We start from the raw sequence: 67,642 nt of genomic DNA on the forward strand, positions 1-67,642 counted from the left end.
GGATGGGCTTGCCGGGCCAGGCGCTCTACACCCGCCAGCCCACCTGGATCGCCTCGGGGCTCGCCAGCGCGCCCTGCGAGAGGGCCAGGCAGGCCTACACCTTCGGCCTGCGCACCATGGTCTGCATACCCGTCGGCACCGGCGTGCTCGAGCTCGGCGCCACCGAGGTCATCTTCCAGACGGCCGATAGCTTGGGGAGGATCCGCTCGCTGTTCAACCTCAACGGCGGTGGAGGAGGAGGGGGCGCTGGATCCTCCTGGCCGCCCGTCGCGCCGCACCAGCAGCACGGAGGGGACCAGGCGGAGACGGATCCGTCCGTGCTCTGGCTCACCGACGCGCCCGTCGGGGACATGAAGGAGTCGCCTTCCGTCGAGATCTCCGTCTCCAAGCCGCCCCCGCCGCCTCAGATCCATCACTTCGAGAACGGGAGCACCAGCACGCTCACGGAGAACGCCGGCCCGTCCCTGCACGCGCACCAGCAGCCGGCAACGCTGGCACCCGCCGCGCCGCCGCGGCAGAATCAGCACCCGCACCAGCTCCAGCTCCAGCACCAGCAAAGCCAGCAGCAACAGCAGCAGCAGCAGGGACCGTTCCGCCGGGAGCTCAACTTCTCTGATTTCGCCACCAACGCCTCCGTCACGGTGACCCCGCCTTTCTTCAAGCCCGAGTCCGGCGAGATCCTCAACTTCGGCGCGGACAGCACCAGCAGGAGGAACCCGTCGCCCGCGCCACCCGCCGCGGCGGCCAGCCTCACCACCGCGCCTGGGAGCCTCTTCTCACAGCACACGGCGACCGTGACTGCCCCTACCAACGAAGCCAAGAACAACCCGAAGCGGTCCATGGAGGCCACCTCCCGCGCCAGCAACACCAACCACCACCCGTCCGCGACGGCCAACGAGGGCATGCTGTCCTTCTCGTCCGCGCCGACGACGCGGCCCTCCACGGGCACGGGCGCCCCGGCCAAGTCAGAGTCGGACCACTCGGACCTGGAGGCGTCCGTCCGCGAGGTGGAGAGCAGCCGCGTGGTGCCGCCACCAGAGGAGAAGAGGCCACGCAAGCGTGGGCGCAAGCCGGCAAACGGGCGCGAGGAGCCCCTGAACCATGTGGAGGCGGAGCGGCAGCGGCGAGAGAAGCTGAACCAGCGGTTCTATGCGCTCCGTGCCGTGGTGCCAAATGTGTCCAAGATGGACAAGGCGTCGCTGCTGGGCGACGCCATCTCTTACATCAACGAGCTCCGTGGCAAGATGACGGCGCTGGAGTCGGACAAGGATACTCTCCATTCCCAGATTGAGGCGCTCAAGAAGGAGCGCGATGCTAGGCCAGTGGCGCCATTGTCGGGGGTGCACGACAGTGGGCCGCGATGCCACGCGGTGGAGATCGAGGCGAAGATCCTCGGGCTTGAGGCGATGATCCGTGTGCAGTGCCACAAGCGTAACCACCCGGCGGCGAAGCTGATGACGGCGCTGCGGGAGCTGGACCTGGACGTGTACCACGCCAGCGTCTCGGTGGTGAAAGACATTATGATCCAGCAGGTGGCCGTCAAGATGCCCAACCGCGTCTACTCTCAGGACCAGCTCAACGCGGCGCTCTACAGCCGCCTCGCCGAGCCCGGCGCCCCAGTGCCAATCCGGTAATCGAAATCCATATACCACCTGATAGTGAGGGAACTGTGATCTTGCTCACCTTGGTGCACCATCATCGTCGCCATCAGTTATCAGCGGCGTCGTTATAGCCAGAGATCCAGACCGAGGAAGGTGATCATGTTGTTGTAAAATCTCTCTTAGAAGAAAGGATGCATGGATGGGTGGTGATACTTTAGCAGCAGCTGGAGCTTGTTGCTGTTCATCATCATCATCTTGTTGTATTTTTGCTAGTAGTTTGTTAGCAGAATTGAGCGCCTGATTCGTCGTCGTTAATTATACTCCATAGTACCTCCTCATGACTTTGTGATCGATGATGGATCGGCGTAGTGTCAATCAAAACTGTATATATGACGACATGGATTGTATCATATCACCATCGTTCCTCTGGTGGTGTACCCCTCCCCTCCTGATGTATGTATTGTTTCTTGTCTTTGCAGCAGGATGACATGATATGGCTTGAAAAATGAAATTGATCCTCTGTTCTTTTTAATCTCGTAGCTGACATGATTTGTCATATGCTCTCGAATCTTGTGTGATGACCCGTCATATTATTATTGTGTTTTTTCATCTGGTGCAAGAATGGTCATTTGTTTTGTGCTTGCAATCCTGTGAGTGACAGGCCCTCCTCTTCTACGGGGGATTCAGTGACCGATCTCTGTTTGTAAAATCTCACATGAATATAGAAGAAAAGTCGAGTTTTCTGCAGGAAGTAGGATCATTCTATTCCAGATTGACCGTTCGACATAGCAGCGAGGATATTTTAAAGATCGAGAATAATTGTGGAGGCAGAGAATTGGTGCACACGTGATTTTGGTGGGTAGACCTCAACATCAGGCACACAGTGGCAACACACAAAGATTAGTTAGCTAGGAAGGAAGCTAGCGAGAGGCAAAGCAGGACATAAGCTAAAGCCAAGGTGAGCTGCTCTTGCCGAAACAGAAGAGAAGAGAAGAAAAGATAAACGGCGAAGAGATGAACGTTTTTGTTTTGGCAAAATGAGAAGAGAGAGGGGTGGGCAAGATGAGTGGCGTGCGGCTTTTCCTGACGGCGCATGTGGCTTAACTAACCGGACATCGCCGGCGACAAGAGGCGGGGCCTACTACTGTTTGTTTGGCACTGCATCTGCACATGCAAGCACCTGCCAGATGTCTGATACTCGCCTAATTATTAATCGTAAAGCACTCCAGCTGCAAGTTTGTTTTTTTCCGCTCTCTAGCTCGTTGGGAAATCTATAAAAAAGAAAGACAATCTGTCTCATGGTTTTGCTGATTTTACCCCTTGTGCAGTTGTGCTCATGATTTAGAGTGGTCAAATGAAACATAGTACAGGTCAGTTTTTTTTTTCAAGAATGCAATGACATATATTAAATCAACCGTTATATGCAAGTTCTTGCGGAGAAAAAAATCCAAAAGTAAAAAGGAAATCAATTAGTTAATTCAATAAGAGAAAAAAGGGGAACAGGACTTGATTTCGTTGCCCAAGCGAATCCCTTTCAACCCTTTACTCATGGAATGAGGCCGTTGGAAAGTTCAATCAATCTTTTTTTCATAAGATAGATTTTTCCTTTTGTAGAGGATCTGTGCCTACTCTACTTTCCTATCTAGGACTTCGCTATACAAAATATATACTACTGTGAAGCATAGATTGCTGTCAACAGAAAATTTTCTTAGTATTTAGTTAGGTATTTCTTTTCAAAATAAGAGCACTAGCTGTTGGCGCACCGTGAGCGAAACTCGATGATGTCTATGGACCTTTGAACCACGTCGGAGCCAGAAAAACGTTGTTGACGTAGCAGCCAGAAAGTCGTTGGTCGGAGCCAAAAGACGCCGGTGATCGTGATCTGAGAAACAAACCACCATCTCAGAGAAAAAAACGACAAAAAGGGTTGGATGACAATTCCAGATCTGGTCAGACGGATTAGGAAAGACATATCCGCACTAACTCCGAGACGAAGTCAGAACTGACTGAGCCTCGCCAATTGGAGAAGGAACCAACAAACCAAGACACGCATGCTACCTGCAAAACACGAAGACAAAACTAGATCAACCACTTCAAAAGATAGGCGACCAAACACCCCACACTCCTCAACATCACCAGCGAGATCGCCGTCGACGAGGTGGACGAGGAGCTGAGGAAACCTTATTCTTATTCGTGGCCCACACAATGCCACCATTGCTGAACCAAACCTAACTTTAGCGATCTACTATGGTGCCAAGCACAGGTCCAGGGTCCCTACTCTCTCCTTCCGTTGGAGCGGCGAGCGGAGAAGGCACGAACCCGCTCGAACGGTCGCCGGCCGGCCGGACAAGAAGAGATCTGTAGGCGGCGGCTAGGTCACGGGGTCTGTCCGGCGGCGGCATTTTTTTCCGACCTGCCCCTACAGGTTAGTGTTTTCAAGAGTTTTTTTTTTTCTAAAATAGTTCAATCACGGTTTCAAGGAGAACTGGATGCTGCAAGCCTTATTTTTGGAGGACCTCTCGTTTTTTTTTCGGAAGCATGATTGCCACATCTGTCCTTTTCTTTCCTCAATGAAAGGATGTGTAAAATTGGAGGGCGAATGGTTCAAAACACAATAAGCGGATAGAAGAACTAGGTTCTAAAGAGGCCATTTCAACAAAGCACCAGTGGTCTAGTGGTAGAATAGTACCCTGCCACGGTACAGACCCGGGTTCGATTCCCGGCTGGTGCATGTTTTTATTTAGGAGCATCCACTTTTCGGCAATCAGCAGGCGCACCTAAAGTAGGCCCAACGAATGAGAGAGCTAACAGTCCATGCGGCAATGTATTCAGTGGATCCATCAAATGAGAAAGTCCCGGAGTTATTCACGAGGAGGGATTTCAGAGCCCACTCTCTACTCATGGATTGATCATGCAGGATTTGGAAACATAGAAGAAGGGGCTGCCACCTGTGCCGTCGGCTGCCACAATTCCCAGGCGGAATCCCCTGCCCTCTGGGACGATGAATGCAAATGTTGATGCCTGGCCAAGCCGCAGAACAGAGGGGATGGTGGTCGTCAAGGTGATTTTCAGGGAGCTTCTTGTTTTTTTGCGAAATTTTCAGGGAGCTTCAGCTTTGCAGATTTAACAAACCCGGAAACACTAGAGCCGTATGCATCCCCGGAAGCTCTATGAAGTTGAAGGCAAATGTTGATGCCATTTGTGGCCAAGCTGCAGGACAGAGGGGGTGGTGGTCGTCAGGTGATTTTTAGGGAGCTTCGGCAGTTGTCATTGCAGTTTTGATGAACCCGGCAACACTGGAGGCGTATGCGTGCCTGGAAGCTCTCCACCTGGCTCAGAGACCTGCTTATCGGTGAAGGTAGTAATAAATAAATTCAGCTTTCAGGTGACAGCTGATTCCAAAAGATCTTGCGGCTAGACAAACATTTATACTTGACACTTTCGTTCCATGATTGTCTTTCCACTTAAGCTTGCCGATCTACCATGTGACCAGTCGAAGTACTCACTGGGGGGGTGAACAAAGATGGCCGGCGTCGGCCGAGGGGGCCGGGGGCGGGGGGAGGCGATGACGTTGCCATACGGCCGGGCCACGTCATGGATGGGGGCGACGGCGGGTTGGTTTTGTGTGTGTGGGGGCGTGGGGGGGGGGGGGGGGGGGGGGGGGGGGCAGTGGACGGCCCGATCAAGGAAAAGACGCTGGTTCTCAACATGGTTATAATTAAAAATAGATAATTCTCAAGATTTCATCGACAACACCTATCGAGAAAAAGCAGCTGCTTGTATATCTAAGTTGCCTGATTTCTTTTAAAAAAGTTTAAATCTAACTTGACGACATAACAGTTGAATTAGTGTGTATATCTCATTTTATCTTTTTCTTTCGTCGCCCATTTCGAATCTTAAAAGAACACATCACATCCAGCGGTCAGAAATCAACTTAGGCAACTTAGGTATAAAGAAACCGAGAAAGAAAAAAGTAAAAGGAAAAGGCAGAGCACCGCCTGCAGCCGACGAGCGGGCGAAGGCCGTGCAGCCCGTCGCAGTTCGCAAGCCGCCGCCGCCCGCAGTCCCACGGCGCCGCCGCACGTGGCAGTTCCCAAGCCGCCGCCCGCTGTCCCCAGCCGCCACCGTCGCCGCAGCCCTCGCCGCCCCCAGCCGCCACCGTCGCCGCAGCCCTCGCCGTCCCCTAGCCGCCGTGGCCCGCAGTCCCCAGCCGCCGCCGCCCCCTCCATCTCGCACGCCTGCTCCTCTCATAGCTTCCCCCCACCCCTTTCTCACTATCGCATACGGGATGAACAACAAGAGCAGCAGCAGCTAGCTCGATCTTTTGTGGTTTGATTTTGACTCATTTAGATGCTGATCTTGAAGCTGCAATAGTAGAAGAAATAATAGATCAAGGTAAGATCTACCAAATGCGTGTTTTATACCCCCTCCGTTCCATAAAAATCGGCACGGTTTTGAACTAGCGCTAGTTCAAATCCGTGCCAACCTTTATGGGAGGGAGTACTTTTTATGTGCTGTTTTAGGAAGTTGATTGCCATTTTAGAGCTTGATTTCGTGGGCTTTAGCGTTGAAATTTTAAGACCAAGTAACTGAAGAAATTGTAGATCAAGCTGAGCTGGTGAGGCCTATGAAATGCACGGTTTTATGGACACGCAGTTAAGTGTATTTTAGTTGTTTCATCATTTGCTGGTAATTAGTTCTATAATATGATAATGCTGGCTAGCTACGTATTTCTCCGAGAGGTTTTGATGATGTTGGGCTAGAAATCTCTGCATGTTGTAGTTGGAGATATTTATAGATCAATGTTAGATGTGTCAAAATGTGTTAGTTTATTTTGACATGTAAGGGCATTCACCCTTTTTGGGAAAGAAAAAAATTACATGCAAGATGAACATCATAATTAGCTAATATACTAGCTGAAATGACCGTGCGTTGCAACAGAACTAGAAAATAAAATGATACATTCAAAAACATGCATCAAAATCTCTCTTTGCTCTTCTTTAATGATCACCAAATATCCCTTTAGAAAAGATTTCTTTCGAAGATTGTGTCTCTATACTCTAGTCTCTCAAAATAGAACCATACACTTCCTTCTGAAAATTACTACCTCCATTTCACAAAGGTTGGCGTATTTTGTTTCGTTAAGACAAGGCTTTGACCAATGAAAACTCTATTGATATGTGTTTTTTCATACATGAAATTTATATCAATGGATTCGTCTTTAAAAGTTCTTGCTAATGATCATGGTTTTGTATCATATAACTTACATATTAATAGAATAATTCTTGGTCAAAGACTTGTCTTAACGAAGCAAAATATGCCAACCTTTGTGAAATGGAGGGAGTATATAACATCACCCGGTCAAAGAAGTTTTAAGACGGAATCACTTAATTCTTTTATTTCTCTCCACTATCTCACTTCACCCGTTAAAACAAAGAGTTAGAAGGGGCAACAAATTTATGTTTTGGCAGCTGGATGTTCGTTTATGAGTATAGACATTTGATTATTTTGTTGAGTATGACTAATATGATTTTGCTGGTTTTCTTAATGACCTTATCAATATTAGATTAAATCAAGCCTAATTAATAAACTGGCAGTGCACGTGTAAATTTTTTCCAATTATTTGCTTGAATTGTTCGGCGGATCTGACTTGTGGGCAATTCAGACGACTTGACGTCGTTGGCCTCTCGGCTATCTGTCTGCTCATAGTCATTTCTCTGCGTGGCGGTTGGAATCTGTCTTATATGGCCGGCAAGTATTAAATGTGGCAACTCGCCCGCGGATATCCAACCCATTTGGGTCGACGTTTACGCCCATGGGTATACCCGATGGCTCACCTGATTAGTCATGGGTATGGTATGGGTATAAGTTTATACCCATGGATACCCGATGGGTCGCCCAGTTAATATTTCAGTTAAATAAATATTATTTTTATTATATAATATGTGGACTCTTTGATTTTTTTAGCGAAATGTGTACTCTTTGATGCAATAAGGATTAACGGTTGTACCCTGTTGTAAAAAATAAAATAAAAACCAAGTGCAAAATTGGCCCAGTAGCCCATGACTCAATGACCCATCAACATGGCCTGTTTGGCCATCTCTCTCGCTCACTCAGCTTCTAACAATTCGCCATCTCCTCGTGTAATTTAGCCCTAGGAGAGCCGTGGCCGCGCCTGGGAGACAGAGGGGACGGCCGTGGCTTCGATTCCTTGTCCGATGGGTGCCCGATCGGGTCTCATCTTCCAAGTACAATAGTGTTTTGGCGGAGCGATCTTTTTCTCGTCAGATTCAGAGTTGTTGCCCGACTCTCGTAGCGACCCCATTGGCGATGGATTCCCTCGCGGAGTTTTAGTCCAATTCGTTGCAGGTAACGAGCCAGTCGGCTTAGTAGGCCTAATATACATGCAATTTTGGGGGGCACATAAATTTTTTGGAAAGTTTGACAGACGACGGTGAAGGGAACGGTCCGTATTTTTTAGATATGTATAGATATATAGGTATAGAGGTATAGATATAGATAGATTCGGTGCAATCATGGGGGCCCACAAATTTTATGGGAAGTTTGACAGACAACGGTGAAGGGAACGGTCCGTATTTTTTATATAGGTATAGATAAAGGATGTTTTGTTCTATTGTATGATTCGAAAGACTGTTATTTGATATGGCAATGTTAGGTGCAGTACTTAAGTAGGTAAGATAGTCTATTTTCACATGCATAATACTCTATCTATAGATTTGTATTATATTCTAATTAGATTATTAATTATGGTCATTAGGATGGTAGGTAACTAGAAGATGGCGTAGTTGAAGATAATTATGGATCAATGGGTGCTCTCCAATTTGATACTCCCTCCGTCCAACAAAAGATGTCTCAAGTTTGTCAAAATTTGGATGTATCTAGACATGACTTAGTGTATAGATGCATTCAAATTTGGTTAAAGTTGAGACATCCTTTGTTGGACGGAGGGAGTATAATAAGTTTGTACATGCAATGTTCGTTATATATGTTCATCATTAGCTCATATTTACATTGTTTATCTTAAAATATGGTGTGGCTGATTATGATTAGTTGATTCTACTGGTTATTATATGGAGATCTCGTGCTGCATAACAAAACCTTCAAGGTTAGGTTTATACGAGGACACCCTGTAGTGATAATGTATAAATTTTTAAATATTTTTTATTTGATTGTACTTTAGTTTATCGTACTGATGGATATGGAGTTAATGTGGAATTTTATTGATTATTATAATCAATGCTGATTTTAATGTGGTGTTCAAAAATAAATATTACTACAGTACTTTGTGTTAATTTGGTAAAACAAAATTAAAAAAAGCTTTAATGCCTTTCAGTATTAATTTAAGTATATTTGTAGGTTTTTTCTTACTATGGTTGAAGAGCGTACGATAAATAATAATTGTTTGTAAATTAGTATGGTAAACTAATATTATTCAATTAATATGTCATTAATCATGGTATTGAAATATGGTTATTGGGTAGGTACAATGAACAAACTGTTGGTGTTCTACGGTGATGGCGTTGTACGCGATGGGCCTTGCGGGCTTGATGTGTCGCAGTGTGAGCACAAGATTGTTACGATAGAAGGCATGATGAACACTCCTTTCTTGGATGTTACAAAGTGCATCAAGGCTGTGTTTGGTTTGGAGATGGCTTTGAAGAAGCTGATCGTTGAAGCGTTCATCGTCCCGCCGGTAGAAGAAGGGTCAATGCATCGTTGGGGGCTACGCCAAGTGAAAGGTGACGGTGATTGGCGTTCGTACATGAAGATTGCGAGCAAGCCTGGGGCCGCAATGTACGGACGCCCGATGGTTTATGTGCAGTTTGCCGATGCCAGTGAGGCTGGATGCAGTACGGTTGTTGGGGAGATGCAGTTAGCTAGCACCGGTGGTGTGGCGAGATGTCCTATTCAGGAAGATGAAGAAGGGCCTCTTCTCCCAACTCCACATGCCGGCCCATATAGGTTTGCAGTCCTTGATCGCAATGGTCATGTGGATGGACTGCCGGACGAGCTAGATTCTGGTGACGAGGTTGTTGAATCCCCGTTAGATGAGAGCGACGAAGGCGAAGGAGATGGCCCGCAGAGGGCAGAGGTGCCACGGATGGTGTATGAGGCTGTTCGGGGTCAGGTGGCGACGACCACCACCGGCAACGGGAGCAGCACGGCGCTGAGCCTGAAGCTGCTGGTGGACAGCAAGGCGCAGCGGGTGCTATTCGCAGAGGCCGGCAAGGACGTGGTTGACTTCCTCTTCTCCCTCCTCGCCGTGCCTGTCGGCACGGCCGTGAAGCTGATCGGAAAGGAGGCCATGGTCGGCTGCGTCGGCAACCTCTACGGCAGTGCCGAGAAGCTCAACGGCACCTACGTCCAGCCCGGTGCCGCCAAGGACGCGCTCCTCCGGCTCTGCCCCGCCATGCTGTCCCCTGCTGCCAGCTCCCTCCTCGGCTTGCCAGCGGTGTCATCGTCGGCCTTGGCGGATAAGGTGATGTACACAGTGACGGACGACCTTAAGGTCACGGCCATGTCAGCCATCTCCAGCATCACCCTGCTGGGCTCCTTTGGCATCAGGGATCTGAGCACGCTCCAGGAGAAGACCGTGCAGATAGGCTACAAGGAGGTTCGTGTGATATAGCTAGCATGCACCATCATCGATCACAATTGCTCTTTTATGTGTTCTTCTCTCGGTTTTCAGTTTCGTTCCATAATTTATAAATCTCGCTGCAAATGGACTGTATTGTACGTGCAGGGCCTGGCGATTCTGAAGGCATCGCTGCAGTCCAGGACTGTCCTCACCGACGTTTTCCTCGGTGGCAAGAAGCTCCCCGGTGCCTGAGCCCTGAAGGGGGTTGCTGCGAAACGGAAGGCTCCGCGATTTATTCAGAGGCTGGCTCCGGCTGCTGGGTTCCTCGCTGGGAAGCTCCGGAGAGCGGCTGGGCTAAACTCAACACCGATGCGGGCTTCGAGGTGAATTCTGGTGTGGCTTGTGCTGGAGGTGTGCTGCGCAACTGCCGTGGAGAGGTTCTGCTCTCCTCTTGGACAAAACTCCAGGCTTGCGCTTCACCGGAAGAAGCTGAAATTTTGGCGTGTGGATTGGGCTTGCGGCTTGCAATGCAATGGAGTAATATGCCTCTTATAAGGAGATTGTGCTGATCTTATAGCTGGTCTTCGGACGTTTGATCGTGGTAGAGGCCGCTTCGGTCATCTTCTACTCGTTTGGCGAATCTCGACCTCTTTCGAGTTTCCTTAGTGAAGAGGGAGTGCAATAGAATTGCTCATGAACTTGCTAAATTAGCTAAGAGGGGTGTAGAGCCAGAGATTTTAAGACTTGAGTCACCTCCTTCTGTAACCGAGCTTCTTTCTGCGGATGGTATTACGATTCCTACTTATCAATGAAGCACTCCTGATTCCTCGCAAAAAAAAAGAAGGGGGTTCCTAGATTGTTAAGTTCGGTCGTATGGGATGCTAGCTGTCACCTTGATGCGGTATTCACACAATAGGGAGCTACCTAATTAAATTAAACTTGGGTTTGGGTTGTGGCAAGTTAATTTTAAACTTGCAATGATGCTGGATAGTGTTGACATAGACTGCTAGAACGGCCACTTCTCTTGAGTAAACGTTTTAAAAGCTTATTTCTAGATGTATATTTTTTTCATGAGTTTTTGAAATCAGGAAATGTGATTTTCGGAAAAAGAGCGCTCCCCCGGAGCTCGGGAACCAAAGGAAGAAGGTTGGGCTGCTGTTGTTGGGGATATTCTTCCACTCACTTATTGCCTTGTTGGAATGAGGTTGCTTAGTTCTTAACGAGACAGTTGGACATAAACTAAGGAAACTCGAAATAATATCTGAAGACCTCTGATTCAATACACCCCCTCTCCTCCAACGAAAACACAAGGACGGTTCAGATCACTCCGTATCCCTTCATAAAAAAAGACACGATGGACATTAATTAATATTTTCTTCTCTTCTTTCCGCCTAGCTCCGAACAACACTAGGTGTTTTTAATTTTTCCAAAGATTGCACCGTTGGATCGCGACGAAATTTCACGAGATTGTAGCAGACATAATTCCGCACAATCCTACTGAAGGAATCAGTGAAATACTTCCTGAGCCAGCGGGAAACATGCGAACAAGTCGGACGTTTGTGTTGTCCCGCACGGCCGTGAGAAATCAAAATAGTAGGTGTTTTGCAATTTTTCGGAGATTCCACCGTTGGATCGCGACGAAATTTTACATTGTAGTGGTACACAAAATTCCGCACACTCTCACCGAAGGGATCATCGAAATCTTTCTTGAGCCAGCGGGAAACATGCAAATAATTTGGACTTTTGTGCTATCTCGCAGGGTCGCGAGAAATTCAAACAACACTCGGTGTTTTCAAGTTTTCTGCCGATTCCACCGTTGGATCGCAACGAAATTTTACACTGGTAGTAGACAAAATTCCACACAATTTCACCGAAGGGATCGTCGAAATAATGACTGGATCAACAGGAAACATGCGTACAAGTCAGACACTTGGTGTTTTAGAGTTGGCCCGAGATTTCACCGTTGAATCGAGACGAAATTTCACACCGTCATAATAGACACAATTTCGCACAATCTCACCGATTGGATTGTCGAAATAATACTTTAGCTGCAGATACTTTGCGAGAGAGGAAGGAGGCAAGAAAAAGAAAAAGATTAGGCAAAAAGAAGTAGAAGAAAAAACATGAAAAGACCATCCTATCCTTCTGAGTTTGGGAAGAGGGTTGTATTGAATTAGGCATCGTATCTGAATGAACAGAAACCAATTCAGAATTGAGTACTTGAGAGATAGTAAGTGTGCACCTGCACGCACGTCCAGGGTTGAGCACTGGGATTTGACGGCAGACTTGAAAAGCCACCTACAGACGCTTTACGTCCAATCATTCCGGATAACGCTTGCATCCTCTGTCTTACCGCGGCTGCTGATACCGTCATTGTTTCTTCTCCGAGAAAAGAAGTTGACGACCCGTAGGCCGTTACAAAATATAAAACATTTCATCAATGCCTGTGTTGAAACTGAGCAAAAGAATGAAACAAAATCACTTCAGAATGTATATTTTAGCGGTTCATCCAATCTCAGCAGGTTTTCTTAATTCCTGCCATCTAATCTAGAGTATGTTAACTAAAACCAAATGCTTAGCTCATAGCTGCACATAAGTACATGATAACCAGGCAATAATTCGAGCAAATCAGGATTTCTATTCCTTTGATATCTTGCTTACCCCTAACGTGCAAGAACCATAGGTTGAGATAGTAGCCGTCAGCCGCCTCAGGCGCACTCTCTGCTCACAGGCCACCGCCTTAACATGTCCCAAGCCAGCCACATTACCTCGTGTTATGTGTGTAACAAGTCAGAAAACCTTAGTCTGAACTGCGTTCTGGCTGCGAAGAGGCATCCAAGAAAACATTTCGTCTATTATACTATCTAAACTAAAATTGAAGAATGATAGAGACCAATAACCATATTGGGCTCTGATAGTGATTTGTTCAGGAGGTTTGTTGCCTAACAAAACTCATCTCACAGAGACCAATAACCATATTGGGATCCGCCAATTCTTATGCTTAACAAATGGCTGTTTATATGCTAGATTATCATCGAGATGGGCTGGCAGAGAGCCCGATGTTTGGAGAAACTGAAATCTGCCACCACAGAAATTCACTCGGAATAGATGAATAAAAAGCGAAGAGAAACAGTTATTTTGTGAACATAGCAAGTTCCAGGTGGGATATCTCTAGGCCTATGAAGCTGTGCTGAGTGACCTATGCAGGATTGTCATAAAATCAACAAGAAAATAATGCAATAAACAGTGATGACAAATGTCTTGGTCTTCTGTCAGACTACTACTTGACATACCAGACACGATGTCATCCTGTTTAATTCGAGTTCTGTAAATGGATTGGAAAAGTCTCTAAACAAAACAAAATGTGAGATAAGTCAACCAAGAGGCACCCAGATGCAGTTATTCTTAGTTCACTGTGAGAGAAATCAACCAAGAGATTCGTGCATTTCCAAAAAAAGCTTCAGGTTTATTTTGCTCAAAACTTGCTCTGGCCAAGGTTATGAAAAAACTTCATTATCTACTGGATCGTGCACAAAACTATTAACTTAGTAATCGAGCACGTACTCCGAGCCACTCTCAAAAATAAAGAGCGCCTAAAATTGTCAACCATCCCTGCTATATGATCGACAAAATAAATTCATTCATGTTTTCAGTTCTTTTAAGTTTCACCATCGGCTAGATATGGCTCATACAATTTATACGCTCGAGAAATAAGAAATTCACTAATGGAGAGTTGCACCTTCCATTCTCCATCAAACCAAAATTATTCATGAATTTCTTCCTTTTTGCTTCTCTCCTACTTCCCTTCTGTATGTACAACCTTTCATCACTTGTTTCATCCCTTTATAGTAAGGGTATAATAAAAGTGACAGAAGAAATAATCATCGTGAACTAATTAGTTGTCCCAGATATACTGATCCCTACAAAAGCTGCAGATTAAAGACAACTGAAAGATAGAAATAAATTGGTTTAGTCAGATGGAAAAGCCACATCAGCTTTCATTATTAATCAGGTGCTTTCATTAAATATCTTGGACAAAACTTCATGCTGCAGTTACACTATATCATATCCCGTTCTTTTGCAGAAAATATTCCCACAGTCCAGTACTCTCTAGTCCAAGCTATTGATATGAACCGAAATGCAAAATGATATGCAAGCGTATGTAGTAATCTCCACTGACGTACAATAACAACTGACTTGCTGATACATTTGAGAGATAACTACTATCAATATCACCATATAACATGTAATAGGTAATACCTGTCAAGTACATTTCCCTTGATCACCTTGTCACTTTCAGTCTGATTAGAAACAATTGGTTCGCTTGCATTCTGTAATTTTTCCACATTGTCCAAATGTAACTTGTTAACTACAGTCTGCAGTCTCCCTTCGACAATTCATAGAGTGTTCTTTAGTCTCTAGTAGTCTAGTTCCAAAGATATGGAAGCTTCGATATGCACATGCATGATAATTTTGTGAAATGTGGCTAAAAGATATGGTCTACTTACAAAATAACAACCTTGGAGGATTTTAAGAGAGCATGGCATTCGATCCTCCATGCTGTCCAGATTGAATTAGAATGAACTGATAAATAGCTGCCCAATATGAACCAAGCCCCCAAGCCAACAGAAAATCTACTAATATTGCAATGCATGAAAATTTGGCGGCACCAAACTATTTGTTATCCAGTGCCAAGCAACAAATAAGAAGAAATTATGTCCAGATCAAAGCTCTACTCCTATTCTTGAAGGTCAACCTATGCTCCTATTCCACAATTGCCATTTGCTAAGTTCTTGAAAGCCAAATCAAACATACACTTTGTTAAAGCAAAACATGCAGGTATTAGGTACCTCGGATGGTGCGATGAACCTGCTGTACTGGTGTCCTCACGATGTTGTGGTTGAAGTTGAAAAATGAGAAGTATTGATAGAATCAAGGATGAGACGGCGGCGGGTTGCGATCGGAATTCCTGGTCGCGTGTGGGGGGATCGGCGGCGGCGGCGATGCCTCGTCGCGCGGTGGCCGCAGATCGCAGGTGGAGTCTCGCGGGCGAGGCGGGCTGAGGCGCGGCAGAGGAGGGCCGCGGAGGGGAGGAGGCGGCGGTGCCTCGTCGCGCGGCGGCCGCGTAGGGGAGGAGGCGGAGGTGCGTCTCGCGCAGTGGCCGGATCGCAGGTGCTTAGCGGGCGAGGCGGGCTGAGGCGCGGCAGAGGAGGGCTACGGAGGGGAGGAGGCGGCGGTGCCGTGGATCGCAGGTGGAGGCTGGCTGAGGCGCGGCGGAGGAGGCCCGCCGCCGCCTCTGGGGAAGGGAAGGAGGACGCGGGTGGGCGTGCAAGTCGGGGCAGAGGCAGGAGGTGGCGGAGAACAGAAGAAAAGGGGCTGAAAGATACCCCTGCTGGAGGTGGCTGAAAGAGATACTCCTGCTGCGCGGAATTTCAGCCTCGATAGTTGATCGCTAAACGCACACGCTTAGTAAGTAATTCATGTTTAGTGAGTTTAATTGTGAGGCTATCGGTACGCTGTATACGTTGGGATGAATATGTTGGTGCCTTGTAAATAGTAGAGATATGTCTGCATCATCAATAACGGAATTGGAAAGATCAGAGACAACGATATATCATGTCTCTTCCTAACAACTTAAACACAAAAGAATTCATGTAGAAACCCGTACAAAAGAATGTTTGCTTGGTTGGTGTCAGGGAGCGACAACCACACTGTATCCACCCCATATCCATCACCGTCAGTAGAACGCAGGCTTACTACTCTTCCTCATCGTCGTCCTGGAACCGGAGATGCTTCCCCTCCGGCACCGGCAGGCCCCTCAGCAGCGCGCCATGCTCCGCAGCCGCGTTCTCCACGTCCTTCCTCTCCACGATCTCGTCGTCGCTGTTGTACACGAACCGGGTGTGCCTCCCCTCGAACGCCGGCAGCCCAACCTTCTTCTTCTTCTCTTCCTCGCCATCAAGCACTGTCATCTTGCTCACCCCCTCGCACAATTCATCAAAGCACTCGTCGTCGTCGTCGTCGTCATCTTCTTCTTGCCAGTCCTCCTCCTCCTCAGTGTAGTACTCTTCTTCCAGCTCCTCCTCAGTGTAGTACTCCTCCAGCTCTCCCATAGTGGCTTGATGGCCGAACTCAGACTCGTCCTTATCGGAGCTGACATTGACCTGAATGGACCAAACCGATGAGCTGTCGTCATCCGGTGCATGGAAAGTCAGGGATGAAGATGCCACCGATTCTTCAGTGCACGGGTCTGATTTCTCAGGGGAGTCGTCGAACACCAGTGCACGGTTCGGGGGAGCATCAATCACCTGCACGCCAATAGCAGTAAAAGAAGCACGAATTAAAGGCTACAGAAATTTGCAGTTCAAGATCTGAGAAACATATCAGAATGCATGTATCATATAGCAGTGGCAGTGTATCAACGCAATTAGACTCATGATTTTCATATCATTATATTACCACCAAGAATGCATGTATCATATAGCAGTGGCAGTGAGTACATCATGCGTTTCTTTTGCATCAACCGTATGCAACTCAGAAATCAAAAGATGATACTAACTATAGCAGATATTTTGTATCGACATAATTAGACGCATAATCTCCGTAACATTCACACCAAAGTCAGGCAATCAGAACTTGGCCATCAACATAAATTGCAGGAGCCAGGAGGTAATGAACATCATGTGTAACTTCTAGATCAGATGCATCATGTATTTTGAAAAGCCTTGTTATTTGAGTGGCATTTTGGAACTTTAGGTTCTTCATAGTGTTGGTACCATGGCAATTCTCTCAACAAGATTCAGGCTATGTAACACATGGTTAATCTAACAGAATTGTTATATCACACCCAGTTGAAGAATTAAATTTGCAGTTCAAAATCTGACCAACGTATCTGAAATCATGTATCATGCATATCAGAGTGGCAGTGCAGCTAGAGTGCTAGACGCTTAAAATTTAATGAGATGGCTATAACACCATTCGTATCTTCTGCATCAATAGTATGCCTACTCCGGAAATGAAAATATGAGTTTAACTATATCAGAATTCTTTATCAGCATAATTAGATGCATGGTTTACATATCATTAGCACCAAGAGCAAACAGAAGCTGACCATCAAAACGTATATTGCAGGAGCAATCAAAACACATCAGTACACCAAGCTCAGGCAAACACAACTTGACCATCAAAACGTATATTGCAGGAGCAACCAAAACACATCAGACAAGAATAGGCTATGGCACACATGCTTAATCTGACAGAAATTCTATACCACATCCAGTTCAAGAAGTAAATTAAGCTTAAAAAGAAATATCTACGGATTGTTCCACAGAGATAGCCCAACTCAATAAGCAATCAGAAGGAACCATATTTGAGCTGTTGCGCTGAGGTTAGACGAGAGAGGGAATTAGTACCTGCAGCTTATGAAGCGGTTCCTCCTCCTCGAGGACGCAGGGCATCGCCATCTTGATGCCATCAGACAGCAGAGACTCTCCCCTGGCGGCGGCGGACTCGACCCCGAGCTGCGGCGTGTTGGCCGGCGTGGGCGCGAGGAGCTGGGCCGGGGACCTGGACACCCCGAGCAGCGCGTGGATGCGGACGGGCCTGATGACCTCCTCGTCGACCTTCTGCAGGAGCGTCTTGACCTGGCCGCGCAGCAGCGCCTCGCCGGACCCGGGCGTGGGGCGGGGCCTGGGGCGGGTCTTGCCGGCGGCGGAGGCCCGAGGCGTCCCGTCGTGGCCGAGGCCGCCGACGGCGAGGCCGACGATGGGGGAGTCGTTGGTGATGTCGTGCAGCGCGGCGCGCGGCGGGGGCAGCGGCTGCTGCTCCCCGTTCTTGGATCTGCAGGAGGAGGGGTCGGCGGCGGCGGCGCTCTTATCTGGAGAGGGAGAATTGAAATTGATTGAGTTGAGGAACGATCTTGGAACAGAACGAGACCAAGAGACGACCTTGAGATCAAAGGGAGATGGGATGAGTTGAGGGAGGAGGAACTCACGGGCCGATGCGGCGGCGAGGGAGCGGGTGATCCTCCTGGTGGCGAGCGGCGTCTCCATCGCTGGTTGCTTCTTGCGCGATCGAAGCGAGGAAACGTTGCAGAAGCCGAGGACTAGGGATTGCAGGAGAGGAGGAGGGAAGGAGACGGCGGTAGGGGAGGTGGGGAGCGGAGGAGGAGAGGGAGGATTTAAAGGATTTAGGAGAGGAGGAGAGTACAACGGTAATATCAATATGACCGTTGTCTCATCTCACGCGGGGAAGAAGAGCAGTAGCCGTTGCGGCCGGCTGTTGAGGGCGTCGCACGCTCGTTACGTGGGCCTTGGCCCGTAGGCCCAGTTCGGTCGTGGCACGGGCTGGGTTTGTTCGGTTGTTCCTTAGCTTAGATAGTAAGATAGGGGACCCTGTTACAGGCCCACATAAGCACCCAAGTACTACGGTGCAAACCGATGCAGGAACCTATGATCAACATGGAGGTACACGTCAGTTAAATTTCGAGACGGAGAAGCCTGGGAGGAAATTACGCTCCGGGTACACGAACTTGACAGCGATGTTCAGTTTCATCCATTAACTTGAAAACCTCTCAAATGACCGACAGCTTTGCTCATTTTAGTCCAAATGGTTAGATTCGGACGAAATTCGGTCATGATGGCATGTGACGTGGATCTGACCGTTCAAGTAGCCACCACCGAACCCATCGACGAAGCCATTCGCTTGGACACCGCGTATGCCGGCCCGAAGTGGGTTCACCGGCGAGGGCAGCGTCTCCCCATTCTGGAGATTCGAGGGGGTTAAACATAAAAGGTCCATAACCAGAAAATTGTGAAAAGCCCCCTCAGACGCCGGCCAGATCCACGTCACATGCCAGCGTGGCCGAATTTCATCTAATTTTGGCCAATTGGATTAAAATGAACAAAGCTACCAAGTTTAGTGAGTCATTTGCACAGTTTTCAAGTTAATGGATGAAATTGAACATCGCTGTCAAGTTCATGGACCTGCGGTGTAATTTCCTCGAAGCCTGGCCAGAGTTTCGGAGAAAATCTTTGGTCTCCCACGATTTTTCCCGTCTCGGAAAGACGATTTGGCGTTTAGATTAGTTTTGTTACCTTTCTCGCTAGTTTTTTGTGTTATTGGCTATGATTTTTTGGAGGTTGAGACGATGCTTTCTGGAAGATCGGTGTCTTAGTTTAATCCTCGTCGTGGTGCAAGCATCACAATCTACTCTCCGAAGCAGGTGGTTCTCGTACCACGTTTTTTGAAAAAATAAATCCAATCCATCTATGGAGTATTGGTTTCGAAGCTTGTCTTTGGAAGAGGCGTTCACCATAGTGCAATCATCGACGATATTAGTTTCCAATATTTGCCATGAGCGGCTCACGTGTCTTATTAAAACTTATGAGATTAGTCGAACATGTACAATCATGCATTTACATAGAGTAACGTTAAGATGCGATTGGTCCAAAGACTCCATGACAAAGCTTTTAGTTTTGTCACGATACTCCTTTCGACCCATATTACTTGTCGGGGTGTTTTACTGAAACCAAGCAATTTCATATGAATAAAGCACGGAAGGTAAGTGCATAACCATGTGAGGATAAACTGTATATATGATTTATTGATCGATTACAACTATCTGTAATCCTGTTTACTACATACAAGAAAGCAATCTGTAATCCTGTTTACTACATACAAGAAAGCAAAAGAAGAAGAAGAGATAGTACTAAAAAATTATGCTAGATTGAGCCGCCATGCATCGCTGATGGCTCGATCAATCCGATCCAAGAACACCATGTTAGCTACTCCTAATTAAGGAATTGCTCCAACTCCAAGCTAGAGCGCAGCCTTGCCGCTGGCGACCGTCCCCACCCGGCCTTCTTCGCGACCTCCCCCCACTCATGGAACCCCAACCCCTCATCGCCATCATCGTCAACGCACTCGGGCAGCACGCCGGCGCTGATCTTGTACCTGACCCGGTCCCTGCACGCCGTGTACGTCAGGTGCCGTCCCCGGAACCGCCTCATGGCGGCGCGCTTGGCGGGCGTCATGACGGCGGCCTCGGCCGTGAGCACCTCCACCCCGCCATGGCCCCCGGCGAGGACGAGGTCGGAGAAGACGGCGGTGAATGGCGCGTGGGCGTAGTCGACCTTGTGGCGGCCGCCGTCGGTGGCCCAGGCGGAGCCGTCCCAGATGGTGGCGTAGACGGACATGGGCTTGGAGGGGAAGTCGCCGCCCATGGCCGGCACGCGGACCACCTCGCGGATCGGGACGGAGTCCAGGTAGAAGATGACTGCGTTGGGCGTCCAGGCGATGCCGTATTTGTGGGTTTGTTGGGGTTGGGGAGATTGGGGGGAGGGGAGGAGGTAGCGCTCCTCGCGGCCTCGGCCCGTGCTGCCGTTGCCGTAGAGGTTGGTCTGCAGCCGCCACCCGTGGCCGCGGCGGTTGCCGAGAAGCTCCACGTCCACCTCGTCGTGGTTCGCCGGGTACTCGTCGCCGTTCGACAGCTGCATCACGAAATGCATGAACAAGTGTACTTATCAGTCTCAGTACACGTACAGAATTATAAATACAAATATATATTTCCATCGGAGAAGTATGCTACCCTCAATTGGCAACAAAGCGAATGGTTGTGGCGCGATTTCGAGAAAGAGAAATGGTCATGAACTCGAAATGCAGCAAAACTAGATATACATTTTTGTTCTTTCCTCTATTCGAATAGTTTTGACTTCAGGTGGCGCGGCTTTTCGCGTGACTCTTTCACGCCGGATGCCACGATGCACACTTCAAGGACCAACATAATATGAGTTTGAGTTCGGTGACCATTCCTGTGGGGGAATCTGCCGCCATCATGTATTTGTGTGGCATCCGGAAAAGTCTTGGAAAAACCGCACCACGTGGATCGAGTCAAAACGGTTCGAATCCAGGAGAGAGAACAAAAGTATCCAATTTTGGTGATTCAGGGACCAAATGTATTCGATTCTGAGTCCATGAATCATTTCTATACTTTGCTGCTAATTGAGAGACTAAATGCAGTCGATTCCGAGTACCGCAACCATTTTTATACTTTGTTATCAATTGGGGGACCAAATGTATTCGATTCCAAGTCATGCACCATTTCTATGTTTCGCTGCAAATTGAGCGACCAAAAATATACTTTTCTCCTCGAACAAACAACAGCCAAAAAATCACACCAACCGTTTAATTAAGGTGCATCGATCATGAATACGTAGTGTATAGCTCGACCGGAACTTTATTACTCTGGTGATTCATTTCTTCCCATTGATAGATTCACTTTGAAAGGCAATTAATCAGTACTAATTCCGTTCCATAATTCTTGTCGAAATATTACATGTATCTAGCTATTTTTTAGGAATAGATATATCTATTTTTAAACAAATTTGAGACAAGAATTATAAAACGGAGGGAGTACTTTGTCTTGGTTGGTTCGGGCGAACCTATAGGTAGTGCAATCGATGTTCCAGGCCGGAAAAGCTAGCCATGGATGTCGACATAACCCGACACGCATACATATACATAACTTTGTGTCGATCTTTCAACAAAATGAAAGATGTACTGTACATGATATTATCTAGCAAACCATCATTCACTCTGATGTTTGGTCCGATGTAGTAAAATCAGCAGGCCGGGAGAATTTTCAGGCCAGAAAAAGCTCAAGCAATGGACCGATGTCGACACACCCCACCAGCCCGATCGAGCTCGCCTCGCTAGATGCATAGCCCATATTGCAATGCAATTTGCAAGGCAGTTTGATGCCAACGACACACGACGCAAAGATATATGCACGTCAACGTCCACACTAATAATCTTACTTATATACTTGTATAATTCTTTGTTGAGATGATGGACGGATGAATGGGAGTTTCGTGTACGTCTAGGTCTAGCTAGTAGCTACCCGATGATGTTAGGGGCGGTGCTGAACAGAAAGCGATCGTTGCTGACCGCACGACACGGAGGGGAAAAAGGAGTTGGAATTTCTCCTCCCTCCTCCTTTTCTTTCTTCCATCCTTTCTGCCTGCCGCGTGGTAGCTAAGCTAAGCTGCACTTGCCCTTAGCTGTCGCCGATAATTCGTCGAAATAATGAAAAATACTCCAATGCTTTTTCAAAATTCCAGCCTAGAACTGATTGTCCATGATTTATGAGATTTTGATGTGCGTGTACGTGGTTGCTACAAACTGGAGTACTAGTTACTACTGGAATGATTGAAATCAAGGAGGGGAATTCATCAAGGTAACGTAGCTACTCCATCTCCATGAACCTATACTAGAGTAGGAATAATTAAATTTGTAGTGGAGTCGATCGAAATATCAACTGACCCCCTAGAAAAGGTTATATGAGTGGAAAAAAATTTAAGCAATAGGATATCGATCGATCAAAGTGCAGTAATTCACCAAGGATTTTTAATGGAACAGGGGAATTAGCTTTGCTAGGTAAAGAGCACGTACGTAGAAGGCGACGACGACGCCGGCGGTGTGGCCCTCGGGCAGCTTGATGGAAGCGCTGAAGAAGCCATGGCGGTACGCCGACTTGGACACGAACCCAGAGCCTGATCGATCCACACCACCCATCCATGAATAAAATTGGGTGACTAATTAGAACCTCTCGGTCGAGCAATTAATCAATCAAGAACTCGAAAACCAAAATTGATTCGATCGGAGTAAAAATCAAATGGATTTTGATCGATCCAACTGTTGTAATCACGCACCGGTGTAGCGGTCGAGCTTGAGCTGCACGCTCCGGCCGTCCGGCGACCGGACGAGGTTGTCGCCCCCGAACAGCGGCGCGAACCCGGCGTCGAACGCCACCGGCGACGTGTCCAGCGCCGCAGCCGCAGCCGCCACCGCGCCCAGAACGGCCAGAGCCGCCAAGATCACGAGAGCTCTTATACTTGTCGCCATGAGTGATAATTCTGTCCGGTCGATCAAGCTGAGCTCGATCCAAACAGGAGGCAGCACTGCACTGCACTGCAGGTGCCGCTGCACGTTTATATACTCTGCTGTCTTTCTGTCTGCCTGTCTGTCCCCTGCGTTGCGGTGCACGTCAGTATCTTTACCGGTTGCTTTTCTCGAGCGATAAAATGGACGTCCCACTGAGATTTTCTTCCAAATTACTGTTGATTTACAGAAGCCAACTGGCTAGTCTAGATGATACATTCAACTGCTTACATCTATACGTGGGGAAAATTTCATGGTGAATTAAGTGGTAGTTGTTGGCGGGTTCTATCGCTGTGTACACAAAGGCCTGAAAAATATATTTAAAAAGGTTGAATTGTGTGCATATTTGACTCAAAGTCTATACACGTTTGGTACAGCGTCATTCCAGGCCCTGAAGCACTTTGCCTTGGTTAGGGTCGGGAGAGAGAGCGTGCCGTGGTAGTTTTCTTAGGATTTTTCTTCTTCTTCTGACTTGTGGACCAACGGGTATATACGCGATGCAAAATTTGAATGGTGGATTCGGAGGAAGAAAATTTCAAGTGGTATTTGGAAATCTAAGCAAAATTTAGATGATAAATATGGAATTCTCTACACACATTAGGGAAGAACTATTTTTGTCAGAGAATATCGAGTGTGTGCATACTGATTTACGGTCAAGTGATTGTTAGCATGGTAAACTAAAACTCGTCATGGAACTGATGTTGAATATATTGCATAACAAACTGCAATATGTTTGTCCTGCAGATGTGATTAATTACCATGACAGTGACAAGGATATGATGAACCTATATACCGACCGTCAGCTGAAGATGGTGAGGCAGGGGAATGGATTAGTTGTCTTTCCAGGAAACTAAAGCAATGTGGGCGATGGATGGCGATATAATGATGTGGGGTGGATGTAACACACCACCAACCAACCAAATAAAGGATGGAAGGAAACGTCAAATAAATCCTATCAGCAACTCCCGCCGGCAGCTGGTAGGATTCCGGCCGATCCACAAAAGCAAAACTAGATATGGTATATGCGCTGAATGATGTCCATTGAGTATTTGAGTTAACTCCAACATAAGTAAACGTTGGCCCGTAGGGCTGTGCGTGGTGACGTAGGGATCCACAGGAGTAGTGGGTGAAGGTGAAACCTTGGCCTGTATGTATCATCGATCGTCATCGTCATCCGGCCACTTTGGCTCGATCGGTCGCCTGTCCGTGTGGAGTATCCTCTGTATGTGGCCACGCAAGCATGCGTCTAGATATATATAGATATGCTTCTAGTGATCCAGCCGTTTCCAAAGAATACTGTGTTTTATAGGATTTTGTTGTTGTCGTTGTCGTGGAGGGAACTGGAAGGGGCAAAGTCCGAGAGATTATTTTCCCCACGTACGAAAGGGACAGAGACAGAAAAAAGAAGCCCAGCAACATCGTGGGCCAAAGTGAAGCCCGATTAAAGATACACCACATTCGCCGGAACGGGTCTGCTTCGTTCAGATGAACCTGAAGCGCACCAACCGAGGGTGATTTCGTGGACGGCCCATGAAAGTATCTGTTCAGCATACTACTGCTGCATAAACTCGATGACTTCCCTCGGAAAATGGATGAATTCGATAACTTCGGAAACACCGTCCAGGCCTCCATGCAGATGCAGGCGGTGGATCTACTCCTTCTGCTCTTTCCGATCCATATCGATTGTCTCAAATTTTTCTAAATACGGTTGTATTATGTTGAAAAATGAGCTAGATACATGTAATATTTCGAATGGAGTATTTCAAAGGTAATCTAGCTGTTGTCAAAAAAAAAAACCTAGTCCAGTAGCAGCCATGGAATTTCCTTTGGGCCATGTTCATCCGTGCATAGTTTTCCGTTGTCTTTTGGAGGCGGGTGACAGTAATAGCACGTGAGCGAGTGAAATACCGGAGGTAATAACTGTACAAACATTGGGACGTACGGGAGAGGGCCGGTGAAGCCGGTCCTTTTCCCTCTGGACATTGAGACGAATCGGGCAAGAATCCAAAGCTCTGGTCCCGTAAAACCTTCTACGTCCGTCCGGGGAGCCTCACAAGACACACCATTCGTCCATACCACCACACGGGGAGAACAGTCGAAGAGAATCTCTCTCCCTCAAATCAACTCGCCTGGACCGAAAAGATCTAATGACGACCATATATATGCGCAGCAGTGGTAGTACCAACTTTAGGTATGCTGCACCTTTGCCTTTCCCTTTTAGTCGTGACACGTATGGTGGTGGTACAACCATACCCGTATACCAGTGCAGGTAAAGAGAGAAGGGATGAAGATGAAAAGGGATCCTCCGTGGTGTGCAAAAGCCAACGAAAGGTGAAGAGGATTGGATCATTGGAGGGAGTTGGGCAAGCATGTCCACGTCGATGGAGACCAGTCCGTCCACAGGGAGGCGAGATATGGATATATACGTGATGGAGATCCATCCCTTCCATGGAAGCAGCTAAGCTAGCAGCACGGCGTCAGCATCCCAAGGAAGGAATGAAGGAAAAGGGGGAAAGAAATGGCTGGAAATGAAATGCCACATGCTCTCCTGCGCCTCCGGCCCGGCCCGGGAATCTGCAGCTAGCTTTGTGTGTGGACGACATGCATTGTTTTTGTTTTCGTTTGCCTTGCAGCGCCGGCGCATCCAGTAGTCCGATAGGACGCGGAAAGCCGGACATGCCAACAGCTAGGTGAAAGCCGTACTCCAGTAGGTGGCACTAGCTGCAGTTGTAGGATGTGTCGAGAAGCAAGCAATAGGGCATGGTCGCGCCGCAGGGGAGGAGTGATGGCCAAATGCAAGCGCAGGGTGCAGCCGCTGGCTGCTGCGCAACGTGTACAACAACAAAAAAAACTATAGCTACCTGCATGCACATGACTCATGATGCTACTGTACCATAGCAGCTCTGAAATCTGAGCTAGCCACTGCTCCAGGCAACAGGAGCTAGCTAGGCTAGGCCGCATGAAGGACACGCAAGAGCAATAGAGCATACGACCGCGGGAAAGGAAAGGGGAGATTTCTCGTCGTTTCTCGATCTTGGAGCAAACGAGCTTACATTTCGTGCAGTGCAGTGCAGGGCATGGTGGTGCCCGTATATACGGGCCATGCCTCTGCCTCTGCGCCGCTGCTGCTGCGTGTGCTACAGCCGCTGTCGCCTTTGCCCTGCAGCAGCATCGTCCATCACGGATCACCACCGGCGACCAGAAACACCGGGGAAAAAGAACTGGCTCGGTTTTAAGAGCCTCCTTTGTCCGGCCCGGGTATCTCGGTCACGACCCACGCCTCTCTTTTTTTTAATCAACGAGGAGGAGCTGACTTGTATTCTATGCGATTCTATACTATCACACCTGAACTAACTCGATGGCTAGAATTCATATCCAACTACTCGTAGCTAGGATAGCTGCTGCACTCCATCCCTTGATGTTGGCAACCTCTTCCCAGGTCAACGAGTTCTTCCGGTTGTGAAGCGTGGAGTGCTTGCACCTCAACGCGCTTTATTTCTACTCCAACAGCTGGAGTATTAGTTGGAGAAAAGGGCATGTTCGAGGACACGACGAAGACCACTTTTTTGGAACTATGGTTATGTGAACGGCGCCTTAATTTTCCCGTGGATCAAAAAAGGGCTGCTCCAATGAATCCATCGGCATAGATCTCTCGAGCTGTCCCGATCCCGGCTTATCAATGAGATGATTGACTAGCTACTGCGTGCGTGCTCCGTGTGTTGCCACGTCGTCCTGGTCAGCGTGCTACTTCCCGTTTATGTTGACCCGGTCTTCGTTCTCACCGTGCATGCATGGATCGTTCAACGAGTCAGCGTTGCCGTCTGACCCATCCTACCCTTTCCCTTTGGCTTTACATGCATCTGAGAGCTTTTCTTACTCCTTTTGCACACACAAAATAGAACAACACCCCATTTGTATATCTTCAGAAAATAACAAGGGGGTCCGGTCCGCCCCGGCCTCTTTTAATCAGCACTAGCTAGCTAGGAGCAACCTAATCCATATATACAGATGGATTTTGTAGTGCACCCGCATGCGAAATGTGCAAATGCAGACCGGTGGACAGGTGGTGGTGGTGGTCCATCACACACACACACGCACACTGACTGCATGCCTTTTCAAATGGACATATAAATATGCTTCAAGTCCTGATCAAGAAATGCAAACAACCCCGGCCCCACTCCACCCACATGGTGCCTCGATCGTTAATGATCAGTTGGGCCCGGCTGCCTGCCTGCCTGTCTCTCTCTCTTGTTATCTTCCCCGATTCAGCAAAATCAGCCCAAAGTACATGAGCAGTCACATGACCTTTTCTTTACCCTTAACAACATTAAGGTAGTAGTAGATTAGATGGATGGATGGATATTATGAATGATGTACTACTACTGCTGCTGCAGCTGCTGCCTGGCAGACCAGTGCTCCAACTAATCGACCTTTTGTCCTAGAGACAGTTTGAGACAAACAAGTCGCTGCTGATTACTGTATTGATTAGCCAGGTAGTGTATGGAGTATACCGCGCGTCATCATGCACGCATGATATATATGTCGTCGCAGAATTAAGACATGAGCTCGGGGTTAAGTGAGCCAGAGGCTGACACGTGGGAGGACGAGGGGCAAGAGTGAGCTGGTGTGGTGTACTGGTGTGGAAGGATCGATGGGAGTTGGCGAGCGAGCGACGACGGTACAGATCTGATGAATTTTTATTTTCCGGCAGCCAACGACAGCACTGCATCATCAGCAGCAGCAGTAAAAAGCCTAAAAAGGTCACCACATGGATCAGCCACCACGGACTTGCCCTCGCTTTGCTTTCCTTGCTTTTTCGCCCTTTCCACTTTCGGTTCACGAGCTCCACACAAGCTACTACTACGAGTACTGGAGTAGTAGTACTGGTACTCCACCACAGTAGTATTGCGTGAGTACTTTATATTTATATATCCTCTGCTGGTGTATTTCAGTCCTGCTACTACTCCTAGTGGTTGGGTGGTTCCTAGCTTGGTTAGTTTAGGTTGGTGAGAATCTGGTTGTCGGCCTGGTTAACCAATACTTGACCTGCTAGCTGCTAATCTCAAATATGTCCAGGAAAAACCCAGTGGGGGGGGGGGGATTCGGGAAAGAGGATGTATCGAAATTAGAAGGCGCATGGCCGAAAGAGGAACGGGCGGGCACGAAACCGGCAGGCGGTTGAGCCCTGGCCGTTGACGGGGCCAACAGAGAAAAGCGCTATACACGCGGATGGTATGCGACGCCTATCCCCAACCGCGTAACCGGCCAATGCATCCCCCGGCAATCCAATCTCGTCCGTCCGTACTGGACACGTTTCGACATCCTGTGGGCTGTGGGCTGCTGCGGCGGCCACTTGTGGCCCGGACTCCCTGGCATTTATTACGCCAACGGAGTTCACGACGCCAGAACGGAACGGGAACGGGGGAAGGTGTGTGTGACGGAATTGCCCTCGCCCGGGCTAGGAAGGGGAGATGATGGGAGTAATGAACGGTGTGGTGGTTGCACTGTTCCAGGTGGTGCCGTGACAACAGCTATTGTATCTGTATGCCTACGGGAATAGGATACCCATATCATACTAGAGATATGCTCCTCGGGCTCGTCCCTTGCCCTTTTCTTGCTTGGCTCAGCGGCTGGAGAAGAGAGAGTTGGTTGGTTGGGCTTTGGCTTTGGGACCAGCCAGTGGCAGCAGCAGGCCACCTACCGGTTGAAACCATCCCATCCATATACCGCTATATACACACCCACCTAAGCTCGTATACCAGCATGGAATACCACAAGTTCAATTAATTTAATAATGAGAGCAATACAGAGAAACCACTTGCCAAGTAGATAAAACAAGTACAGATATAGGTCGGAATTCAGTGGCCAGCCAGCAGTCTGTTTTGTTCTCCAAAAGAGGCAGAGAGGTGCTCCTTTTCGGCCAACTGTCCCAGGTGGTAGGATAGTAAATGTCACATGCATGCAGCTGCGCTGATCTGAGGTGGGCAACTGACTAACTAACCTCTCTGTGACAAAAGAGGGCAAAGACGGAAAAACCAGAACGTACCGGACGCGGTTCCGTTTATAACAGCGTTCGCCGGTCGCCCCACGTCAATTTTCTGGTGGAGAACCAACTCCAAATTCCAACTCCTCGACTCCACCGCACCGCTTGCTGGCTTGATGACCTCGTCTCCTCCGGCCCCGTGTGACCGTCTCCTTCTCCTTCATCCAACCGAACGGAAGAAAGGAAAAAATAAATAAAAAAGGAAAGCGAGAGAAAAGGGGGGTGGGCGACGGGTGGGGGTACAATACATACAAGTGGGTCTCCCTCTCTCCCTCGCTCTCCGCGCTCTGCGGTTTCCCCATATCGCCCCCACCCCCCGGAGGACTCCTCTCGCCTTCTTCTCCTGTTCCGTTCCGTTCCCCACTTCCTCTTCCGGCGACCTTCTCTTCCCCTCTCGCCGGCAGACCACGCCGCTCCGGGGGGCCCCATTGCTGGCCCTCCCCTCGCGACCGCTCCACCCGCCAGGTTCAGGCCCTCTTCTTCCGCCTTCTCTCCCGCTCTGCGCGGGAAAATTAACCGACGAGAGGAGGAAGCGCTCGGGCTGTGGATCCCCTCGTTGCTCGCGACCGGAGGGGAATGCGGGAACGGAGCCGCACGGACCGGGGAATTCTGTAGGCGGGGCTTCGCTGCCGCCCGGAGGAGACATGGTGAGTCGCGAGATCTGCTCCTTCTCTGCAATTCCTCTTCGCGCCTTTTTTTTTAATTATAATTCTGTTCTTCTCCTTCTTCATCAACTACCGTCGCCGCCTTAATTAAATGCATGGTCCTGCTTAGTGACTGTTCGATTCCTCCTCTCCAGTAGGTCTAATTTACTTGATACTGGATTGGATAATCCCCCCCGGTTTTGCCCAGTTCATGGATTCCGTCACGAATCGGGCCAATTTTCTGGAGAATCCTTCCCGATTTCTAGTACCCATGAATTGGTCTGCAGTACAGCCTCCGCCAGATTAATTAAAACCCATGCGTCCAGCGCCTTCTGCCAGCTCTGTTTCTCTGTCCACGTGAATTTCGAGGCCGTCAATGCTAGAAAACCAGGTGGAAACCTTTTCCCTTCTCCCTCCTTCTTTCGGTTGGATTTGTACCTAGTTATCATCGTCATGGCAAAAAGCTGTATAAATTCGGCTTCGCGGCTGTTTAAATTAGACTAGACTAGATAGATTCACCACGTCACCCTTCCGGACAAGTCAAAACACCACCTCGAATTGCAGCACTATTCATTTTCTCCCTTTTTAACCCCGCTCTTTTGGTTTAGTATAATTATTATGCTCTGCTCTGCCTCTGCTCGTGGTAAATTGCTCGTACAAGTTAAGTTCAGGTTGTCCTATTCTTGCCGTGTGGGGTTGCATCCCATTCCGTCCCATTTGTTCGGCAACCAACCAGAACCAGGGGCAATGGCATCTTCCTCCCTTTTTCCACTAATTTCTTTCTACTCCGTTCTACCGCATGTGCGCAATTCTCCCTTTGACCAAGTCGAAATTACCTTTTCCCTCTTCCTTTCTACCCGACGAAGATTTTTGTATAGTATGTATGTATTCTTCTCAACATCGACCCGCCTGGTGCTTTCTTGCAATTTAATCGTGCAGGATCAAACATTACGTTACTAAGCAGGGAGCAATGCTACGAACTGCTGCGATTTACAGTAGAATTTTTGGTTCCTTGAAAAATACAAGAATGGTTCTGGATAAATTACGTGGAAGTCTGATTGCGACAGATGGTCGTGGCAGGGAAACATCCCCGAGGAGGATATCGATGTGCCGTGTGTGATTCCAAGAGTATTGCTTTCTTGACTTGGTTGGGAGTGGCCGCTCTTTCGGTTCCACCTATGACCAATTCGTGGCATCCAGACTAATTGACCCTTCTGTCTTTGTTGGTCAATGCGGGCTTTCTCAACAACACATTTTATTACAATGCCTCATGTGCTTAACTGTTCACTCTCTCATGTATCTGTTATCTTGTCTCATAGGTGGAGGGCAGGAACTGTCTCCCTGCAGAGGTCAGGAATGGGCTCGAGACACTAAAGAAGAGGAGGCTTGAGAGGATGCGTTTGAGTGCTCAGAACGAAGCCGGTGACAATCCTGCCATGGCTGCGAGGAGTGGCGGGGATGGGCTGCGGAGTCCTGCAAACTGTGGGGTTAGATTACATGCCAACAATGCTGCAGGTGGTTTACCTAGCACTAGCAGTGCCCATGATCATTTCGCGAAGCGCAAGGTGGACAGGTTCCATATGTCTGACCTAGAATGGATAGACAAGATACCAGAGTGCCCTGTGTATTGTCCTACCAAGGAGGAATTTGAGGATCCCATTGCTTATATACAGAAAATCTCACCAGAGGCTGCAAAATATGGTACAGGTCCTTTCAGACTCAAATTTCTTTTCATCGACAGTGTACCACTGAATGAATACATAATCACACCACATCTCTCTGTTTCAGGAATTTGCAAAATTGTGGCTCCAGTAAGCGCTTCTGTACCTGCGGGTGTCGTGTTGATGAAGGAACAACCTGGCTTTAAGTTCATGACAAGAGTTCAGCCGCTCCGTCTTGCTGAATGGGCTGAAGATGATACAGTCACATTCTTTATGAGTGGAAGGTGCGCCCCTGTCATGTCTGTTTTCAGTCCCGGTTTAGTTTGCCTTCCAAGTCTCATGTTTTGTCATGAATTCGCAGAAAGTATACTTTCCGAGACTACGAAAGAATGGCCAACAAAGTGTTCTCTAAGAAATATTCTAGTTCAAGCTGTCTCCCCGCTAAGTACGTTGAGGAGGAGTTCTGGCGTGAAATTTCTTCTGGAAAGATGGATTATGTTGAATATGCCTGCGATGTTGATGGGAGTGCCTTTTCTTCTTCTCCTCATGATCAGCTTGGGGAAAGCAACTGGAACCTCAAGGTAAAAGGGATATCTCTCTCTCTCTAATTTGCATGTGGTGTGCTACCAGACATTATTATTGATATTTTCTTCCATGCTTTATAGAATTTTTCGCGGCTCTCCAATTCTGTGCTGAGACTTCTGCACACGCCAATTCCAGTATGTAATCTAATCCTTGCCTGTTTATGTTTAACATTCTGTAATATGGGTTCTGTCATGATGGTAATTACTCATATCCAAAACAGGGAGTGACTGATCCAATGCTTTATATCGGGATGCTCTTTAGCATGTTTGCATGGCATGTGGAAGATCACTATTTGTACAGGTATAATTGTCATTCTTATAGATCTTCTGTACCCTTTTTTACATGTTCTCCAGACGAGGTTCTGACATCTCTTATTGCATGACCAGCATCAATTACCATCATTGTGGGGCATTTAAGACATGGTACGGGATACCGGGAGATGCTGCTCCTGGTTTTGAAAGGGTAGCTAGCCAGTATGTATACAACAAGGATATTTTGACTGGTGATGGCGAGGATGCTGCATTCGATGTTCTGTTAGGAAAGACAACGATGTTCCCTCCGAATATCTTGTTAGACCACAGTGTCCCTGTTTATAAAGCTGTGCAAAAACCTGGAGAGTTTGTTATTACATTCCCTCGTTCCTATCATGCGGGTTTCAGCCACGGTATGTGTAGTTTTTTCATCTTCTGATTGCTAATTGCCACATCTATATACTTACATTATAAACAACTTTTGAACTATCCAGGCTTCAATTGCGGTGAGGCTGTCAATTTTGCTATTGGTGACTGGTTTCCTCTGGGTTCTCTGGCTAGCAAGCGCTATGCACTTCTGAACAGAACACCCTTTCTTGCACACGAGGAACTACTTTGCCGATCTGCAGTGCTTCTGTCCCACTCAGAACATCCCTACACTCAATATTGTGTGAAGTCTTGCTTTGTGAGGCTGATGCGAATGCAGCGACGTACACTTGACCTGCTTGCTAAAATGGGTTCTCAGATATGCTACAAACCAAAACTACATTCGAATCTGTCATGCAGCATGTGCCGGCGTGATTGCTACATTACACACGTGTCGTGCGGATGCGTCTTTGATCCTATCTGCCTTCATCACGGTAGGAAATCCCAACAAATGCCCTTTCTGTTGCCTTTTCCTTCAAATATTGTGTTACTAATAGTTTGTCGATTGGAATGCAGAACAAGAACTGCGGAGCTGCTCTTGTAAATCTAACCGGATTGTCTACCTCAGAGAGGATATACTGGAATTAGAGGCTCTATCTAGAAAATTTGAGCAGGATATTCGCTTGGATAAGGAAGAAAATGCTAATGGCTCATATAAGCAATCCGAGATTTCTGACATTGATAGCGACCACGGTCCATCTTTTGGTACTAACAACAGTGAGGCAAATTTCCAAGATAATGTAATTTTAGAAGCAAACGCCGCTGATGCTGGAAAGAGTTCTCCTGCAACATCATCATTGACATCTTTTGCACATCATGAGCATCTACCTGCAGAATCAAGGGTGGGTTTACCATTTTGAATATTTTCTCCAACTCTTTTTACGGAATTCCAACTCTTATCATTACAGTTTGAGTTAATTTTACTGTTCTTTTTCAGGTCCATGCAACTCAGACCAACCAAGTTTACTCAACTGCCAAGCAGGCCATGAACACATCATCAGTACATGGAAATGACCCTCTGGATGACAATTCATCCTGCATGGCTGATGCTTGTAACGAAATTAGTTCCTGTAATGCCTCACGCATGGAATACAGTGGCAATTCTGATTCCGATTCTGAAATCTTCAGAGTCAAGCGCAGGCCCAGCACATTAGGAAGATCTATTCCTGACACAAAGACTGCAACCTCCTCCGAACAGCAGGTACGTGCAGTTTAATCCTCTAGATATGAGAATATATTTTAAAGTGAGCAAGCAAATCTATTTTAACTCAGTCGTCTGACCCTGTAATCACATAGATTTTGAAATTTTATTGCTGTCGGGTAAACTGCTGCTGCCTTGCCTGACTGCTGTGCTGAACTGCTGACACATTACCTAAATGGTTAGGTTAGGCATGTACAGGGCTTAGATATATAATGAAATTTTGTACATAGGTTACTGAACACACAGATTGTTTAAACCCCAAAATTATTAGTAGTTAAGGAGCCTAGGAATTACGGACCTTTTGTTGGATGGTCACGGTGCATACCTTTTTCTGATATAAATACTCTAATCATAATCAGGTTCTGAGGCGGCTGAAGAAGGCATGCCCTGAAGCGCAAGAAGTCAATAAGCGACCTGAAGACACCGAACATTGTTTGGTCCCCTTGGTCCGTATGAGCCAGAAGAAACCAACTTCTACCTCTTCTTCTGACGAAGAAAGAGAGGACATGGTTCCCATATCATGGAGAATTAAGCGGCGGCAACTGGAGACTCAACAGGACAGTGCCAGTTATGCTGCAAAGCCAAAGGTGTATCCCTCTACCAGCAGTTGCTCTCGGCAAGATTTTGCAGAAGCGAGTAGAGATGCAGCTTCAGAGCTACCTTCAAGGCGAGTGAAGATCCGGTTGCACCCTAGCGCCAACAGGATGGTTGAGCAGCAGGGAAGTTCAGGTCAGAGATCTGCAAGGGATGACAAGCCACCGGGCTGTTGGCGTACAAATTAGGGTACACTGACGCACGGGTGCTAACTTCGACAGATCAGATAGAATCCATTCTTTGTTTAGGTGCATTGTTAACTACACGAAGCGCTTGCATTTTGGTTAGCACAGATGCTGACTGGGTGGGTGAGGAGGGGAGGATGATTAGGGCTAATTGCTTGGTTAATCCATTCTTTGTGCAGCAGAGCCTCCAATTTGAGGCCTGGCTAGGCACGGTTAGAAGGCATATTCATCATGTTATTTTGAGGGTCCTGAGTCACAGCTTGCTGCTCTCTTTTGGTGCCTGCATTGCCTGTGGCGGAATTGGGCCATTTCCTTTCCATTCTGCAAGTCTCTTTTGTTCTTTTGCTTAGCAGCTGTACATCTCTGTACCTCTTTCTTTCTTGTTTTTAACCATGAACAACAAGCTTGTTGCTCTCTTAAGAGCAGCTAATGCTAACTGTATTCTTTTATACGCTTGTTGCTTCATGTAACCTCCTTACCTGCTACTGAAATATTCAATAGTCAACCATTCTTTTCGGACATCGGAACGGGATGTTGTCTTGTGGAAACTTATATGAATATACTGCAGGAATTTAACCATTTCACGTGAATTTCCTGCGTTAAAAATCAAAATTCATGGGTTACAATAGCATCCAAAATTACAAATGTGCCCTCTGCAGTGCGATTAATCAGCAGATGATACATCTTTTATTTGAACACTAGACCTTTCCTCTTGCTAAGGCCGTCGTCGCCTCAGACAGAGACCGAGACACAGTCCCAAGCACACCATATAGATTGATGGTCGGTCCTGATGCTAGAATAATGGCGATGTCCACCATTGCCGCAGCCACCTGCTCCTTCTCCCTCCCTGCAAACCCAGGCCGGCACAGCACCCGTGCTCCTCGTCTTCTGCTTCGGCCAGCTTACCGTCGCTCTCTCCTTGCCGCCTCCCCGCCGCCGGCGAGCCGCCTCCGCCTCCGTCCCCGGACCTCCGTGTCGGCGTCCCCAGCCGCAGCGGAGCGCGACTACGAGGCAGGCAACCAAACCGCTCTTCTCTCTTAGTCTTATCCTCTTTGTTTACTTCATTTGTTATTCGTAACCTTATCTGCTCATGGTCTTCTCTTCCCCCAATTATCCCCATCGGTGCTATATTAGTATTATTTGTGTCACGATACCATTGCCTGGCATCATCAGTACTAGAAACTTCCACGCTAGCATTACCAATGGTCGCTAGTTGAGTGCGCACATGTGTTATCAATTGATTTCATAACCAATAACCAGCCCAGTTCAAAGATAAGGGGAATTGTTCAGAGAATCCGAGTCTCTGCATTTTGATTTATACTTGACCTCTCCCAGTTTAATGTTTCCCCCGTTCCTCAGCCCTGCATGGAACTCACCAAACCAAACAACTAGTACCACATCATCAGTTAGCTATGGAAATGGTCACCGTGGATCAAGTTTTCTGACGACCATGTCTTCTCAACTCTAAAGCATGGCACCAGTTGGTTCCATGCACTGATTTCCAACCCTTCCATGCCACCCTGTTTGGGCTCATCTCTGTTAAATCCTCGACACATATAACAATTCTACCATTGCAAAAGCATGGTACAGAATGTTGCTTATTTGGGAGATGACATGCGGTGTAGCTGAATACTCTGAACCAGACGCGTCTAGTTTTCCAGGACCTCCTATTAGTTAACTGTATGAAAGATGGGTTTAGTTATGCTATCCGGAGCCAAGCTAAGGAAAATGCTCACCTTGGATCACATTTTGTAATAGCCATATTCTTCTTCTTAACTCCTCTAAGGCATAAAGCTATGCAACAGTCATTCAGTTGGTTCCACGCACCGATTTCACAGCTACTTCTGTGGGAGCTCCTATTAGCTGTAAAAGGTTGATGTTTGGGTATGTCCTGCAAAAAAAATCTGTGGACCCACTGCATCCTTTTGATATGATGTTGGACAAATGTGCATCTTCTCATGTTGTTGAAATGATCAGCTGACATTACCTGTATAGTTCACTGATGGGAATGGAGAGGTGGAGCTGAGGCTGGATATTGGAAAGCTTGGTATTGAGAGTTCACGAGATGTTTTTGTCGATGTTGATGACATGTCTCTACTCATCAGAGCCAAATCAGACGGAACACTGAGGACTCTGATGAATGTCACCACACTATTCGACAGGGTTAAGTCTTCCGAGACAATATGGTATGTATCTGTAATTCAGTATAGGGTTTTGCCTGCAATTATTTATTCACTCATTTCATTGTTAAGGTTCATTGATGAGGATCAGTTGGTGGTGAATCTAAAGAAAGTCGAACAAGAGTTGAAATGGCCTGACATTGATGAATCTTGGGAATCTCTAACTTCTGGGATCACACAGCTATTGACAGGGATTAGTGTTCACATAGTTGGCGATTCCACTGATATCAACGAGGCAGTTGCTAAAGAGATTGCTGAGGGCATCGGGTGCGTGTGTCGTCACTTTTTCTTATATTTTAATCCGTTCAACGCTTTGAGGAAAAAATCTATCCAACTAAATGTTATGCTCCCTGCAAATTGTATTCTGGTCTTCTATGAGATTTACTACCAAAAACAATACCAGAAGCATTACTTCTGTAGCAGATAACTAAGATAACGCCTCTGAAGTGTGTTTACTGTACCATATCTTTGCAGGTACCTTCCAGTTTGCACAAGTGAGCTGCTAGAGAGTGCCACTCAGAAGTCTATCGATGCATGTAAAGTCCTTTCCCAATTTGTTGAAAAACCTTAAAAATGTATTCATGTAGGTTCTAGGTCATGCTACGGCAGTAATTAACATGTAGTTACTTGTAGGGGCGGATACGGAAGGAGTGGACTCTGTAGCCGAAGCAGAATGTGTTGTCCTAGAAAGCCTTAGCAGGTTGCTTCTCCTTTTCGAGTTTCTTCGCTTGTTTTGGTTGATCATTTGCCATGTAAGTATATGCCGAAGAATATGTTTCTTGCAGTCATGTCCGAACCGTGGTGGCAACCCTAGGTGGTAAGCAAGGAGCAGCAAGCAGATTCGACAAGTGGCAGTATCTTCACTCCGGATTCACGGTGTGGTTGTCGGTGTCAGATGCCGGTGGTGAGGAAGAAGTCCCTTTTTTTCACCTTAATATTTATTGGTTCTTTGCTTGATCTGCTGCACTGCCCTGCGCATGTAGATGAAGCCGCTGCGAAAGAGGAAGCCAGGAGAAGCGTTAGCGCTGGAAGTGTGGCTTATGCGAAATCAGATGTGGTGGTGAAGCTGGGCGGATGGGACCCGGTGTACACACGAGCCGTTGCACAGGGCTGCCTTGTTGCCCTGAAGCAGCTAACCTTAGCAGACAAGAAGCTAGCAGGTACATGGCAAATTCTGGCTCTCGTTTCATCACATCTATTTTATATTCCCTCCGTTTCTAAATACTTGTTGTGCAAAACAGCGACGAGTATACTTGTTGTGCAAAACAGTGACGAGTATTTAGAAACGGAGGGAGTAGATCTTGCTCATCACGGAGTGTATCTGGATGAGACGTGTTTGGAGTAGGCGAAAATAAAACTGGCACTGAATTGTTGCACTAACCAACCGTGTGGGTTTATGGTTGGAAATGATTGGCAGGGAAGAAGAGCCTTTACATCAGGCTAGGTTGTCGTGGAGATTGGCCCAACATCGAGCCACCCGGTTGGGATCCTCAATCAGAAGCCCCACCCACCAACATCTAATCTTTCCTAGCCTTTTCTTCCTCTCTTCGCGCCAAGAGGTTTCTCTTTTTCTACTATATGTAAAATCTTTCCAGACTTTAGCTGCGGAATCGTTATTGTCCAAATATGTAATCAAGCCCATTCATAATGATGGAAACGGCTGAGCTGAAACTGCAGCTGCAACACAGTGCATAGATGAGGAATATATATAGGCTCAGCGAACAGGTAGGACATTATTAAGAGTCAACAGAAAATGGTAATTATTAACTAAACTCAACGTCGACTGGAATTAACCGAACGGGAGGGGGCTACACAAGGAGCATTCCTTGACCACCATAAGTTTAATTTTCGCAACTAAAACAGAAAGACACAGCAGCAGCATTTTTTTCAGGAATCGCAAACAACTCAGAAGAAGACTTCATTCATTTCACTCCACGTTCTTCTGGGTACTCAGACAAGTAGAGCAGTTCTGCTTCACCACTATCACTGACCTCGTGGCCGCTTGGCCACCAGCTTGGCCCGTGCGTTGGGTGCTTCACGCTTGACCACCGGAGGCAACTGCAGATACACAAACATAAGGTGACACTTAAGACAACTGCTCAAACAATTAAATGTTGCTCCTTAATAGTAATGTTCCAAGAGAACAAAGTTGCGTGTTGACGTCTTTGAGGACATGAATTTAACAGCCAAGAGCTCCTTGGAAGAAGAGAAAGGGTTCCCACCTTATCTTGGAGCCGGATTATTGTGGATATCAGCAGTCTGTCACCAACTATATGCCTCAGCCTTTTCACAAGATCCACTCGGCTTATTTTCTTGATCTGGCATACATAAACGCACACAGAATATAAAGCAGCTGGGGCGTCAGCAGAAGCAGGCATGTTTTCAATTGAGAATAGTAACAATTAGTTAGTAAACTGCAGACCTTGAATTCTTCATAGCAGTTATTGATCATGTCCATATTCTCGTGAGAAATTTTGGTTGAAATAGCTGCAAATAACATGGAGAACGGCATCCAAGGTGTACTTGGAGCCTTTTCCATTGAACCTCCTAACATGGGGGCTTCATATTGACCACCCAATGCTGGAGACGCCTGAAGGTTCATGCCCTGTTTGCACATAAAGAATGGTGTTAACTGGTGCTGTAACTCCGCAGCCCAAGCTACATAACATGGTTATAACAGGAAACTTATCATATTTGGAGGTTTTGTATCAAAGATTAAGTCTATAATCAGCACGAAGATATAAGCTCATAACAACATGTCAATTCTTGAATCAGACACTCAATCTGAATTACTGCATGCTCCTGCTGCTCCAACAGTGGAACTTGTCTGTATGAGAACAGAAGTTGACTCTAGTGTGACAGTACCATCTTATTAACTCCCAATGTAAACATTCTCACCTCTGATACACTGCTGGGCGAACTAGAACTCAAGACCAGTGAAACATCAGATGAATCGTGACAATCTTCTTGGGTGAAGGGGGAATCTGGCACAGTATGAGAAGGCTCGCACATAAGTAAACTTAGATTGCTGCTTATTATGAACTATACAGAGCTAAATAAAAAAAAACTAAACTGACACAAATAAATTACCTTTGGCTTTAGAAGGCAACTGTATGGTGACTACAAATTCAGAATAGAGATGACTATTCAGATTCATATCCCATACAATGTAATGCTGCGGGTTTTTAATGTCATCTACACCGCTATCGAAATGCTCATTACTAGGCCGGTGCTGCTTAGATCCATGGTGAACTATTTCTACGTTCCCCATTACAACACGGCACAACATCATATGAACGATTCCATTTTCATCAACATCAGAGTAATTCACACTGCAGAAAGTAATACAGAACATTGAATTTTGCGATGGTTAGGGAAAGGGAAAAAACAAAAAAAGGAAAGAAATAAAGATTTAAATATGTCAACATGTAAACGGAAATACAATTCCAGCAACAATTTATCTAAAGGAAGTTAACATGGTAATAATAAGGCAATAATTCACGCATAGATGGGTTAGAGACTTAGATGTCCATCATATTCATAGCCAAGAGATGATTCAAGTCAGGACCATGTACCAGTTAATGGAGCAGTTAGCCGGCGCAAGGAGTGTGCCAGCTCCATAGGCTGGACATCTTGAGGGCTTCTTGACTTGCAAGTGACCATTCAGCATCATTGCATCCACGGTGTCTTTGGAGCAAGGAAGCCAAGCATAACGAATATTTGCATTACCACGCTGAGATTTAGTGACCTCTACCTGCTTTTGGAAAAGATTATAACGGTTTTCTCTAAAACTATCCATGGTTGGTGTTCTGTAGATTCCAATAATGTCCTTTGAACCAATAACTGTGCCCATCCCTTGCAATAACATTTGCTGCACAACAGAACTAGCTTGTTGAGCACGTGATTGCCCACCTGGCTTATCATGCTGCGGTTGAAAAGTATAGGCTGTAGGCAATGAAGTGTGTGGTTCATTTTCTCCAACAGTTTCTCCAGCATCACCAATTTCTTTCCTGATGATGCTCTTCTCAGCTCTAACTCTCTTAGCACTGGAAACATCTTCAGTACTGGACTCAAAGTTTGAGCTTTCTGCAGAACTCTCTGATGCTCCAAACTGATCACTTATTACCTGTGCCCCATTAGGCACACCTCTAACATAGACATGATTGCCATTGCTCAAATCTTCCCTCCTGTATAATATCTGATCTTCAGTAAATACATCTGGGAAGTAGCGCTTCCCATTGTCATCAATCCAAGCTATCGGCCTCTGAAGACCAGACTTTGAGTCGATGAACGTCATATGCACAAAGTCCAACAAAAACAGCTGGTTCTGATATCCTACTTCTGTGATTGTCTTCTTTGCCCTGAAATCAACTTGGGCCAGCTTAACAATTTTTTCTGGAAATTCTATCCAGTTGCCACCTTGGCGGAGCAGAATACTCTTCGGTACTGCACTAGTCATGAAGTTCTGATAACTCCGCAGAATCTGCCTGTTTAAGTGGCACGCGATGTTCGCTTTATGATCTTCATCAACAAACAACCTAATGGAAGAGTTGCCAACAGGATGCTGATGCAATTCAGAGGTGCGGCCGGCACCAGCATAATATGCAGCGGGGCTGTCCCGCTTCCTCTTGAGGCTACTTGTGTTCTTTCCACATTTAGCCAACACCTTTTCGTTCATCGCAGCCATTGTTGCCAGCAGAAATGAACTTCAAACAGAGACTAATTCCTTCTACCAAACTAACCCCAACAAGTCTAATATTTACACTAAACTAATTGAGTAGCTTCTGAACATAGTCGACATCAGTATGGACGAGGGAAAAAGGAGCAAGGGTCGGGTGAGGAAAGGGAATAATACAAGTGATCCTGAAAAGGAAAATTAGCAAATATTATTAAACAGTGCAAAAGACAAATCTAGAGCATCTCAAATCAAGTACGAAAGTCAAAGAATACTTTACTATGTTCTCAGCACTTAACTATAAGAGTAAATTTGCCAAAACTATTAAGTTACATTAGCATGATGCGCTAGACGACAAACAAAGATAAAACACAACAACAGAACTTACATATGGAGTTATCGTTTGATGTGATCACATCATAACATTATCTCTCGCATGCAAAAACGGTCCTTTGTAAAAACAACAAGTGTATATGTTGCAAGAACACGTGTTTTGGCACGTGTTAGGGTATATGTTGCAAGAACACGTGTTTGCAAAAATTCGGACAGAGAGTACTTTGTTGCATTAATTTGGCTCACAAATCATGCTTGTTGGTTACTATCCAGAACTGGCACGGGTTCATCTGCGTGAACCAAAAAAACGCCTGAACATATGCTTCGCGAACAAAATATTTGATATAGCAGCTAACGGCAGAGGATGCACGCTACGCTAATCAAAGTAAACCACAGAAATCAACACAGGAAAATGCTGTCTAACATGGAATTCACAACAATCCTGATAAAAATACCGGCTTCCTACCCTAATCGCAATCCCTGCACAAGCTGGAGATGGACCAACGCAAAATTCACTAGAATTCCCATATCAGGCTAAAAAATTAATACTTATCATGTCAATCATCCACGGGATCCACTCGGGCCGAATCTTAAATCTACTCCATCTCTCAAACAACCAGCTTCTCGTTCCCGCAGATAATTCAGAAGTAACCAACATAAAATTCTCCAGATCGGAGATATACATACACAAAGAAGTAAAGAACCGGGCAGTCGCGTAGATCGAACCGATCGATCCAGCAATTGATGCTCACCTAGGGTTAGCAGAAGCAGCAGCGTTAGCAGGTATCACAGCGGAGGAAACCGAGCGCTTCATCTCGTCCGATCTAACCCCCCCTCTCCCCCCTAGGACTCCTCTACGGAGCCCACTTTACCCCCGGCGACGATGGCCGGAGATGCCCCGCCGGTGGTCCCTGCAACGCGGCGCGGCGAGGACTCGGCTGGTCAAAGCAAGGACTCGGCTCGAATCGCGGGCGGCGGCGGCGGCGAAGGGAAGGGAGGAAGGCGAGAGGAAGGGGAAGAAGGAGGCGTACGCCGGTGTGTGGGAAGGAAGAATTATTATTGGGGTTAGGGGAGAAAACTCACGCGGGTCCACGCCTTTGTCGTGCCCACTTGCGAGGCCCCCCTCCTTATACTCCACCCACCGCCTCGACCTCTACCCTGTGCCCGACATGTGGGTCCCGGGTTCTGTTGGGCCTGCCTGGCGGTGAGTTGGGAGGCGCTAAACTTGGATGCCAAGTTGGGGTCGATTTTTCTTGCGCGGTAAGCAAAATGGCGACGGCTTGATGCCGACATCCAACCATCGGACGGCTCAAGCCCGCGGTCAACGTTCTTCGCCCCGCCCGCAGCCGTCCATCTGCGCCAGATATTTTTTTCCCTGTATACTTTTTTGGAGTCCGGTTGCGTGCATTACCCGGTCACGTGCTGCACATATAGGATGACGTGTTCCGTGATGGGTTTTCAAGTGTGTTTCACGCAGTTCATGCTCCCCTCTGATTTGTACTCCTTCACTTTTTATATTTGGGCTGAATTGCCGTGTATGAGACCAAATTAGCATAGTTTCCTGGTAGTATTGAAAAACTCATGGTGCATGTTCCACGAATCTATGCATTCAATCTTTAGTTGTGAACTATAAAGATATACGGAGTACTATATGTTCAAGAATAGTGTTATACATTATCTCCTGCCGCGGACTAAACGACAAAAACACTACTTCTATCCTTTTTCCGAAATGAATAAAGCATCAATGCATTTCTAGACTAGTTCTAATTCATGCCAATCTTTATGTAACGAAGGGATAACAATTTTCTCAAATGTCATCTATGGCTAGCCGTGATTATGTTTTTCGAGAATGAGCTAGCCGTGATTTCCACTTACACGATTGTTACGTAATAAATACCTGTTGGGTGACTTGGATTAAGTATGTGGAGTTGGAACCTAATCAGCTTGCATGGTTTGGCATTATTCTTAGCTGATTTTTCTATGTTTTGGGTCCTACTTTATTGGGGTACTCTAGTCAAATTTTCCAAGAACTTGTGCGTTAGCATAGGAACCATTCACGTATAAGAACCTTCTCTTTCCAAATATAACCAATTTGTGAATTTTTTTCCAAATAATGCAGGAAACGGTAGACGAACTGTTTGTTGCATGTTGATTGAGTGTACATATTATTCTGGCCTCTATTTGATGAATTTTCATACCATTGTATCGATAAGGAATCGATCAAATCAAATAGCAACATGTTAATTCAAAACAATAGTTCAAGGCAGAGGTACACCAAGCAGGAGGCAAAGCGATAACTTCAAACTTGTTGCTTAACTCTAAAAAGTCAAGCCACTTCCAAGAGGTGAATTGCGTGATTTGAAGCATAATAAGATTTGAAATTTTAAATGCTAGAGAATGAGAATTTGGAGGAGAGATAACATAAGGGTGAGAAGAGCAAATGGCTAGTGAATTACTTTGTACTATAACAATAAAAAAATATCATTTGCTTGTCTGTTAGTGCACTATTTTTTTTTCTTGAGCTACTGCACTATTGTTGAGTAATAATTGGTTGGGTAAGTCATAAGAGTTTAGGCCCTGTTTGGTTAGACTTGACTGTGGCTTTTGACTTTTGGCTTACACGCCACAAAGGCTTTGCATTTTTCTTATACCATCATCTAACAATTTCCAATCAAGAGCCAAATGTCAAAATTCACATTTGAACCTAACCAAACAAGGCATTGGGATGGACTTGAGAAGTCAATGATAATGAGTTGTCTAGTTTTGTTTTTCGTTTGTACCGTTTCAATAGCGCTCAAAGGTGTTTGAGAGCATGGAGGAAAATTGGACTCATGACCAACTCTATATGTAGATCATGTGTCATCCAAGACCTCCTGTCGTAGATGAATGATAATGAAAAAATGCTGTTACACGGAAGGTTCTCATACAACTTTTAGAGAATTAAGTCATATATAAATTAGGTCTGCATCATTGTTGACTTTACAGAAAGAAATGTACTGAGTTTTGCAATCCCATTAGGCCAAGCAACTGGTTACCGTATATGTACCCGCCAAAATCTTAACCAACTCGAAACCACTCGCGGACCTTTTCATCTAGCCATCTTTCGGATGAACCTTTATGTGTCGTCATCAATTTGATTTTTGCTCTTCCTTTCCAACCAATCCATGTTGTCCTCGATATCCAAAACGTTCGAGGTGACCTCTTTGTTGTCACTTGTCCAAATAGATATAGTTTTTTGTGAGCCCACCTATGGATCGGTCATGGTGGAGCCAGTTCGAACCAGATGACGCTTGACACATCCAAATCAGCGAAAGGAGAACGAAGAAAGGAGGCGGCAAACACAACATGCTCTAGGTCACCATTATTGCCATGAGAACCCTATAATCTTTGGTAACACATGTACACAAACATGGGCGCATGGCGCCATCCCCACGTCTCTCCCCCCTACCACTACATCGTCGCTCCTTTTTGTTTTGCATCATGCCCGTTGCCGTTGTCGGTGTCGTCAACCGCCAACTTCCTTATTAGCCGTTGGATGCTATATCATCCTTTTAGTCACCCGTCAACATTCAATCTTCACCGCTGTAGTAGTTGTAGATGTCGAGGTCGTATGTGAGACCCTACCTTAACCTACCTTTCTTTTTCTTCTTCTTTTCTCTTCTTCCTTCCCTTCCCTCCTCCCCAAGAACACATATTGATGACAATCGAATGTTAGCTCCGTGAGGCCACACAATAAACATTTAAAAAGTTGATCTTCCAACCATCTTCTGGATAAGGACAAACTCAATATAATTATACGGAAGCCTACAAGATGCTTATTAGAGTCAAAGTAAATAATTTGTTCAGTCACGTCTTGAAGCAAAATTTGGTCTGTCTCACAAAATGTTTTGTCTTTTTAGGCAAATAAATCCGAAGCCTATGCTTTGTTCGTTCGAGAAGAAAGACAAGTTAAAATTGGTTCTGATTCGCCTAGGAGTATAAAAAAATTTCATAAAAGGCGGAATTTGGAGAGAAGGAGAGGGACGTATGTGCAAAAATATAAAGGAGCGGTGCCAATCAGCTCGCCCAAGAATCCTAATCCACTTCGAAAATCATTATTTTTCGTCCGTACCTGTGCTTGTGTGTGGAGAAAACAAGAAGCGAAAATCGGCACCTTTCCTCCTCGTCGCCTCCGTCGTCTCGTCCGTCCGTCTCCATTTTTACTGATTCGTTCGCGGATTCCCCGGCGCGCTCACTCTCCCTCCTCCCACTAGCTAGGGTTCTCGGTTTCTAGAACCTCTCGCCATGCAAGCCCCGCCGCTCGCCGCGCTCGCCGGAGGCGCTTGGGCCTCCCGTCGACCCGCCATATTGGCGGCGCCGGCGGGGCTCCGCCGTTCCAGGCGCGGCGCCCTCCGCCTGCCCGCGTGGAGGGCGGCCGGAGGCGGTCGAAGCCCGCGGGTCCCGGCCAAGGGCGCCGTCCTCGCCTCCGACATGGGGGCCGACGAGGTCGTTGGACCCTCGCCCCTGCTGGCCTCGCGCAGCGAGCAAGGTCTGCTTCTGATTCCAAATGTACTTGACCTCACATTGTTCTCCAGTCTTGTAGATGACTGAACTTGGAAATCTCATCGCGTCCCTTTCATTCATATGAAACCATCAGTTACATGTGGTGTGCAGAGCTTGTTCTACGTGTCAAAAAGGAAGTTGAGAAAGGGAAGTTGCCTGCAGATGTTGCTCACAACTTTCAAGACCTGTACTACAATTACAAGAACGCGGTAACTATGACTGATATTTCTCTGTTTCCTGTTTGCAACAATTTGATCCTTGATCGCCGGCCCGTGACGTGCCATATGAATGTTTTGGCGTGTTCAGGTGCTGCAAAATGGAGATCCAAATGCATATGAGATCTTGCTTTCGAACATGACGGACCTGTTTGATCGCGTTCTGTTGGATGTAGAGGTACTACCTTCTATGCTCATCACCTTCCCAATTTGATCTCACATTTTTCTTTTATGCTCCAAGACACCCTTTCACACCAAGCTTCATCGTTTTGCAGAATCCATTTACATTTCAACCTTATCACAAAGCCATCAGAGAACCATTCGACTATTTCACTTTCGGTCAGAACTACATTAGGCCACTGGTAGATTTTAGGTAATGCAAATCTGAGCTGAGAAAATCTAGGGGCTCTGTTTGATTCAAATAATTTCGTACAATGCTTGCTGCACTTATATATATTTTCCGTGTGAACTGGGATGGACAACACGCTACATTATGCCTCAGCAGACCCCTTCATTATAATCTCTTACTGCTTTCATGCGGTGCATAATAATTATCCCGCATATAGACTGGCAAAGGCCTTATTTTGTCATTCATGGGATGCACTCTTCACAGTGTGTTGGACAAATGCATTTGAATATTGATGAGCCCCAAAGGAAATTTTTGAATGCTTTTACACATATATTTCCATCATGTTAGTGAAGAATTTATTTTGAAGAATAATAATAAATCTATGCTTAAATTTCCATGCACAATATCTTACAATTTCCAGTTCCGGAAGATGTGTGTGCCATTCTCTTGCAGCAAATAGTTTTTTTTTTAACTAATGTTTTAGTCAGAGTATATCTTCTGTCAACAGAACAGGGGTATTTTTGTTAACATGCTTAGGTTTATTTTATTACCATCAGGTGAACGGGCCTTCCTACTCCAATTTGATCTTTAACACACTGTTATGGTTTCCTCATCATCCTCACATTGTTACCATGCATGCACAGGAACTCTTACGTTGGTAATATTTCTGTTTTTGATGATATGGAGAAGAAGCTCCGTCAAGTAGGTTCATTCGTCTAACCTTCATTGTATTTTCCCATTAAATGTTTATCACCACATGAGGAGTTGAAAGGAGTAAGATGGGTAGCACCGTAGCAGACTCCAAAGGACACAATAGAGATGAGAGAGATGTTTGCTCATTTCGTGAATAGGCAAAATAACAACGTGACCGAGTTTACAACTAGATAATGTGCCAATCTGTATGTCACAAATAGATAACATGACCCCCCCCCCCTCTCCCCAGCAAAGTGCTATGTAATCATGTCTCTAACTTGCTCGCTCTTAGAATCCAGGATGTAAAAGTTTGTTTTCTGAAGATTCATATGCAAAATATTTACTGAAAATATTTGGTGTCATTGCAGGGTCATAACGTTGTTCTGATGTCTAACCATCAGACAGAAGCAGATCCAGCAGTTATTGCCTTGTCACTCGAAAGAACCAATCCGTGGATTAGCGAGAACATAGTAAGGGAATTCATTGAACATACTATCATTTTCGTGTGATTCATCTAAGCTAACCACATTAGTATAAAAACTGTATCTTCTATAGGTTTATGTTGCTGGGGATAGGGTTCTTACTGATCCTCTTTGCAAGCCATTTAGCATGGGAAGGTCTTTTCCTCTACCTTGGAAGTTTATGTCAATGCTGATTTTTTTTCATTGTTCTCTCTTCTAAATCTATTACGGCAAAACATCAGTTTTTCACCTAAGCATTTTCTCTTAACAGAAACCTCATTTGTGTGTACTCAAAAAAGCATATGAATGATTTCCCTGAGCTAATTGATATGAAGAGGAGAGCAAATACTCGGAGTCTCAAGGAAATGGCTTTGCTTTTACGGTACTCTTATACTACAAGTTGATCTATTCGACGTGTATGTTTACTCATGGCTACTTGAACTACAAGTTGGTGACAGTGAACTTACACTTTTAGTGAAACACATGATACAATTGCTGATTTTAATCTAGTGCTAGCACAGTGGATTATTTATTATGCTCAAAGACAAATAGAGTTAAAGAGATACCAGATATGTTCATACGTAAATCTGATCTTTCCGTGTTCCCATATGGAACTGACTTTCGCTCTTTTCTATGGCAAAGATATGCTAGACTGGAATCAATTCTTGCATGAGATGATAATGCCTATCTTTTATGATATTATGTAGCGGCGGTTCACAGATAATTTGGATAGCTCCAAGTGGTGGTAGAGACCGTCCAGATCCTTCGACTGGGGAATGGCACCCGGTATGTTCTCCTCCCCGCTAGTTTATATCCTTTGACTTGATTATCTTGTCATGTTTACTGCGGTTGCTCTCTAAATGGTTATACATATTTTTCGTTCAATCTAATGGCATTGTTAAATGACAAAGTAAATGAGATGGCAATATGGCAAAACTGTCGACATGGCTGACTGAAAAATGTCTATCGGACAAATATATTACTCGACAAGGCTTCTGATTTTGTATTAGTTCCCCTTACTTTTACCTTGCGTGCTACTCACAAAAACAAGGGCAGGCGCCATTTGATGCATCTGCAGTGGATAATATGAGGAGGCTTCTGGAGCACTCTGGCGTTCCTGGGCACATATATCCACTATCACTGCTATGCTACGAGATTATGCCTCCACCACAGCAGGTATGGTTACTTGCGAGTTGCCACATCTTACCAAGTCAGATATTTTTATCAGAGAACCTCTGAGAATTCTTATTTATAATTTGAGTAGATTGAGAAAGAGATTGGTGAGCAAAGGGTGATAGCCTTCCATGGAGTAGGCTTGTCAGGAGCTGAAGAATTGAAGTATGGGGATGTTACTGCTCAGACTCAGAATGCTGATGAGGTTTGTGTACTATCATGCTTAATTTCTGGATGTCGGTGATGCTCATGCTCTATTTTTATGAAGCGTTGACCATTCAATATTCCAACATCTTTTTGGTGCCTGTAAACAGCTGGTTTTACTTGTACAGTTGTGCTAGCTTGTAAGGTGGTTATTCTGTGTACCGTTTTTCTTCTTTGATGCAGGTAGAATGGTAGTGTTAGATCAGCTTCCATGTTTGCGATTGCCTTTGCACTAAGAACTGCTGCTAACATCTAGGCTAGATGGTGAACCATTGTCAAAATTCATATACGTACTCTGTGGTGGAAGTGTGTGAATATTTACCCTATTCATCAACCGTAGACCGTTTCACATGTAAGTCTTCTTAGAGTGAATAGAAACATTGATGCATCTATCTTCCTTCTGCAGGCTATGACCCCTTAAAGTGGTTAATATTTTGTCTGCTCTTGTACAATTCAGTATTTGTTTGCACTGATTTTCATTTAGTTCTATATGACAATCACCAACTCTATCAATCTCGGTTGGGACTGGTGGTTGGATTTCTTTGTTGCTAGTCTTTTGAGTTTTACCCCCCTTAGCCTTTGGTCCTTAGGCTAAACTTATAAGTTCTTGAAGTTACTTTCAGCTTTTGCTTATAGTTTTCATTTACATATCGGGCTTGTGTTTCTTTGTTTATGACTTTTTCTTGTGTGGTTGAAAATATGTTAAGTTGAATTTATAATACAGGCAAGGGAGAAATTCTCAGAGACGCTGTACAACTCAATTGTTGATCAATATAATGTGCTTAAGTCTGCTATCTTCAGAGACCGTGGAGCAGCTTCGGCAAACCCTGCCATCTCACTCTCACAACCATGGCGATGAACATAGTTTTCTCAGGTTTGTTCTATACTGACCTGGTGTCTTTCCTTCTATTTTTGATCGCATAACAATCAACAAATTTTCAACTCCTTCAATTTTCAGGCATGGATTTCTCCGAAGAAGTTACCTTGATTTCTTTCAATAGAGCAGATGAACTGCTATAGTGCAACTTTGCAGGTTTTCGCCAGGAAAGGCTTTTAGAACTTCGATTTCATGACACTTACTAATCATGGAGGAGGCTCTTACAGCTCTGCAGATCCTGCAAGTTGCTGAAGTTGCAGGAAGAAAAGATGTGTTTTGTTCCCGGTTCTTGCCGACATCATATGCCGCCGCACCATGTTTATATACTAGTGATAAGAACTGTGCGGCTGTTGGCAGGTCTAAATATGATTTTTGCCTAGAGGAAGTGAGGAACCCAGCAGCAGATGATGCATGTGTCCACCATTTTGTGAACAATTACTGCTGTATCAGATTGGACACGTGTTAATGGTGCGGTCATCAATACAAGCGGCTCAGCATGTCGATTCCTGCACGGTCAAAGTTAACTCGTTTCTTGTTCTCTAATTTTATTCTGTGTATATATATTTGATTCTTTTGCCCCCAGAACTGGTGAAAAATTGCCAGAGTCATGATATGTACACAATAGTTAATTAGTTTGGCTGGTGCCTTTGCTCTTCTCGAATCTCCTTGGATGTAACCTGTCATGTTTGTTTTTTCAATCTCTTACCGATATCGAAGCGATGATGATAATTGAGCATGTGAAAGGCAGATGATGGGTTTGTCCGGCATTTTTGTAAGAGCCAGAGAAAAATCTTACATTCTGATGGGAGTACTCCAAAGACAATGCGTTCGAGCGTTGAAATTTATACGCAGCAGGTCAAGAGAACGCGTGTGCAGGTTACTCTGAAATCTGAATTCATCCAAAATTTCAAAGAAAACAGACGTGTGTACATCGACAACAACAAATACTGGGAGTCGACTTGGACTGCTGAAAGATTATGCTACTCCGTATATGTTAAGCTAAAGCCTTTCCTTTGCGGCCATCCCCAGATAACGACTTGTCCAAACCCCAGAGCAAGGCGAAAAGTTGCAGAAGAGGAAAGGAAGGAAGGGGAGGGAACCCCAACCCCGCTCCCATCTTGGAAGGGAATCCATCCCTCGTCCGTCTCTTCGGCCTACATCCGTAGGTAGCAGGAAGAGGCGGCGCTTGCGCGCGATCCAGCCTGAGCCGGCGAAGGAGGAGGAGGAGGAGTTCGCCACCGATCCACCGTCGTCTTCGCTAAGCTTCGGGTTGGGGTGGGGATTACCCTCCCGATCGACCTCTGTAAGCCACGCGCTCCGATCCGTCTCTAACAAATACGGAGTAGTACTACTCCATTAGATTACTGCGCTCCGTTTTGCCCAATTACCCCCTTTTCCGTCTGCTACCTTCTTTGCTGTTCTTGTTGTGCTGCTGTTAGTCTACTACTACTGCCGCTGCTACTAACACTGTCGTTGCTGCTTCTGTAATCTGTACCCAAGTGCTTCCCCTTAATTTTGTCGTAGAATGGATCACCCCAATTCCGTATTCAGCTCAGTTTACCCGTTCATCCTATAGCCCTCACACCACACGAGCGCCATCACCATCGCCATCCCCATCCCTTATTTTCAGTTTCTTTTATTCCTAACTTTGTCAACTTGTGCCAACCTTTTTTTTTTCCGGGGAGAATATGTAAGGAGGATCAATTATAGTTATTACAAGGATCAATTTGTAGTGGTTACAAGGATCAATTCTAGTTATTACAAGGATTAATTTGTAGTTGTTGAAAGCATCAATTCTATTGTTACAGGGATTGCCGATATAGAATTCCAGTACTTAATAGGGATCGGTTCTTTTTTATTTTTCTGGACACAAAAAGCTATACCCTAGTGCTATTACATGGATTGTTAAATTCGAGTTTCTGTCAGATGCACTCATTTAACTTCTTCTGAATTTTTGCTGTTCAATTTCTTCTGTAGCTTATCCTAACATAGCCCTTGATTGACTGCATGATCAGACCAAGTTTCTACCGCAGAATCACTCTTACAAGATGAGTGACAATCTGATGGACAAGGTCAATGCATTGGGCGAGCGCCTCAAGATAAGTGGGGCAGAAGTTAGCCGCAAGATGTCGACTGGCGTGACCAGCATGAGTTTCAAGATGAAGGAATTTTTCCAAGGCCAGAATATGGCGGACAAGATTGTTGATGAAGCCACACCGGAGACCATGGATGGCCCTGATTGGGCCACCAATCTTGAGATATGCGATATGGCCAACACCGGGAAGGTCAACAGTGTTGAACTGATCCGTGCCATCAAGAGGCGAATCATGTTGAAGACCCCAAGGGTGCAGTATCTAGCTCTTGTCCTCCTTGAGACCGTCGTCAAAAACTGTGAGAAGGCTTTCTCTGAGATTGCTGCTGAGCGGGTCCTTGACGAGATGGTGAAACTTATTGATGATCCACAGACTATAGTCAACAACAGAAACAAGGCACTTATGCTTATTGAAGCATGGGGAGAGTCAGGAGATGAGCTCCGCTACCTTCCGGTTTATGAAGAAACTTACAAGGTACATAGAAAGTAATCTTTGGTACTTAAATCAGCTTAAGGTAGAAAACATGTGGGTTTCAGTTAACATTTGGTTTTCATTGCAGAGCTTAAGATCTAGGGGAATTCGCTTCCCTGGCCGTGATGACGAGAGCCTTGCACCAATATTTACTCCTCCCCGGTCAGTACCTGCAGCTGAACCATATTCTGATGTAGCACAGGACGGGTATCAAGAAATTCCAGATGAAAGTTTTGCTCCAGTTCGTGTTGTCCCTCCTCCTGTGCAAGTCAACGATGCTTTTGAGGTGGCTCGTAATAGTGTTGAACTTCTTTCCACAGTGCTATCTTCCTCCCCACAAAATGAGGCTCTAGAGGTGAGTCTGTGCTCGTACCTGTCAATTAAATCCTCTGGCTTAGGTGGTTGGTTGTTTGGGGTGCAATAGGTGAAGTAGGCATGCCAAGGCTGGAAGTTGTGTTGACTTCATAAAGGATTATACTGAGATTCATGATCTTCATAATATACCATAACGTAGACACACTGATCAATGTCATGTTACCTTTTCTTTCCTGATCACAGTATTGGAGCATAACAGTATCTGCATGACTGTTAACAATTAAGTTACTCTGTCCTGTAAAAAACCTGTTACTCTGTAATATGAACTTCCTTTTTATCTGCTAATTTTGCATATATCTTAATTCAGTACAGAAATACAGTACTCAGGTTCGAAAAATATATAGGAGTATATCGTTGTACTATGCTATGGTGGACTATGTGTTCTGATTACACCTAACGTGCACGCAGGATGACTTGACTACCACCCTGGTTCAGCAATGCCAACAGTGTCAGTACACAATCCAGAGAATCGTCGAGACGGCAGGTGATGACGAGTCTCAGCTCTTCGAAGCGTTGAGCATCCACGACGAACTCCAGAAGGTCCTCTCCAAGTATGAAGGGCTCAAGGAGCCCGTCGTCGCAGAGCCTGAGCCAGAACCAGCGATGATACCGGTTACCGTGGAGCCCGAGGAATCCCCCCGTGCCGTCAGTAAAGACACCCCTGCGAGGAAATCAGCCGGGTCCGGAGGTCGGTCTAGCGGGGACGACTTGCTCCAGGATCTCGACGACATGATCTTTGGTAAGAAAGGCGGCACCTCGTCTCAGCAGGACAGAACTCCCAGGAAGGAGGAGCGGAAGGACGATTTCATCGGTTTGTGATCACCGGGTTAATGTATCTACCTGCAGGCTGGAACTTGTTATGTGTATACAGATGTTAGTTGTTCAGTGTATTCGAAAACTATGATAATATGTTTGTGATTTGCACATGTGTGATATGCGCATCTTTCTTGTCCTGTGTTTATCTGCCACACGAGCGATTGTTTGCTGTCTGGGAGCAGTTCGCTTCCTAGCACCAGATGAGCTGCCTAACTCGTTTTCTTACTTGCAGTAGCCACCATTGCTGGAGATATACTGTAATGTACTGTAGCTTTTATTTTAGCCTTTAATCTCCGAGCCTTTAATTGCAACTAACAATCACCGCCCGGCCGTAAGCGTGTACCGAAAGCTGCTTTTGCTTGGTTTGCTAGCTCGTTGGTTGGTCGTTACTGCACTATCGCACGTACAGCAAGCCATTCAGCAGCAGCCAGCACAACAAGAGTGGAGTACTTCAAGAAGATTTGAAGTGGGCCGTTCGTGGGATACAATTTGCATCCCTAATACCAGATGGTTTACAAATGTGAATTTTGCTTAGTGGAATAATCAAATGAACTAAGATCACACAAGGGGTTCTTTATTATGGGTACAGTAACTTAATTGTTTTTAATGCCTTGCTATGTCCTATTAAAAGATAGCAAAACCGTAAAAGATGCTTAGCGCGCTTGGACAATAAGCTTCAGTTTAGCTAGGGAAAATATTTTGGACATATTACACTAAAGTTTAGTTTAGGTAAATCCACTGCAAAACTAGGCAAAAAAAAAAACCACTGCAAAAGAGTTTGAATTTGGTGTTGCATACGTACTTCCAAAAAAAACAAACTTACTTTGCATTATATAGAAACGCAGGCCAACGCTTGCTTAATTTCTACTCAAATCTATCCCGGCGATTGGCCGATTCCACTGCAAAAGGAGGGAGAACCCTAATTAGCCATCGAGGATGGCGGCGGCCGACGACGGCTGCACTTTCTACAGGTGCTTCTGCAGCTGGCAGCACGGCTGCGCGTCCCGGATCCCGCGCGTCTACCCCGGCCGGGACTACGTCCACATGCCGGCCGGCGCGGATGTCGACGACGACCGCCCCATGTGGTCGCTGCTGGTGGGCTTGACCTCCGTATCCCAGGATACGATCTCGCACGATTCTCTCCTAGGCCTCCACCGCTTCCGTGTCGCGCGATCCGGCCGGATCCTCGGCCGCAGCGACGACGCCCTCGACGCCATCTACAACCACCACACAACGGGCGGCTTTATCTCCATCGTCGATGCCGCGCTGATGCCTCCCGACGGCCACCGCTCGCTCTGCGTCTTCTCGGAGCATGTGGACGATCCAGGTCCAGGCAAGGTGCAGGCGACCCCACGAGCCCAGCAGCTGCTGGCTCACCTCCGAGGCGGCCGCCGTGCCCTCCCCGCTGCCCGGCCTCCCGCTGGAGCCTCCCATGGTGCCACCCCGTGCTGGCCGCCGGCCACGTCTGGGCCCCGTACGTCTTCCTCGACCGCCGGTGTCGCGATAAGTGCTGGCTCGGGATGCTTCGGCTCAGCGAGGACGCCGGCCGCCGCCGGTGGGAGCAAGTCGGCGACGACTTATTCCCCTTTCATTTCAAGCTGGAGATAAACGCCTTCCCGGATCTTTTCCTCTTCGCCGGGTACGCCGTGCTCCATGAGGACACCATCTTGGTGTCGCTGCGGTCAGCCAAGGCCCAAGGGCCTCTTCTTTACCTTTGACTGCTCCAGCGGCCTATGGGCCGAGGTCACGGCCCAGAAACGCGGGCATGAGATGGTTGTGTTGGTTGATCTCGGCTTAGACCGAGTAAAAAGAGATTAGGATAAGGGTGAGGCCCACGAACCAACGTTCGTGGCCTTATCTCAACTGAACGCACCGTGATCGGGGGTGCCAAACCAATCGATGGTTTTGGTCCCCTATCGTGCAGTGCTATATAAGAAAGGGGGTATCGGTAGCAAACGGATTAAGACTCTCGTTCTCGTTTTGCCCACAAAACCCCGAAACCCTAACAAACCCAAACTTGTCTGGGGAGCACTGACCACGACGGGAAGTCCCGCTCTTGCTGCTCCCGTCCCAGGACAGTGCAGGTGGCGACCAGAGGGAAGGAGGAGCTTCACCAGAACACCTGCATAGACTACTTCCCCTACTTCCTCCACGACATCGCCACTGCTTCAACTCTTCACCGACTCCACAGCAATGGCGTCCTCCTCCATCGCACGTATGATTGCATCTCCTCTAATCTCTCTACTGTTAGTGCTCTTTTGATGGCTAGTGCATGTTTAAGTTTAATCTAATGAACCTTAAGTTCTAACATTGGTATCAGAAGCCTAATCTGGTCATATTAGAGCCTAATTTTCTGTTTAGGGTTTAATTCGATTAGTGTTCATTTCTGTTAGTGCTAATCTAATTAAGGTTAATGCTAGTTCTCTTAATGCAATTCTGTTAACGACTAATTAAGGTTAGATTAGCACTGTTAATGTTGTAAATTTCTAATCAGAGTATTTTTTTGCCGTGGGTATTTTTTGGCTCACTCACGCATGTCGGTTAGCAAGAGATTAGCAGGAGGGGAGCCAAAGTTTTTTTTTCATGAACCCTAGAAATCAAATCCCCAAAATGTCAAAACCCTAGTTTCCAAACCCATGAAAAACGACGAATCAAAAGGATTTTTTGGGATAATGTTGACGAACTTACCTCAAGATGTTGTCCGACGGCCGTATTTTCTTATGGAAGGAGGCTTCTGGGGTCTTGGACCTCATGGGCCGCCGTCGGCACCTAATGATCCGCCGCCGGCCGCCGCCATGAATGGGGCGCGGCGACGCCTGTCCTCCCCTCGGGGAGGAGCCGCACGGCAACCCAACCGTGCGAGGGCGCCGCCGCCGCCGCCACGTTGCTCCAGGCGCGTGGGAATGCTCTCCGGTTGTCGCCTCCCGCTAGTTACGCCGGCGCCAGCGGCTCCGTTCGACGGAGCAGTGCGCGGGACGAAGTCGAGCGCACGCTGCTCCGGCGAGCGCCGCCACCGCGCCAGGATCCCGCCGCCGGACGCGTGCGTGTCACCGTCTCGGGTGAGACCGGGAAATGTGGGGGAGGGAGTTGGACTGGAGGCTAGGGTTTCGGTTCGTTTTTTACTGGGCTGGAGAACGCCATAGCCGTTGGATTTGATCCAACGGCTGCGTATCGCGCGGCGCCTAACGGGCCTGCGGAAAGATCTGGGCCATTTTGGCCACGGGCTTCGGCCCAGGTTAAAAGGGCCGCGCGGTTTTCTTCCATTTCCGCTGTGCCCACGCGAGAAATTAAGTGGGCCGGCCCAGTTTCGGCACAAAATTATGTTTTAATGTTTTTTCTATATTTTTTTGAGCGCGTTAATGCTTTATAAAATGTTTATTTGCACAGTTTATTAATAGAAAATGGCCGAAATTTTTTCTTGCTGACTGAAATTGGACACTTAATTATTCTGAATGAGGTTGATCCAACGAGATACTTTATTTAGAATATTTTATTTGTTCCATGATGTTTACCTTTTAGGCATCAATTAATGATTAAAATTCTAATGTATATTCTTGATGTCTAATTTGGTAAAATTTTGGCTCTAAAATTAATTCTGACCAACGTTGTTTTAATTTATGAGCTACCCCGTTATGTTTGCTACAATTCTTTGTCTTTTCTGCCCAACGGTGATATGACTTAGAATTGTATACTCTTGCATTTATTAATCTACCAACGTAAGTTTTTAATCATGCAATTTACCTTATGATTTTCTTATGTTACAATGACAGCCGCTACATTGATGCGTTATGATAACATTGAGTTACTGACGGGGAGCAACTTTCAGAATTGGAAGTCCCATGTTGAAATGAGTTTGGGGGTCAATGGACTCGATTATGCTCTCAGGGAAGAGAAACCTAAGCCTCCAGCTACTGTTGTTGCTGGGTATGATGAACTTATGAAAGCTTATGAAAAAAGCTGGGAAGTGGGACAATTCAAATCATGTTGCCTTTATTGTTATGAAAACTTCAATCTCTCCTGATATCATCAAGGCTCTCCCTGACAAGGCCACTGCCAAAGAATTTCTTAAAGCAGTGGAAGAACAATTCAAAAGTTCGGAAATGGTATATTCTCGAGAGCTTCTTGGCAAGCTTCTTGAGAAGTATATGATTGAAGGAAATGCAAGAGGCCATATCTTGAGGATGGTGAATGCAACTTCGAAGCTTAAGGCTTTGGAGTTTGTCCTTAATGAAAATATCCTAATCCTCTTGATATTAGAGTCTCTCCCTCTAGAATTTGATCAGTTCAAGATCAATTACAATTCCCTGAAAGAAAAATGGTCGCTCGCGGAGATGACTCCTCGAGTTGTTGAGGAGGAACAGAGGATCATGAAACAGGCAAAGGACCAGGCTTTTCATGTTGGCTCTTCCAAGAGAAAGTATGAGTGCCAGGCATCTTCTTCCAAGGCCCCAAAGAAGCAATTCATTCAAAATGATACTCAGGCTGCTCCAAAGGGCAAGGGCCATGTTGCTAGCACCTCTACTGGAGATGTGAAGAATGACTGCCATTTTTGCAATGAGATAGGCCATTTCCGGAAGAATTGCCCTGGATTCCTCAAGTGGATGTTAAAGAGAGGTAATGATGAAGTTACTTTCGTTGATGAATCATTGTATGTTGATTTTTCTCGAAATACATGGTGGATTGACTCAGGTGCAACCGTTCATGTTGCAAACTCCTTGCAGGGATTAAGTTTGATCCGCACCATAAAGGCAAGAACAAGAAGCATTAAAGTTGCCAATGGGAAGGAAGCCGATGTTGAAGCTGTGGGGACTCTCACATTGGAGCTACACACCGGCTTTCATCTACATTTGAATAATGTCCTTTACGTACCTATATTGAGTAGGAATTTAATTTCAATTTCTTGCTTGGATGATATTTCTATTGCATGTTTGTTTGGAAATCAACGATGCGTTATCAAACATTGTAATAATGACGTTGGTCTCGGTGTCAGACGAGGCAAATTATATATGTTAATGCTTAATTCTTTGGTTAATGTTTTAAATGTGAGTGATGTTAATGTTTTGAATGATGAATGTAATGCCGAGAAGAAATGGAAAAACACAAGTACTTCTTTGAAATTGTGGCATCGTCGCTTAGGCCACATTTCGAGGGGTAGAATGGAACGTCTTATTAAAAATGAAATTCTTCTCCCATTAGACTTCTCAGATGCAGACAAGTGTATTGACTGCACTAAAGGAAAATACGCAAAAACGATTAAGAAGGAAGCTACAAGAGCCTCATGGGTCCTCGAAGTAATTCATACTGACATATGCGGATCCTTAAATATAAAGTTTGTAGACGGGTTTGATTCATTCATCACGTTCACGGACGATTTTCCCCGTTACGGATATATTTACCCTGTACGCGAACGATCTGAAGCTTTGGACAAATTTAAGATATTTAAAGCCGAAGTTGAAAATCAATTGAATGAAAAGATCAAAGTTGTACGTTCTGATCGTGGGGGAGAACATTATGGAAGGCACGCTCCTTATGGGCAAATTCCAGGACCTTTTGCAAAATTCCTAGCTGAGAATGGGATTGTTGCCCAATATTCAATGCCCGGTGAACCTCAGCAAAATGGTGTGGCTGAGCATCGCAATCGCACACTCATGGATATGGTGCGGAGTATGCTCAGTCATGCAAGTTTGCCAGTTAGCCTATGGGTGGAGACTCTAAAGACAGCTGCGCACATATTAAATCTCGCTCCAACAAAGTCAGCACCGAACACACCTTATGAGATGTGGACGGGAAAGAAGCCAAGTTTGAACTATCTGCGTGTGTGGGGCTGCCCTGCAGAAGCTAGAATTTTCAATCCACAACTTAGGAAATTAGATCCAAAAATGATAAGTTGCCATTTTATTGGATACCCTCATAGGGGAAAGGGATACCGTTTTTATTGTCCGGGTCACACCACAAAATTTGTGGAGACCCGACAAGCGGTATTTTTTGAGGATAATGAAGTCACGGAAATAAGGGAAATTAATCTTGAGGAGAAACGGGTATGTGCCCCATCCCCGGCCATCCAAGAGATTTATCTCCCAATACGAAATATTAACGTGACACGGAATGTTGAACCTGAGGTTCGTCGCTCAGGCGCTCAACCAAATGGAGATCTTGAAACAGAAAAAGGTCCCCAGCTAACTGGAGACCAAGAAAATGAGGATCCTCAACCAGAAAATGATCCTCCACCATCACCTCCCGTGAGAAGATCACAGCGTGAAAGAAAGATGGCCATCCCAGATGATTATGTCACTTTTATGACTGAGGATATAAATGATGTTGGAAAGGTGGAGGACCCATCCTCATATAAGGAGGCGATTAAAAATCAAAACTCGTCTAAGTGGGTAACTGCCATGGAGAACGAGTTGAAATCTATGGACACAAATAATGTTTGGGACTTGGTAGAAATTCCCAATGGAGCTAAAAGGGTAGGCTGCAAGTGGGTCTACAAAACTAAATATGACTCCAAAGGGAATGTCGAAATATTTAAAGCAAGGCTTGTCGCAAAAGGGTTTACACATCGAGAGGGAATTGATTACAACGAGACTTTTTCTCCTGTGTCATCCAAGGATTCTTTTAGAATCGTTATGGCATTAGTGGCTCATTATGATCTAGAGCTACATCAAATGGACGTTAAAACAGCATTCCTAAATGGCGATTTAAATCAAGATGTATACATGACTCGACCAGACAGTTTTGTGATGGAAGGGAAAGAACATTTAGCATGTCGTCTAAAGAAGTCGATCTATGGCTTGAAGGAAGCTTCAAGACAATGGTACCTCAAGTTCGATAAAGTCATCAGAATTTTTGGTTTTACGGAAAATGTTGTGGACAACTGCATATACGTCAAATTTAAAGGCAGTCGCTTCACAATTTTAGTCATATATGTGGATGACATATTGTTGGCATGTAGCGATAAGGATATGCTATATGAAACCAAGAATTTTCTGTCATCTAATTTTGATATGAAAGATCTTGGTGAAGCATCATATGCCCTTGGCATTGAGATTCATCGAGATAGGTCTAAATGCACATTAGGACTATCACATAAAGCACACTTTGAGAGGGTACTGAAGAAATACAATATGCACAAGTGCTCCTCCTCACCTGCTCCTGTAGTCAAGGGCGATAAGTTTGGGACATTTCAATGCCCCAGAAACCAAATTGAGACTGATCAAATGAAACATGTTCCTTACGCTTCAGCTGTCGGAAGCATTATGTATGCACAAGTCTGTACACGCCCTGACTTATCTTATGTTACCGGGATGCTTGGCAGATACCAATCGAATCCAGGACTAGACCACTAGAAGGCCGCAAAGAAAGTCTTGCGTTATATGCAAGGTACTAAAGAGTACATGCTAACGTATCAAAAATCTGATAACCTGGAAGTTGTTGGTTATTCAGATGCTGATTTTGCCGGGTGTGTGGATAGTAAGAAATCCACGTCAGCTTATATATTCACACTCGTTGGGGGAGCCATATCGTGGAAAAGCTCCAAGCAAACTTTGATTGCTTCATCTACGATGCAAGCAGAATTTGTAGCATGTTATGAGGCCACTGGGCAGGCTGTATGGCTAAAGAATTTTATTCCTGGACTTAAAGTGGTAGAGAGCATTTCTAAACCACTGGTGTTGTATCGATAATGAACCAGCAGTTTTCTATACGAGTAACAACAAGTCAAGTGCTGCTGCCAAGCACATTGACATAAAGTATCATGTTGTGAAAGATAGAATCTAGGATCAAACCATTGATGTCAAGCATATAAGCACTACTCATATGCTTGCGGATCCGCTAACCAAAGGCTTACCACCCGGTATTTTTCGTCATCATGTTGCCGGCATGGGACTACTGGAAGCCAAATGATCCTGGAAATTTAAGGGACCAATAAAAGGAACCACTCCCAATAAGAAAAATGTTATCTTTTGAAACAGGCTGCTATACTATAAGTATTGAGTTTCAAAGACATATTATCGGTCATTGTAACACCTTACTTTGGTATGATATTCCTGTGGAAAGGGACGAATGTAAATAAGCCTAACGATCAAGGGGGAGAATGTTGGTTGATCTCGGCTTAGACCGAGTAAAAAGGGATTAGGATAAGGGTGGGGCCCACGAACCAACGTTCGTGGCCTTATCTCAACTAAACGCACCCTGATCGGGGGTGCCAAACCAATCGATGGTTCTGGTCTCCTGTCGTGCAGTGCTATATAAGAAAGGGGGTATCGACAGCAAACGGATGAAGACTCTCGTTCTCGTTTTGCCCACGAAACCCCGAAACCCTAACAAACCCAAACCGATCTGGGGAGCACTGACCACGACGGGAAGACCCGAGCTTGTTGCTCCCGTCCCGGGACAGTGCAGGTGGCGACCAGAGGGAAGGAGGAGCTTCACCAGAACACCTGCATAGACTACTTCCCCTACTTCCTCTACGGCATCGCCACTGCTTCAACAATCCACCGACTCCACAACAATGGCGTCCTCCTCCATCGCACGTATGATTGCATCTCCTCTAATCTCTCTACTGTTAGTGCTCTTTTGATGGCCAGTGCATGTTTAAGTTTAATCTAATGAACCTTAAGTTCTAACAGTTTGTCCCCATCGGTGGCCGTGGTGTATACGTAGAAGGATCTGATGATGATGGCACTTTCTACTTTGTCCGTCAGAACGTCATATACGCCTACAGGCTCTGCTACTATTACCAAGATTATGAGGATGATCAAGGTCAGCCAAAGCAGAGGAAGCAGCTGAAGCTGGAGCCGCCTGCCATAATTGATGTTCTCTGTCCTTTCGGCGGAGGAGATGGCGGCTTTGGCTACCTAGCGCATCTGCGCGGCGAACTTATGTGCTCGGCCTCGTTCGCCACCAAGCTCAGCTGCTCATGTGACCATCTGCATGTCCTCATCACAACCTTTCGGGTTCGATCGAGAGGCCATGAAGAGAAAGGCATCAAAATCTTCCATTCCACATGCCGCCGGTTGAACACGTTGCGCACTAGCCAACCCATTCATGGATTCTGCTTTCTACAGTAAGTTGATGTGTATATGTTATCATCATTTATTTTGTTTGTGTTACTCAGTTACTACTAGGATCGAGTAGTCAATATATATGACTTGCATAAATTCTTGGACAGGACTAGCAGGTGGCCGTTGGCTGGTTAAGCCCAACCAGCCAACGGCCCTAATATAGAAACTTACCGTTTCTTTAATCCAGTCGATCCTAATTAGGAAATTCTGACCTGAATCACGCGCTCACCAAACCATCCTGCGTCGCGCGCGCTAAAAACCCCGTGACCCCTGCACGACCCCACCGCTGTCAGGAGAACAAGCACACACCGAGCAGTGCAATTAGGTAGTTCCTGATTAGCTTGGCTTAATTAGGCATGAGGAAAAGTCACGTGTGTCCAATTCGCGTGCTACTGGATATCTCAAGTGCATGCATGTTCATTTAATTCGGTTTAACTTTTCAAAATGTCATAACTTCCAAAACAAGCATTGGAATTATGATCTGTTTTCTCTACTGGCTCTATCGCGGGGAGATCTTCAATACTAGATCTCATTTTGGTATATTTTGACAAATATTTTTGAAAAGCAATTGTTGTGTTAAGCTATGCAACTTTTCATCCTTGTTTTGCAAATTTATCTGCAGTGCCACATTGAAGCAAAAATTGATATAACGAACACAATATTGCAAACAAAATGAGTCAAAGTTGCTTGCAATACACTCAAAAATTGACAACAGAAATCAACATTGGAACGATAGTTAATTGTTAAGGAGTCAACATTGTCAACACCATGGCAAAGTCATTTGTAGAGGATCCAAAGTTGTTGCGCTTTCATAGTAGCAACTTCTATTAATCCGTCGCCAACTTTATCATTTACGCTAGTAGTTTGTCTTTTGTGTCGACAACTTTTCACATACTAGCAACTTTGGGTCTATACTATCAACTTTGATCACATAGTTCTGATTTCGATTTATATATCGGCAACTTTGACGATCATACTAGCAATTTTGTCTGCTATATCTACAATTTTCACTAACAAACTAGCAACTTTTCATTTTGTACTGAAATTTTGACTCGCATACTAGTAATTTTGGCCGCTATATCAACAACTTTCACTCAGATAGTAGGAATTTTGGTTACCAGTTACAATTTTGACTATACCAGCAACTGTCTTTTATACTGACAAATTTGGCTGCTATACCGGCAACTTTGACTCACATCGTAGCAACTTTGGTTAACAGTGACAATTTTGACTCACACACTAGCAACTTTGGGTCCTTTACCAGCAACTTCCACACACATATTAGCAACTTTGGTTCAATATCAAAATATCAACTTTGACTGCTATACCGACAACTTTCACACACATATTAGCAACCTTGGTTCACTACAAATTATCAATTTTGGCTACTATACTGGCAAGTTTTACTCACATAGTAGCAATTTTGGTTGACTATCATATTAGCATCTTTGTCTGCTATACCGACAACTTTGACTAACAGACTATCAACTTTGACTACTTTGACTCACATATGAGCAACTTTGACTTGCATATTAGCCACTTTGACTTGGATACTAGCAACTTTGGTCTCTATATCACCAACTTTGACTATCAGGTTATCAACTTTGGTTTCTATACTGACAAGTTTAATTCACATACTAACAACTATGGTGGACTATTATACTATGAAATTTGGCTGCTATACCAGCAATATTTCACATACTAGCAACTCTGTCTTCTATATCCGCAACTTTTCACGTACTAGCAATGTTGGCTACTATACCGGAAATTTTTACTCAAATACTAGCAATTTTGGTTTCTATATTCGGCAAATTTGATTCACATACTAGCAACTTTGGCTTTTATATCAGCAACTTTGACTCACATACTAGCAGCTGGCTTTTATAGCGGCAACTTTGACTCACCTAGCAACTTTGGCTGCTATAATGGCAACTTTAATTCACATACTGGCAACTTTGACTCACATACTAACAACTTCGTCTTCTATATCGATAACTTTGACAATCATACTAGCAACTTTGTCTTCTATACTAACAATTTTGACTCACATACTACCAACTTTGGCTGCTACAACGACAATTTTCATTCACATACTAGCAACTCTGTTGTTGCATGTAGCAACTCTATGATTCTTCTAAGAAACTATTTCTCAACTGTTTAGCATCTAAAACAGGCAAACTTAGTGCCAACAGTGAATCATAGGGCATAGCACACTATATGGTTGATTTCTCAACATCGGATCATAGGACAATGCCAACAGGCCTATGGGGAGAGCGACTGATGCATGAATTTTGATGTTTATTACCTTGTTTTTCCATGATACTTGTGGCACTTTAGATGTTAGAGACGATCTCATACTGGCAACTTAGCTCTCATACTAGCATATTTTGCTGATATACCGGTGGTATTTTTTTGTTTCACTCTTAAACATTGGCTCCTACACTAACAATTTTTGTGTGTGTGCGATAACAACTTTCACTAATGTGTTGCCAACTTTGGCTTGTGTGCTAGCATTTTCGCGCGCATATTGACAACTTTAACCTCTATGCTGGCAACTTTCGTTCACATGCTAGAAAATGCTAACTCTTATACTGGCAACTTTAGTCCTCATGTCAGCAACTTTGACTCGTATACTGACAACTTTGAATCTTGTACTTAGTAATGTGTGATTTTGTCTTTTATGCTCGCAACTTTCCTAATAAAACGGTCAACTTTGTCTTTTGTTCTCGCAATCTTCGATGGGTACAAAAATTATGGCTAAAAAGCAACTATTTTGGGTATTTTAGCAAGTAATTTTTTGAGCGAATTTTAGCAACTAATTATTCGGATTTAGCAACTAATTACATGTTTTCTTCGGCAACTTTACACTCAAAAATCAGCTCGTGTCGTCCTACTGTCACTTTTTTCCATGGGCCACAGCCCACCTTTCTCTTCCTTCTTCATTTTCCTTCTTGGGCCGCACCTACTCTTCTTGGCCCATGTTGTGGCCAACCGCATCTACTGGCCCATTTGATCTAGGGAGCCGTCTTCCTCCTGTCGTTCAACCTCCAGAAGCAATTCCAGTGGATGCTCTTGAATTGGTCCTTCAATTCTCTCTCCCCCTAACGATTTCTCCTCAAATTGATACATGGCAATTATTTGCCTTCACCCCACGAATCCATTCTGCCCTTTAGCTCCCTGTTTCATCTCCTTTATCTTCTCCAATTTGAAGATTGTTTTTCTGTTGCTATTGAGCAGTCATAGGCACCGGCAACACCAAATCACTAACCTAACAGGCGAATCACATCCGGTCAGCGCGAAGACACATGCCAGCCCCTTCCCGCCCTGCCGGAATCCATCACTGTGCCGTGGCGGCACCGCACGGCCAGCCCCGTCCCTGCCGCGCGGGATGTAGGGAGTAGGGAGGAGGGGAAGCGGAGGAAGGAGAAGGGGGGGGGGGAGGGAGCAGGCGGGAGGTGGGGGCAACAGGGGGGCCGGGAGGAAGAGTAGCAGAGGGAGACGGGGGTGTAGGGACTCGGGAGGCATGAGAGAGACTGGAGGACGGGGAAGGGTCAAGGGATGGTCAGAACTCAGAATGGATCGCGTGCGCGTGCGCTCATTGCGTGTAGAAACTGCCAGAAAGTAGAAACCCACCTGGTCGGGGCGTGGCCTGGCGGTTCGATCGAACGATGCGCGCGTGCGTGCGCTCGGACGGCAAAAAAAGTGCAGCTGCACGTTCTAGCCATTCGGTAAATTCTTTGTCACGTGTTAACTAGGGAGTGTGAGGATGATAGTGCCATTACATCACCTTCAATGCTAGATGATCAAACAACCAGCTCCCACGTCATGGAATCGGGTCCCATGGAATCCTCCAAGATGCTTGATTGTTGCAGGTTTCAATCTTCCAAAATCTCTGTATTTAACCTATCTTGCAAACTTCAAATATATTTACTTCACTTTGTGCAAACTTTTTGATGCGCGTGACATTTTTTGTTGTCGTTGTACCATTCTTGCAGGAATTCTTTGTCGGAAAGTGTTTCGCGAGTGTACAAGTTTGAGAAGCCTGCTGTTGAGATAAACAAAGATCTATACATTGTTTGCAAAGCTCGCTCTCATTCAATTGTCTACATAGCTAACATTGTGGATGGAATATTGAAATGCCATGATGAACTCCTCAAACAAAAATATACCCTGGTTCTACCTGATGATGGTGCTGGCTATCATGTTTTGGGACGATCTCCCCAATGACACCTTGTGTTTCGTAATTGCGGGTCGAAATTCTATCTTGTCTCAAACACAAAAGACGTCATTTATTTGTGTAGTCTGATGGTCGACGCGCCCAAGATGGTTAAATGTGCAAAGCCTACTTCTGATCCTTTCTCTATGGTTCTTCAAGTTGGTGACAAGATCATTGG

At 45.8% G+C, this 67,642-nt stretch overlaps 9 protein-coding genes and 1 non-coding gene across 15 annotated transcripts in view; 7 read left to right on the forward strand and 3 right to left on the reverse strand.

Moving 5' to 3' along the window:
• The window catches only part of LOC100836477 (transcription factor MYC2), a 2,776-nt gene extending 643 nt beyond the window's left edge, over positions 1-2,133 (forward strand). The window contains exon 1 of the mRNA XM_003574333.4: positions 1-2,133. This exon is cut by the window's left edge and continues 643 nt beyond it. Coding sequence (XP_003574381.1) covers positions 1-1,634 — 1,634 coding nt within the window. The 3' untranslated portion in view covers positions 1,635-2,133.
• Positions 2,134-4,261: 2,128 nt separating this feature from the next.
• Positions 4,262-4,332, forward strand: TRNAG-GCC. Its single transcript has one exon. It is a non-coding gene; the product is annotated as a tRNA-Gly (tRNA).
• Positions 4,333-5,565: 1,233 nt separating this feature from the next.
• LOC100822133 lies at positions 5,566-11,040 on the forward strand. Its single transcript, XM_003572073.4, has 3 exons — positions 5,566-5,996; positions 9,104-10,236; positions 10,366-11,040. Exons 2-3 carry the CDS (start codon positions 9,109-9,111, stop codon positions 10,450-10,452), a joined length of 1,215 nt encoding a protein of 404 aa, XP_003572121.1. The 5' UTR covers positions 5,566-5,996; positions 9,104-9,108; the 3' UTR covers positions 10,453-11,040.
• A 4,685-nt stretch (positions 11,041-15,725) lies between these two features.
• Positions 15,726-18,383, reverse strand: LOC100822449. Its single transcript, XM_010236735.3, has 3 exons — positions 18,194-18,383; positions 17,613-18,076; positions 15,726-16,508 (listed from the first exon to the last, which is right to left on the reverse strand). Exons 1-3 carry the CDS (start codon positions 18,249-18,251, stop codon positions 15,957-15,959), a joined length of 1,074 nt encoding a protein of 357 aa, XP_010235037.1. The 5' UTR covers positions 18,252-18,383; the 3' UTR covers positions 15,726-15,956.
• A 1,379-nt stretch (positions 18,384-19,762) lies between these two features.
• On the reverse strand, positions 19,763-23,203 carry LOC100822761 (probable xyloglucan endotransglucosylase/hydrolase protein 29). The gene is made up of 3 exons (XM_003572075.4): positions 22,911-23,203; positions 22,651-22,751; positions 19,763-20,690 (listed from the first exon to the last, which is right to left on the reverse strand). The coding sequence occupies exons 1-3, from the start codon at positions 23,101-23,103 to the stop codon at positions 19,992-19,994; spliced, it is 993 nt and encodes a 330-aa protein (XP_003572123.1). The 5' UTR covers positions 23,104-23,203; the 3' UTR covers positions 19,763-19,991.
• A 6,214-nt stretch (positions 23,204-29,417) lies between these two features.
• Positions 29,418-35,256, forward strand: LOC100823075 (lysine-specific demethylase JMJ706). Of its 2 annotated transcripts, XM_024461023.1 has the most exons (12): positions 29,418-29,829; positions 29,982-30,217; positions 31,146-31,527; positions 31,615-31,771; positions 31,849-32,068; positions 32,153-32,206; positions 32,293-32,372; positions 32,459-32,736; positions 32,818-33,183; positions 33,266-33,591; positions 33,687-33,950; positions 34,310-35,256. In XM_024461023.1, the coding sequence occupies exons 2-12, from the start codon at positions 30,203-30,205 to the stop codon at positions 34,730-34,732; spliced, it is 2,565 nt and encodes an 854-aa protein (XP_024316791.1). In that variant the 5' UTR covers positions 29,418-29,829; positions 29,982-30,202; the 3' UTR covers positions 34,733-35,256. The 2 variants fall into 2 exon arrangements, with proteins under 2 accessions (XP_024316791.1, XP_010235039.1); XM_010236737.3 differs by lacking the exon at positions 29,982-30,217 and having other exon boundaries at positions 29,419-29,829.
• Positions 35,257-35,424: 168 nt separating this feature from the next.
• Positions 35,425-38,612, forward strand: LOC100823385 (probable inactive shikimate kinase like 2, chloroplastic). 2 transcript variants are annotated; one of them, XM_024461025.1, is made up of 8 exons: positions 35,425-35,740; positions 36,725-36,915; positions 36,982-37,176; positions 37,384-37,445; positions 37,543-37,609; positions 37,695-37,813; positions 37,893-38,069; positions 38,151-38,293. In XM_024461025.1, the coding sequence occupies exons 1-8, from the start codon at positions 35,507-35,509 to the stop codon at positions 38,252-38,254; spliced, it is 1,149 nt and encodes a 382-aa protein (XP_024316793.1). In that variant the 5' UTR covers positions 35,425-35,506; the 3' UTR covers positions 38,255-38,293. The 2 variants fall into 2 exon arrangements, with proteins under 2 accessions (XP_024316793.1, XP_003572125.2); XM_003572077.4 differs by lacking the exon at positions 38,151-38,293 and adding an exon at positions 38,327-38,612 and having other exon boundaries at positions 35,427-35,740.
• LOC100837404 (probable inactive poly [ADP-ribose] polymerase SRO1) lies at positions 38,571-42,982 on the reverse strand. Of its 2 annotated transcripts, XM_003574336.4 has the most exons (7): positions 42,670-42,982; positions 40,485-41,772; positions 40,000-40,241; positions 39,808-39,893; positions 39,332-39,514; positions 39,132-39,227; positions 38,571-38,967 (listed from the first exon to the last, which is right to left on the reverse strand). In XM_003574336.4, exons 2-7 carry the CDS (start codon positions 41,594-41,596, stop codon positions 38,893-38,895), a joined length of 1,794 nt encoding a protein of 597 aa, XP_003574384.1. In that variant the 5' UTR covers positions 41,597-41,772; positions 42,670-42,982; the 3' UTR covers positions 38,571-38,892. The 2 variants fall into 2 exon arrangements, with proteins under 2 accessions (XP_003574384.1, XP_010235040.1); XM_010236738.2 differs by lacking the exons at positions 38,571-38,967; positions 39,132-39,227 and having other exon boundaries at positions 39,503-39,736.
• Positions 42,983-46,053: 3,071 nt separating this feature from the next.
• Positions 46,054-51,092, forward strand: LOC100836787 (glycerol-3-phosphate acyltransferase, chloroplastic). 2 transcript variants are annotated; one of them, XR_001407022.2, is made up of 14 exons: positions 46,054-46,445; positions 46,571-46,668; positions 46,766-46,852; positions 46,950-47,047; positions 47,668-47,725; positions 48,085-48,186; positions 48,272-48,333; positions 48,449-48,559; positions 48,885-48,963; positions 49,234-49,353; positions 49,442-49,555; positions 50,279-50,428; positions 50,513-50,671; positions 50,789-51,092. XR_001407022.2 is itself a non-coding variant. In XM_003574334.4 (13 exons), exons 1-12 carry the CDS (start codon positions 46,202-46,204, stop codon positions 50,411-50,413), a joined length of 1,308 nt encoding a protein of 435 aa, XP_003574382.1. In that variant the 5' UTR covers positions 46,054-46,201; the 3' UTR covers positions 50,414-50,428; positions 50,513-51,092. The 2 variants fall into 2 exon arrangements, 1 of the variants encoding a protein (XP_003574382.1); XM_003574334.4 differs by having other exon boundaries at positions 50,513-51,092.
• A 222-nt stretch (positions 51,093-51,314) lies between these two features.
• Positions 51,315-54,331, forward strand: LOC100838314 (TOM1-like protein 1). 2 transcript variants are annotated; one of them, XM_003574339.4, is made up of 4 exons: positions 51,315-51,734; positions 52,447-52,998; positions 53,084-53,350; positions 53,779-54,331. In XM_003574339.4, exons 2-4 carry the CDS (start codon positions 52,480-52,482, stop codon positions 54,187-54,189), a joined length of 1,197 nt encoding a protein of 398 aa, XP_003574387.1. In that variant the 5' UTR covers positions 51,315-51,734; positions 52,447-52,479; the 3' UTR covers positions 54,190-54,331. The 2 variants fall into 2 exon arrangements, with proteins under 2 accessions (XP_003574387.1, XP_010235041.1); XM_010236739.3 differs by having other exon boundaries at positions 51,431-51,734; positions 52,409-52,998.
• The last annotated feature ends 13,311 nt before the right edge of the window (positions 54,332-67,642 follow it).

The sequence above is a fragment of the Brachypodium distachyon genome, chromosome 3 (genome assembly GCF_000005505.3).
Source record: "Brachypodium distachyon strain Bd21 chromosome 3, Brachypodium_distachyon_v3.0, whole genome shotgun sequence".
NCBI lineage: Eukaryota > Viridiplantae > Streptophyta > Magnoliopsida > Poales > Poaceae > Brachypodium > Brachypodium distachyon.

Excerpts from the sequence above, each read along its gene's own strand:
- LOC100822133 (XM_003572073.4), top strand. The coding sequence starts at position 9,109 with ATGAACAAACTGTTGGTGTTCTACGGTGATGGCGTTGTACGCGATGGG. Across the intron at positions 10,237-10,365 it reads TGCAGATAGGCTACAAGGAG|GGCCTGGCGATTCTGAAGGC; the intron begins GTTCGTGTGATA and ends TTGTACGTGCAG.
- LOC100823075 (XM_024461023.1), top strand. Across the intron at positions 32,737-32,817 it reads TCATGCGGGTTTCAGCCACG|GCTTCAATTGCGGTGAGGCT; the intron begins GTATGTGTAGTT and ends TGAACTATCCAG. Across the intron at positions 33,951-34,309 it reads CAACCTCCTCCGAACAGCAG|GTTCTGAGGCGGCTGAAGAA; the intron begins GTACGTGCAGTT and ends AATCATAATCAG.
- LOC100836787 (XM_003574334.4), top strand. The coding sequence starts at position 46,202 with ATGCAAGCCCCGCCGCTCGCCGCGCTCGCCGGAGGCGCTTGGGCCTCC. Across the intron at positions 46,669-46,765 it reads ACTACAATTACAAGAACGCG|GTGCTGCAAAATGGAGATCC; the intron begins GTAACTATGACT and ends TGGCGTGTTCAG. Across the intron at positions 47,726-48,084 it reads TGGAGAAGAAGCTCCGTCAA|GGTCATAACGTTGTTCTGAT; the intron begins GTAGGTTCATTC and ends GTGTCATTGCAG.
- LOC100838314 (XM_003574339.4), top strand. The coding sequence starts at position 52,480 with ATGAGTGACAATCTGATGGACAAGGTCAATGCATTGGGCGAGCGCCTC. Across the intron at positions 52,999-53,083 it reads TTTATGAAGAAACTTACAAG|AGCTTAAGATCTAGGGGAAT; the intron begins GTACATAGAAAG and ends TTTTCATTGCAG. Across the intron at positions 53,351-53,778 it reads CACAAAATGAGGCTCTAGAG|GATGACTTGACTACCACCCT; the intron begins GTGAGTCTGTGC and ends ACGTGCACGCAG.
- LOC100837404 (XM_003574336.4), bottom strand. The coding sequence starts at position 41,596 with ATGGCTGCGATGAACGAAAAGGTGTTGGCTAAATGTGGAAAGAACACA. Across the intron at positions 39,894-39,999 it reads GTTGCCTTCTAAAGCCAAAG|ATTCCCCCTTCACCCAAGAA; the intron begins GTAATTTATTTG and ends ATACTGTGCCAG. Across the intron at positions 38,968-39,131 it reads TAATCCGGCTCCAAGATAAG|TTGCCTCCGGTGGTCAAGCG; the intron begins GTGGGAACCCTT and ends GTGTATCTGCAG.
- LOC100822449 (XM_010236735.3), bottom strand. The coding sequence starts at position 18,251 with ATGGAGACGCCGCTCGCCACCAGGAGGATCACCCGCTCCCTCGCCGCC. Across the intron at positions 18,077-18,193 it reads CCTCGCCGCCGCATCGGCCC|ATAAGAGCGCCGCCGCCGCC; the intron begins GTGAGTTCCTCC and ends CTCCCTCTCCAG. Across the intron at positions 16,509-17,612 it reads AACCGCTTCATAAGCTGCAG|GTGATTGATGCTCCCCCGAA; the intron begins GTACTAATTCCC and ends ATTGGCGTGCAG.
- LOC100822761 (XM_003572075.4), bottom strand. The coding sequence starts at position 23,103 with ATGGCGACAAGTATAAGAGCTCTCGTGATCTTGGCGGCTCTGGCCGTT. Across the intron at positions 22,752-22,910 it reads CAAGCTCGACCGCTACACCG|GCTCTGGGTTCGTGTCCAAG; the intron begins GTGCGTGATTAC and ends TGGATCGATCAG. Across the intron at positions 20,691-22,650 it reads GCGTCGTCGTCGCCTTCTAC|CTGTCGAACGGCGACGAGTA; the intron begins GTACGTGCTCTT and ends TTCGTGATGCAG.
- LOC100823385 (XM_024461025.1), top strand. The coding sequence starts at position 35,507 with ATGGTCGGTCCTGATGCTAGAATAATGGCGATGTCCACCATTGCCGCA. Across the intron at positions 37,446-37,542 it reads TCAGAAGTCTATCGATGCAT|GGGCGGATACGGAAGGAGTG; the intron begins GTAAAGTCCTTT and ends AGTTACTTGTAG. Across the intron at positions 37,610-37,694 it reads GTCCTAGAAAGCCTTAGCAG|TCATGTCCGAACCGTGGTGG; the intron begins GTTGCTTCTCCT and ends TGTTTCTTGCAG.